The 71,336-nt window shown below is 46.4% G+C and overlaps 4 protein-coding genes across 4 annotated transcripts; all 4 read left to right on the top strand.

The window, feature by feature from the left end:
- The first annotated feature begins 12,615 nt into the window (after positions 1-12,615).
- On the top strand, positions 12,616-16,122 carry LOC125521166. The gene is made up of 3 exons (XM_048686211.1): positions 12,616-13,934; positions 14,007-14,206; positions 15,956-16,122. The coding sequence occupies exons 1-2, from the start codon at positions 12,717-12,719 to the stop codon at positions 14,151-14,153; spliced, it is 1,365 nt and encodes a 454-aa protein (XP_048542168.1). The 5' UTR covers positions 12,616-12,716; the 3' UTR covers positions 14,154-14,206; positions 15,956-16,122.
- Positions 16,123-44,124: 28,002 nt separating this feature from the next.
- Positions 44,125-46,265, top strand: LOC125520966. The gene is made up of 3 exons (XM_048686007.1): positions 44,125-45,093; positions 45,173-45,561; positions 45,670-46,265. Exons 1-3 carry the CDS (start codon positions 44,295-44,297, stop codon positions 46,015-46,017), a joined length of 1,536 nt encoding a protein of 511 aa, XP_048541964.1. The 5' UTR covers positions 44,125-44,294; the 3' UTR covers positions 46,018-46,265.
- A 4,529-nt stretch (positions 46,266-50,794) lies between these two features.
- Positions 50,795-52,432, top strand: LOC125518439. Its single transcript, XM_048683276.1, has 4 exons — positions 50,795-51,705; positions 51,770-52,059; positions 52,169-52,246; positions 52,427-52,432. Exons 1-4 carry the CDS (start codon positions 50,916-50,918, stop codon positions 52,430-52,432), a joined length of 1,164 nt encoding a protein of 387 aa, XP_048539233.1. The 5' UTR covers positions 50,795-50,915.
- A 10,664-nt stretch (positions 52,433-63,096) lies between these two features.
- Positions 63,097-66,222, top strand: LOC125523895 (cysteine-rich PDZ-binding protein). Its single transcript, XM_048688958.1, has 4 exons — positions 63,097-63,238; positions 63,380-63,497; positions 65,455-65,546; positions 65,966-66,222. Exons 1-4 carry the CDS (start codon positions 63,223-63,225, stop codon positions 66,028-66,030), a joined length of 291 nt encoding a protein of 96 aa, XP_048544915.1. The 5' UTR covers positions 63,097-63,222; the 3' UTR covers positions 66,031-66,222.
- Positions 66,223-71,336: the final 5,114 nt, after the last annotated feature.

Here is a 71,336-nt window from a genome sequence, read left to right as displayed (position 1 = left end):
TCCTAGTGATTCGATATAGTTACAGGACACATAATTTCAACATCTCCCACTTGTCCCAAACGATCATTTAAATATTCGTAACCCATAGCCTTAACATGCTTGCCAAATACCTCCTGGCTTAGTCAAGGGATCAACAATCATATTAACACTACGTTGAAAACCCACAAATATATATACTATATATATAGTGATACTTCCCTTCAATATGTTTCCTTACTGTGACACCTACGATCGCTAGAGATCTTTAGTTTCCGCCTAATTATTCCAGCATAGCTGTCCTTGGCGCCTCGAGTATTATTTCCTCAAGTGTAATTTCACCTCTGTAGGCACCTTGAGTATTTTGTTTCCTCAAGTGAAATTCTGTATCAATTATTTTTAGTCACATATATCAATAATATCAATAATTCCACATTGAGTCAAAAAGAAGATAACCATCTTCAATAAAGTTTCCAAAAAGTGAAATAAAAATCAAATCCAATCAGATGATGAAGTTCCATCAATAACCATGTTTTGAAAGCAATTCCCGACTTCGGTCAATGAACCTGCACCATATTAGTACAAAAATAATAATAATTGAATGTGCGTACCTGGACTTATTTCTCATCTTGTAGATAGAGTAATAGCTTCCTCAATGTGTTTACCTTTAATATAAATTTAGAACAAGTGACAGGTTGTGATGCACTTTCCACAATCTTATATGATGTGTGAGATTCCCTTAGCTGCTTGTCTTTCCTTCCACTTCTTGAATGCAGCATAAATTCCAGTAGCTAAGGTATGATAATATAATGAAGATGCAACAAATTTCAACACTATTTATTATTCCATGTTCCTCGGGAGTTCAATTATAATTCCTCACTGAGTTTGAGTATGATTCCCTTTATCAAATATGTTTTAACAGATTTGCAATTTTCCATAGAGAAACACTTCAAAAATATTTTCTATGCATTTCCACTCGTAAAACATAGGATGTTTCAAATGTTCCTTTCATATGAAAGTTAAAAGATGACCAAGCTTTCACTTCCATCAATGTGACTTTATCATTGCAAACAACAAAACAATGTTAATGTATACAATAATAATGCAAAATATTATACACATACATTTGTAGATAACCGCCTTGCTTCATTTAGAAAACCAAATGACCTGCTATTCCATTGATGTGAAGCTTGTTATAGGACAATACATTATAATATACTCAATTGGCAAACCAAGTCTTTAGTTCCTCTTTCCCAAAATTCCAGGAGAGAGAGTTTCCACAAAGTATATTTCCCTCTGTGTGAATAATTGAACAACAAGAGTGGCATTATAATATTCCAGTGAGCCAATTATCCTTACAAAAAAAATCACTTCTAGACAATAGGCTTGCGGTTATTTGGTATGATATTAAGTTCCCAAACTATGCTCTTCCTCATTTGATTTTATTCCTTCCTGCAATTCTTCCACCCATAGTTGACATTGAAAAAAAAAACTTAAGAGAATTTAGTGATTCCTCTAAAATTTAGAGTGAGATCCCCCAACAACATATAACAATTATCCAGACATGATATTCCAAGCTAATTCCTCCCACTTATCCTAAGCATGTCATGTTGGGAGTGACACTTGTAGTTTCCTTGGGGTCAATATTATATTCCAGTATGATTGTCAATAATTCCACCCTGGTCATAAAAGTGATTGTGTTCCTATTTTCCACCAGTATTCTTTTCCAGATAACTAAGGAAACACCCTTTGATCCACCAGAATAACCATGAAAATTCCGGCGTGCGCTTTGTAATAACTGAGAATTTCATGCCAAAAATAGAATATTTCCTTCCAGTCAAGTGACTGTACTAGATGGAGAATGATATCAACAAATGACCTGATGCAATGCTTCTTTTCAAAGAAACAAAGGAGTATACAAGACAATCAATTCCTCCATTCAATTGTGGAGTGTATGGTATATTACACTGGTGAATAGTTCCATGCTCTTTACATACAAAAGATATATTCCTGAAGTGTACTTCCCCCACCAATCAGTTGTTAAAACTATGATATTATTTAATCAACGGATTTTCCACTTAAGTATAACATGTGACCAGCACAATAAAACCATTTATTTCCACCTTCAGGGCAAGATGTATAAGTTCCAATACCTATTATATATATGCTTCAGAAAACCAAATTCCTCCCACTAAAGTTTTGAATTCCAGAATTAGTGAGCCACTCGATTTAGTTCCATGATATGTGACAAAATTGTCCATGACAGAAATATTCCAAGCATCTGTTCCCATTGTAGGTATTCCTCCATGTGGAGTTATCTTCCCCAAAATAAACAGTTTGGGTTGCCAACATTCATTGGACCATCAACAAATAAGAGATCATTGTACAAAATTCCACAATGCACTAATTTTACCATTGAGCAATATTTTCACTCTTCCTTTTCCAAATAGAATGGCATAGTCAATAGACTCCAAGATAGAACAATAAATCAAATACCTTCTCACTGAAGTTGCATAGAGTGTTCTATAACAATAATACTTTTCCTCCACAAGGGAGTTTCATTACTTAATTTCCAATCCAAAGTACAACAATTTTCTTTTGAAATTGTTGCATGCCAATAAAGTTGCTATAGTAGTCCAACAATGAATGATGTATATAAACAAACACCATAATCCAACTATTTGAACAAATAGTGAAAATTAGACATTATAATTCAAACATTGGCAGTGGACATACCGTTAAGTGAGAGCAAATTTCCTTTTCCACGTAGTGGTTCCCATCTTCCTCCATAAATAAGTGATGTTTCATAATAGACACTTCCTCTTAGCCAATTCTATTTGAAATATTGTATCTTCCTGTTCAAGGTGTAGTCAACCATAATTGACCAGATCATTCCGTCGAAGATTTTTCTATCTTCCTCCATAGAACAAATAGTATCCCATATCGCAGAGATTGGATGACCACTCAGGGTGACAAATGTATATAAAATTATTCCAATTAATTTGACACAGATTTTAAGAAATCCATGACTTGCACTTTCAAGGGGAAAAAAACCTGCAATCTAAGTCTTCCAAGAGATATGCACCAAAAAAAAAGTATTTCAGATTGCACTAACTTTCCATGCAATATGTTCAATATAATTTTCAACAGCCAGTAAATAATAGAATGGTCAAGCCACCTGATATCCATATCCTAATAGTATTTTCTCTTCCTCTACAGCGGCCCTTTTATTTAGTCTCTTCCGGTTTGTTTCAGTCAACAATGCAATTGGTTTCCAATCTTCTTGCACTCTTTCTCCACGTGCTCAGAATTTGCCTCCTGAGACTTCATAAAAGATCAATTTAGGCCGGTCACAATGGGAAGGAACTTAGGAGTAACATCACACACTCCAATACAACTTTGCTTATGTGTCACATATTTAATGAAGAGAAAGGTGCTTGTGATAGCTAGTTAAGTTACCAGAACATCACACACTTCAAGAAATAATGAGTCTATAACATAATAAATACATTGTTGCATGACACTACATAGATGTTCCTACCCACTGTGGAGGTAGTAACATAGTCTAGGGAAGTGTGTAAGTTACTAGATTATGTTCTTACCCATTATGACCAGCCTTAATAATAGTATTCCTTAATCTCGGTGCAGCAAGTTTAACCTTCCTTTGCACAAAAAACCAAGTGGTAGTACTAGTATCCAAGAATTGTGATGCTACTCCAACAGAAAAGTACGCATCAGAAACTCAAAGAATCAAAGTAGCAGCGACGACTGCATGCTTCCTTCCTCAGCAATGCAAGTATGTGAGCGCGCATCGCACCACGATCCGGCTAGCAAATTCCGAGTGGCCGGTGACGACTCGTGCCGTCGTGTTGTTGGCTGACTGCCTCGGTGCCTCCCACCGGTTACCTTCCCAGCTCCGGCAGCAGGTGGCCGCTGAGTTCGCGAGTCTCGACGGGGCGCAGCGGACGGTGGTGATCGAGATCGGCAGCGGCTCGGATGTGCGGCAGGAGCCGATGCAAGGCGGTGGCAAACCGGCCAGGGCCTGGAGCGAGTTGCAGCGGCGGGGAACACGAGGCGGCCATGATTAACGTGAACACGCGACGTCCAGCGGAGAAACTGTTTTGTTGACCGGCGTCAGCGCAAAGTATGTAGCCGATGAAACAGCGGCCGTCGGCAGCGAAACCTAGCCTCGACACCAATGTTAGAAATTTAGGGTTTATGGTCTACTCCCTAATTCCTTTACGCTTATCCGTGGTGCCGCTCACAATTCGCATCTCTGAGGATAGGGGGTAGGAACCTTCTTATACTGTCTTTTCAAAGAGTCCATCTCTTATACAAATAAGATTCCTAGTTGTTACAACTAGTTTCCGGTATAGAGTCCAGATCAAATTACCAACCACGATCATATTTGTCTGTTAATGGATTCTACCCGTTATGTCCTCGGAGCACGCGCTTGTGAGCAACGCGCCATAATAGAGTGTAAATTCCTTTAATTATGTAGATCAACATTAGGGCTGTAATCTAATTATACGATCTAGCTCCTTCCAATCATCAGTGTACCCGGGTAGTCTTTTCAATATAAATATTGTATTTCATTGATAATCGACGAGCTTCCTTAAGCATATATCACTTAAGTACGTTCCAGCAAGTAATAGTTCCATGATAATCATGTAAAGTAATTTCATGCTTAAATACATGTATATAAATTCCATAATGAGGTATTTCGAATATTATCTGGCCGTTAACATTATTTGCGCGCAGGCGGCGAATTACATGTCGTTCTCATTGGACTGCGCTCTGGAGCTGGAAGGGAAGCTGTTGGCGCGGGACGCGGAGATCGCCGCGCTGCATAACCAGCTGGAGGAGATCAAGGGCGAGCTCGCCACGGCGAAAGTGCGGCAGAGGTAGTCCAGGAGCACTTACCACCAGAAGAGTTTCGAGCGGTGGAAGGGTAGCAGGAGAGCGACACGGAGGACGTGAGGCGCACCGCGGATCTTTTCCTTGCTTCGCTACTCTGTAATCGAGTGATCCGTTTCCTTACTATACGAGACTCGTTATCTAAGATTCATCAGTGACCTCTGGAGTGTTTAAGCGGTATCACCATTCAAATTTCTCAATATCTTTCCATAAACTAAGAAGACCTACCAATTGTCATCTCTGGTGATTTAGCAAAGCTTATGATAATTTCGCCGTCTCAATTCGTCTTTTGAATTGAAAGTTTGAAACTAACCATGGAGGGAAAAGAAAAGAAAGATTCTAGTTTGGGACATGGAGTTTCTACTCGCAAACTCAAATGCTCCCTTATAAACAGTAAAAATAGTGACAAATCTGATATGTTTTGTCAACAAACATTCATGAACGGTCTACATACTGAAATTTTTGGTGAAGAAAAACATTCCTAAATGATCCGGAAAAAAGTCAATGCTTCGAAAACACTCTTTTTCAAGCATTTTGGAGAAATTATTGTTTTCCAAAACACTCTTTTCTCGCCTGCTGTTTAGACTATCTACCTTTTATTCCAGGCTTCGGCCGGTTGCATGTATTATGACTTGGGCCTCGACCACCCTGTGCTTTGTTAAGTGTGTCTCAAACTTGGATGCTGCCTGTTGGTGGATTTTATTAATTTAAAGTCGGACGCTTCTTGCGTCTCCGTTTTAAAAAACGACACTACTAACATTTGGATTTGGCTCTTGTTTTTCTTGACGTGTAATTCAAATTTGGATACGATTATTAGGATGAAAGACACATCTATTATAAAAATACACAAAGAATAAGATATTTTTGGAACATTTAAATTGATTTAAAATATAGGAGCTCACCAGAAATTCCCCTTCGATCCATGCAGCGTGTTGAAGGAATAGAGGGGGTCGGTGAGGAAGCGAAGACTCACGAGACATGAACTTGTGAGAACAAAGACAATGGTGAGGAGGGGAGCAGTTCCCGACCCTGAATAATGGCCCCGCCATCCAAACGTTATGCCCGGACGAAAGCCTGGCCAATGGCACATCATCCTCTGTGCACTCTCGGCTCTCGCTCCGGGAGTGTCACAGGCCTGGCGAGGGCCAAAGGACGGCAATGCTTGCGATAGCTTCGTCGCGTCGGTCCAGCCCTGCTGCAGCGGCATGCGTCTCATTTACTGGCTTTTCCCTTTTTTGCACCTGACTGATCAAGACTCTGGCCGTGGCCTGTAGCCCAGCTCATGCTCGTAGCCATGTGTCCATGTCTGCTGGTTGATTCAAACAAGTGGGTATGTTTGTGCGCTTGTTTGCATGGCTAAACGATTTGCTGCTCATCGAGTTGTCTGTGCCAGGAGAGACAAACGAGTCTTGTGCGAAACAAAAGAAAAGGACGCATCGACGGGTGGGACGCATGCCCTTGTCCTCACCTGGCCCGCGCGTCGGGGCACACGCGCCCACTTTCCATGAAAGAAAAAGAAAAGACGGTTTTTGTTTGAGACATGGAGTTTCTGCTCGCAAACTCAAATGCTCCCTCATAAACAGTAAAAATACAGTGACAAATCTAACAAATCTAATATTTTTTTGTCAACAAACATTTATGAATTGCGTACATACGTGGAATTTTTGGTGTAGGAAAACATTCCTAAATACTCTTGAAAAAAGTCAATGCTCAATACTCTTTGCAAGCATTTTGAAGAAATGATTGTTTTTCAAAGCAATAGAAAAAAATATTCACGAAAATTTGAATGTATGTAAAAAATTAGTCAATGTTTGGACAAAGAAGATATATTTTTTAATATAGTTACTATTTATTTTGATTGTACTATTCAGGAGGAAGCATTTGAGCTCGCCGGTAGAATGACACTTTCGTTCCAGTCTGCCACTATTTGGACTGCACTTGGATTTTCAGAGGAGGAAAGAGTCTCAAAATCCGACATTTAGCTTACTACTCCTATTTTAAAGCATCAGTCTATGCATCAATTGGCAGTCTTATTTTTCATCATGGACATTTTTCCAAAATGCTTTACTCAAATGAGTACTCCTCAAAAAGAAAGTATGTTTGTTATTTTTTTTCTAAAAAAGACACATGCATAAAGTTTTTGAATACTCCTCGAGTATCGCCTACGAAAGCGAGGTGTACCATTTACTCGGAGCTGCCAGAGAGTGTCACTCCCTTGTATTGCCCGTGCCATAATCGACAATGTTGCCTTAGTCTACAACGCGCCGTTACTAACGAGTCAAGACACACACAAAACGACATCCATTGTGCTTCCTCCATTGCATTTGTGTTTGTTGCTTCATGTAACTTATTTTGCGGGAACGTTGCTTCATGTAACTTGCGCGGGTGCGTACATGTAAATTATGTGGCGGTTCTGATCCATGAGAGGGTGTGTATCCAATGCTCCCATTCATCACAAGCAACCATCCTCCCGCATTTAAATAATCAATTTATATATTTCAAAAAATCCTAAGACATTTGATGCAAGCCGTAAGACATATGTTTGCAACCCCTACAAACTTCAGATCAAAATCCATTTCACAAATGAATTAAAAAGAAGGGGAATCTATGTGTGACCATTCTCAAGAAAATTCAATATTGTGAACCAATCTAGGATTGGATGTTTATGAGGGCAGTGGTATTTCCAGTCCATCAGAGTTGAAGTCTTAAACTTGACACCTATGCTCGCACTTTTCCGGATTTTCTTTCAGCCCTTCTAGCGATGTATCTTTAGTCGAAAAAAAATGTTTATGTTGACGACAAAGACATCTGTGACGACTTTGTCAATCTCAAAATCATGAGCCGGCTTAGTCTCTTAGAGATGCTCGCCAGGATAGGATGTGCGTGTGTCGTACATAAGGGTGAATGTATGTGCGTCTGCATATGTACCGTGTTAAAAAAAATCCTGCAGTAATGGTGTCAAAAAATCCAAAAGCAAAAAACAACACTACTAACATCGGGATTAGTGTCTTTTTTTTTCTTGACGTGTAATCCATATTCAGATATGATTTTTAGGATTGTAGTCACATCTTTTATAAAAATCCACAAACAGTAAAAACATTTGTGAAACGTTTAAATTGACTATTTGAAATATAGGAGATCAGCTTGGGAGCATGTAATGCACGAGATATCCATGCAGCGCGCTGGTTGACTAATATAGAGTGGTAGCAATGCTTCTCGTGAGACATGGGTGACGAAGTGAAGACTCACGAGACATGAACTTCTGAGAACAGAGACAATGGTGAGGTGGGGAGCAGTTCCGGTGCTTGAATGATGGCGCATGATGCTCAGTCTCGGAAGTGTCCAGCCGACGACCGCGGGTCGAAGGACGGCAATGCTATTGCTAGCAATAGCTTCGTACCGAAGGCTGCCCACTCGCCTTGGTCCAGCCCTGCTGCAGCGGCATGCGTCACATTTACTGATGAAGACTCTGGCCGTGGCCTGTAGCCAATCTTGTGCTCGTAGCCATGTGTCTATGTCTGCTGGTTGATTCAAGCAACTGCGTATGTGCACGCGCTTGTATGCATGTGGATGTAGGCGTCTGCCCATGCCCGTCGATTGTGCGGCCAACAGTGATAGTGGTACGTGATGTGCGTGCAAGGTCGTGTCCGAGGTGCCACCGGTCTATCCTCTACCCTAGGGACTATCGAAAACAAGTTGCAGGGGCAAAAGATTTGCCGCTGATCGAGTTGTCTGTGGGAAGGAAGACAGACGAGCCATATGCGCGCCCTGTTTGCATCATAGGGTTAGAGCTAGTTTGGGTTAGTTGGAGGCTCAAATAATCCAAAAGTATCCAAACAGGGAGGGTTAGAGTTGGTTAGTTCCATCTAACCCAATTATCCCGGTGGAGAGGTGCTTATTTGGATTAGAATGGGTTAGAAAATAACTCTAACTCTAACTGTGTTAGAGTATCCAAACAGGGCCAAAAGAAAAGGAATGCTTCGCCGAGCGTACCACATCGTGATTGACCCGAGCGTGCAGTGCTACGATGTCGTCCGGGTCGAAGGAGAATACAATACTTGAGCACCGCGTGAGGCGACGGAGCAGCTCCGCGCGTGTGAAGGAAGGAGACGAGGCCCGCGCGCTGCCCCGTCGGGATAAGTCTGTTTTGAACCGAGGGTTTGACCTTTTTCATCAAGATCACTATTTTGAACTTCTGGTCCAAGTGCTAAACCATTTAACCTTGATTCAAAACTTTTGCCCCGGAAATGGCCTTTTCACTACTGTCCTACATGGCGGCGGTAGGATTTAACGGGGTACCACCAGGGCCGGAGAAAATCCCCAAGCACACCGAGCTTGAAGACTAGCTGCAATGACATTTGATACAGTTTGCCTACTTCTAATGGGTAACCTTGATGTGCCTGCGTCATTACAAGATCCGGTGTCCAATTTCTCTTTTAATAATACATTCCATAGCATAGATCAATCAAAGTTCATGAAAAAACAACTAAAAAAATAGGCAAACAATTATTCATTATCACACTAGGTTATTAGGCTGGATAGAACATGCATAACAAGGACATGTGGCAATATTAATTATCAAATTTTAGGCTACAATTATCGGCTTGCCGTTGTGAATATGCGACTATTTGCTAACCCTTGGCCTTTGTCAGCCGAGCTATACACAAACATAAGAGAGATGCAAGTTGGAAATACCAACCATCAAGAGACGAGGCATATGTGGTGTGCCGCTGCTGTGCCTATACAACAACATATGTGACGTGCCCCAACAAGAGCACGCCAAGATGGGTAAGATAGCGACGGATTGTGCGGTATTGCACAATACGCAAAAAAAAACATATGTGACTAATCAAGTCATCATTTAGACATATACATAGTCATTTGATTGTGGGCTTTTGGGCCTTTTTGTCTAGTTGTCCGCATCGCACTGTTCGGTGGGGTCATCCTAGACTTTTGATTGGTTTCAAGTCAAGCAAACACATACCTATATGTATATCTAGCTGGCCGAGAAAATCCGTTGGGATCACTTGAACACAACGTTTGTACGTTGGTTTCGCCACAGTTGTGGTGCATCACATTGTAGTTAACTCCTCATAGATATCTCTAGCCTAAATAGCATGTTGCGGTGTATCGAACCGTAGTTAGCGCGCTTGTACTCGAAGGTAGAGAGAGAGAAACCCGTGAGATGTTCTTCGTGACAATGCTATGAAAGGAGCACGAAAGCGCACTCCACTACCCCGCGGTTACGTTTGCGTCTGCCTTTCCGCAGTGCGTAGATTGTGTAACACTCATGGTGTAATGAGCTACAGTAACCCTGCATGATTAATCTAAGTCATTTGCTAAATAGTGCTTTGTAATGCTCCGGACACACTCGCCGGTGGTCGTTACTCCTGACGAGATCTAGACTGACCCCACAGATTAATACTTGTCTTTTCTGCACACTTTGTCCTCACTCATACGCACCCAGAAGCAACTTTTCGGTCGGTCACCTATCCTGACACTACTCTAAGTTGAACACGCTTAACTTTGGAGTTATGTCCGATGGGCTCCCGGAAAAGAAGGAATTCCTTATTGACATGAGTAGTCTATCATCCCTAATAAGCCAGGCCATCACACACACCCCCACTCAGAGGAACCGACGTCTTCGTCGGGCCACAGGAACGTTTCCTCTTGGCACATACGTCTGTGCTTCCAGTCCAGTACATGTACCATGTCGTGTGCCACGACGGGTCACAAACGTCATGAACAACATGACCACGCACCTGTCCGCAACCATCCGTGTAACCGCGAGGGTCGGCTCTGATACCGACTTGTAACGCCCCGGACACATCCGCCGATGGTCGCTGCTCCTGGCGGGATCTAGACTGGCCCCACAGATCAATACTAGTCTTTTCTGCGCACTTTGTCCTCACTCATGCGCACTTGGGAGCAACTTCCCGGTCGGTCACCCATCCCGACACTACTCCAAGCTAAGCACGCTAAACTTTGAAGTTCTGTCCGATAGTCTCCGGAAAAGAAGGAATTCCTTATTGATATGAGTAGTCTATCATCCCTAATAAGCCAGGCCATCACATGCTTGATCTCCTTTTGATCCAATCTCATTTCAAAACCCACTTGTTTTCAAATTCAAATTATAAGTGAATTAAAGAAATTCATAAACATGAAAAAAATGTTAATAGTGTTGCAAATAATCACTGGATAAATTCCATGGTGGAACCGACATTTTATAAAGTGTTTAAATGCCCTAAAATAAATAGAACAAGGGCCAAAACAATAATTTAAATGATTTTTTTATAATAAATATAAACTATTTTATTTAAACCCCAAACTTTTCGTGGCAGTGGCTTAACTTACAACTCTGATAATGGTGCAAGTTCTTGCCCCTCTCTGCCTCGCCAGATCCGCCGGATCCGACACACCCGTCGCCATGGCCAAGCTTGCCCGCGCACCCACCGTGCTAGGTGTCGCCTGAGACCCTGCCCTGAACAACCGTCGTGCTCCGCGGCCCTGTCTACACCATCGTGGCAACGCCGAGGACCTCCAAGACCGCCGCCCGCTTCCTTTTCTTCCTCGGGTCGCCGCCGTCGTTCACCATCGATTGTCGCGACACTGCAGCTACTAAGCGCTCGCCGGGCCTACGTGTGCCTCGCGGTGAGCCCCTGCGCCTCCTCTCTTCCCCTGTGCTCATGTTCCCCCCTCTAGCTCGTCTCACCATCGCGGCCTCGCCCCCCCCCCCCCCCCCCCCCCCCCCCCCCCCCCCCCCCCCCAAGCTCGCTTTCAAGCTCGGCTCCTTGCTCCTGGGGCTCGAAAGAGCCCGTAGCGCTCGTGCTAACAGGCACGGCCCAGTTGGGCAGGTTTGTTTCTCCGCGTGCACTCTATCTCTCTCTTCTGCATGCAAAAAAAAACTAGAACTATTTGTTCAGAGTTGAGACTGGTTTTTCTACCATGCACGGGAGATCCCGTGCATGGAACAACATAACCTACATTATGACAGCGAGCACACCTACTCCATCCTATCCCCTACAGCCCCCCTAGATTCTCCCTCTCTCTCCTCAATCCACTGATGCATTTTAAGTTCAGTCTCATATTTAAAACCGTCGTAGTTTTTAAATAATTTTGTTTATTTATGATCTTACATATTTCCGTTCCTGGCGATGAGATCTTTTTTTAAAATATGAATTTTAAAAGTTGATGAAACAATAAAAACAATGATTGTTAGCCTTGTTTTATGCCAATTTGTAGACGTTATTTTTCGTTGTTATTAAACTTACTATTGTGTGCAAGAAAACAAACGTAGTTACATATCCACGTGAAAATCATCATCATGTAATAATCTATTTTTGCACATGTTTCACTGTGTTTCAAAAACTCAAAATTCAAAACTGGCAAAAATATTAAATATTGAATTTGTTTCGAACATATCATTGAAAGAAAGACACACATTCATACAGATTATTCATCCTATATTTATTTTAAAATATATTTGTTTAAAGTTTATAAGATTAAAATAAAATCCATATACTAGTGTGTCGGAGAGAGAACTAGTAGGAATATAGTGCATCCACCTAGCATAGTACTCTGCTGCAGCATTGCTTCATAAAGTTGTCCGATGGCTATAGATAAAAGAATGATTACATGGGATAAGTGCACGAATCTCCTACAAGATGAATATCCCATGCATGATAGAATCTCTTTTCTCGTTCAGAGTTCACACAGCTGGACTGTGACTTGACTGTACAGTCCACGAGGAAAAGCTCCTCGGCAAGACAAAGCAGAGTCTCCCGTCCTCCTCCCCTCCTCCTAGACGAGCACCCGCGCCCGCGATGTCTTCTCCCTCCTCCAACTCCTCGTCCTCCGACCCAGACTACCATGTCGCCGCCTCCGACCTAGACTATGACGCCGCTGCCGTCGTTCCCCCGAGGCGCGCCGACGCGGAGGACTACGTCTCGTTTCTGTGCACGCAGGACGAGGTCGGCGCGGTGTGCGAGAAATACGGCGTCCCCAAGGATCGCTACGCCGCGCGCCCCGCCGGCGACCTGCGCGCGAGCTCGTCCCCGCCGCCGGGCGCCGTCTGCGTGTACGCGGGCGCGCTGGAGGCCGGGTTGCGGGTCCCGCTGCACCCCTTCTTCCGCGAGGTGCTCGCCCACTTCGGCCTCGCCCCGACGCAGCTCGCGCCCAACGGCTGGCGCACCATGGCGGGCTTCGTGGTGCTCTGCCACCTCGCCGGCGTGTCGCTGCCGCTGCTGGCCGTTTTTCGCCATTTCTTCCGGCTGGTCGTCCTCAACCTTAAGCGCAGAGGCTGGTACTATTTCCGATCTAAAGACACCTCCGGCCTGCGCTTCACGGGTTTGCCGCATGAGATCAAGGATTGGAAGCACGCGTTCTTCTTCCTCTCGTCGCCGGCGCCTTGGCCTTGCTCTGTGGAGTGGGGCGAGCCGTCCAAGATTTCGCTCATGGACCCCGTGCTCTCTGCCGAGGACAAGAAATTGGCCGCGAAGCTGCTGCGCGCTCACGGAGGCTCCCCCGTTGATCTGGGGGCGTATCTCTGCAGCAGCAATCTTTCCGCCGCCATGATATCTCCGGTGCCGGAGTCGCTGTCACCACAGCCACCGCCTTCTTATACTCCTGCTGCTACCGATTCCAAAGGGATGGATCCCTCCGTCTACGACATGATGAAAGCCATGCTGGCGGAGAAGATGGCCCGGCAAGCGTCGGCATCGGCAAAGAAGGTGAAAATAGAGCCAGGGTCATCGCCGTTGTGCGGGAAGAAAGGGAGCCCGGACGAGGCCAACGGCGAGGAGGGCCGTCCCCCTTCTTCGGACGCTCCACCTGCCGCCCGTGGCCACTCGGTGCCCACCAGCGTGTGTTCGCCACTGCCGGGAATCTTGCGGGAGCCACGAGACTTCGCCGATGGAGACGGCACAGACTGGGAGGCTGCACGGGAGCTGTTGCAGGGTGCCGTCGCGCCACCGCAGCAGCGCGTGTTTGCGGCGACCGAGCCATCCGATGTTGTCGCGTCAAGCTATGTCGCGATTCTCCAGGTATGCCAGAGAAGGCGGTGTCAAATTCAAGCTCTTCACTCGCCGGAGCATGCTCACATTATTTGTGCGCAGGCGGCGAACTACGTGTCATTCTCCTTGGACTACGCTCTGGAGTTGGAGGAGAAGCTGCTGGCGCGGGAGGCGGAGATCGCCGCGCTGCGGATGCAGCTGGAGGAGACGAACGGCGAGCTCGCCCAGGCGAAGGTGCCGCGGAGGTAGTCAGGAGGGTAGCATTAGAGTGATCCGTTTCCTTTCTATACGAGACTCGCTGTCTAAGTGCATCTCCAGGCCTGAGCCGGTGTAAAAAATGGCCCTGGGGCGTATTAAAAAAAAAGACTGTTCGGCGAAGTTATGATAAAAACTAGTTAAATTTCGGCTAAACAAGGCAAATTTCGGCGAAATTCGCGCATTTTCATTACATTAACCTAATCTAAAAAAAAGAAAGGGGATGAAGTCGTCGCCGCCGTCGCCGCCATCGTCGTCGTCGGCCTTCTCCTCCTTGACGCGGGTGCCCTTGCTGGACCCCTGCCCGGCGTCGCCATGGCGGACTGGCGGCGGCGCGTCGTCGTCGTCGTCGCTGTCGCATAAGACGACGACCCCGCCTTCATCGCGGCCGCGTCGGCGCTCCTCGAAGCGGCGTAGGGCGGCGCACTGGCGCTCCTTCTCCTTCTCCCGGCGCCTTCTCCATCGCAATGGAGTCCTGGCGCGCCCATTCTAGGGCCGCGTCGTCGTCCTCGAACTCCGCCTTCACCGGCGCCAGCCCCGGCTCCGTCTTTGGCTTGACGAAGCGCGGAGGAGCCGACGAGGGGAAGGCGCGCCGGCCGCCCTCGTTGATGACGATGCCGGCGTTCCGAGTGCGCCGGCCGAGCGGCGTCTCCGCCGCGGGCTCGGCCTTGACGCCGAGCAGGGCCGGAGTGACGGAGGAGTGCGACAAGGATCGGGAGGAGGAAGAGAAGGAGGAGGACCCGAACCTCCTTGGCGCCCACGGCCCGGCGCGTCGGTGCTGCGCCGGGGCGGCCACCCTCGCCGGGGGTACGCCAACGGCGGGTCGTTGCCGCCCTCGAGGTACGTGAGCACGCCCTCGAGTGTGCGGCCGGGGACGCCCCACCACAGGTGGCGCCCCTCACTGTTCTGCCGGCCGCCAACCACCGGCGCCCCGTTAGTGGACGCTAGGCGCTGCTGCTGGCGGCGCTCGAAATACGCCGCCCATGCCGCGTGGTTGTCGGCGGCGTACTGGGGGAGGGAGAGTTGCGCGTCGGTGAGGGAGGCGCGCACGACCTCGACTTCCTCGACGAAGTACTTCGGCTTCGCCCGTGGCGTCGGGCAACGGGGGAATGGGCACTCCCCCGGCGCTGAGTCTCCACCCCGTCGGCCCGGTGCGAACGTCCGGCGGCGTCGGGATGTTCGCCTGGAACAGGAGTCAGGACTCCTGTTCGCGGAGCGAACGGCGGCCGAAGCCGTTGGCCGCCGCCTCGTCTCCGGGGAAGCGTTCTGCCATGGCGACAGCGGGGCTGGGCGGGCTCGGGAGAGGTAGAGGGAGGGGCTGGGCGGCGGCGCTCGGGAGAGGTAGGGAGAGGGAGGGGCTAGACGGCGGCGAGGGGCGGGGCTGGTATGGGCACAGACGAGTGGAGGCCACCGGCTTTTATAACCGCGCCGTGCCCGTGTGTACGCGTGCGAGGGAGGGGAGGCGTCGGCGTGCAGTCCCATGACGCGCCGCCCGTGAGGAATCAATGGCAAGGCTGACCGGCGGCAGCCTTGCCATTGATTCCCCGCGGGAACCGAGGCCGTTGGGGGAAGACGAGACGCCGAGTCGCTGACGCGGCTGGCTCGCGGCTTTTTCGCGCCAAAACAGCTCGCTCCGGCGTCCCCAGCGCGCCGGGTTCGGACTGGATCCGCCGGCGCTGTTTTCAGCCCAAGCCGGTGAAAATCGGGCTCCTAAGAACGTGACTGGGCCGTTTTTCCAGCGCCGCTGCGAAAAAATCGTCTAGAGAAGCCTTTCTAAGGACGCGGCTAGAAATGCCCTAAGATCCAGTGACCTCTGGAGTGTTTAAGCGGTATCACCATTCAAATTTCTCAATATCTTTCCATAAACTAAGAAAACCTACTGATTGTCATCTCTGGCGGTTTAAGAAAGCTTATGTTAATTTCGTCGTCTCAATTAGTCTTTTGAATTGAAACTAACCATGAAGGGACACGGAATTTCTACTCGCAAACTCAAATGCTCCCTCATAAACAGTAAAAAACAGTGACAAATCTAGCAAATCTGATATATTTTGTCAACAAACATTCATGAACTGTCTACATACGTGAAATTTTTGGTGAAGGAAAACGTTCTTAAGTCTATTTCGTCCCAGTTTGCCACTACTTGGACACCACTTGGATTTTAGAGGAGAAAAGAGTCTCAAAATTCGATATTTAGTTTACTATTCTCATTTTAAAGCGGCGACCTATCGAAATTGCATAGGAGCACTCGGCGCGCCGACGCTCATCAGAATCCTGACCATGCAAGCGTCTTGGGATCCGCACACACTAAAGTAGCCCCACTGTATTCATAACATTTTCAGATTGTATGCGCTTTCCACTGTTCCGTATATCAAAAGTGAGGTCCACGCGCTTCTGTCCCCGGAGAGCAAAGTCTCTGTCCTTATCACAGAGATTGAACTCAACTACCAACGGCCAACCACCTATTTCATGTTAATGCATGCACCGGCCTCTTCCGTCCATTTCATGTTACCGTAGACAGAAAATTCCACCGCATCATCATCGCCCTGCTGGCACTAAATCTCCTTGTTGTACTATTCGTCTGCGCTGAGGTTGCTTTAAACCTTCGTCTTCAAGGAAAATTGTACTTGTGAGACCTAGTCAGCACATCCAGGCCATGTTACCACATCAGTAGTACAAAATAGTTATACCATGTCGCAAGGTTAAGTCTAGATTGATTTGTATCTAATCTAGGGCATTAATGTCATCTGTCATCAACTGGCACACAATGGCCAACAAATAATATGTAATATCTATTATTGCTAATCTTAATAATGTTTTCATCAATCCAGCCACCAATGATGATATTCATTAGGTTTTTTCATATGACCCTTCCATGCACATGGTCGTACGAATCCTACCACGTACACCGGACATTTTTATTGCAGCCACGTCAACTTCCAACCCTCTCTCGTGCATTATTTTACCTCAACACACCTTTTACCATGTCAAATCCCACAAACCAAAAGACCTCCACCAAGTTTTTTGTCCACGAAATTGCAGACATATTAAATGAGTGCACAGTCATTTATTACCACCTTACACAACCAAACCTCACACGCTTTCCATCCGTCATTATAAGCACAGGTATGAACTGTTTGTTTCTACGCGTTGGATTTGTATTCACACGAACAAAACATTTTGTAAAAGGTGGCACTGATCCCGAGCTAGTAGGTGAGCGGCGGTGATTCCAGAGGGCTGCGTCGCCGAGTGCTCTTAATCCACTTCCGGCGACCTATTCCCTCCTTCCATCTATACAGGGCCTAAGTTTTGAATCTCTCATACTCCCTCCATCACAGTTTAGAAGGCACAGTTAAATTTGCGTGCGTTTCCATAATAGACAAGGTTTAGGGTGCATTACATTTATTTCTATTAGCTAATTAGTACTCTGATATACTATTTCTATATGCATTCATAGTGTGAATGCTATTTTTTAGCCCATCTCACAACCAGTAGATAACCACGTAGGTCCCAGAGAATTTCCAAGCGCGCCTTCTAAATCGTGACGGAGGGAGTACCAAGGTTGTTGCATAAAAAAAGGAACAAATATTGGAAATAGTACTTCATTAATCCCTCACACAGTCACACGCAACTTCCTCTCCTCCTTTTTCTGCATGCAGCCAACAATAACTCCTCCAGTCTTGCATGCATTGGCCAAAAGAAACAACTTTGTGCAGAAAAAAGGAGGAGGAGGCGAGGTGAAGCACTCGTAATAACTGCTCTGTGCATGCATGCAAATCAATGCTGCCGCCATTGTGTTTTCACAAGGACGACCACATGATTTGCAAGGGAGAATTAAGTGGGAGATGCATTGGTTAGTTCGTTTGGCCTTGTATAGATGGAAAAATGAAATTTGGGGTTAGGCCTTATATAGATGGAAGGAGGAAGTATTATTTTTCACCGTCGACGTTTTCCCAAAATGCATTACTCAAATGAGGGAGTAAGGGACAAAGTAACATATGCATTCCTCAAAAAAAAAGGTATGTTTGTTTTCTTTTTCTAAAAAAAGACACATGCCTAAAGTTTTTGAATATTCCTCAATTATGCCAGGGAGTGTCACCCCCTTGTATTGCCCGTGCCAGAATCGACAATGCTGCCATCGTCTACAACACGCCATTACTAACAAGTCAAGTCACACACACACACAACGTGCGTGCGTACATGCAAATTATGTGTCGGTTCGATCCATCGGAGGACGAGTATCCAATGCTCCCATTCATCACAAGCAACCATCCTCCTGCATTAAAAAAATCAATTTAAATATTTCGGAAAATTCTGAAACATTGCATGCATGTCGCAAGACATATGTCTGCAACCCTTAGAAATTTGAGATCAAAATTCGTTTCACACATGAAGAAAAAAGAAGAGAAATCCATGCTAGACCATTGTCAAGAAAATTCAACATTGTGACCCAACATGCGATTGGATGATTAGGAGGACAATGGTGTCTTGAGTCCGTCAGAGTTGAAGTCCTAGAGTTGACACCCCCGCTCGCATTTTTCAGGCCTTCTAGCAATGTACGTTTAGTCAAATTCGGATATGGTTTTTCGGATTGTAGTAAAAATCCACAAAATAATAAAAACATTTGTGAAGCATTTAAATCGATTTTTTTTAATACAGGAGCTCAGCTTGGGAGCATGTAATGAACGAGATATCCATGCAGTAGTGCTTCTCAGGAGACATGGGTGGGAGCGTTGAACACAGCGGGGGTCGGTGACGAAGTGAGGGCACGAGGCATGAACTTCTGAGAACAAATACAATGGTGAGGACCTCGCAAGAGAAAAAACACAATGGTGAGGAGACCAGGAGGGGAGCACTTCCCGAGCCTGAATAATGGCCCTGCCATCCAAACTTCATGGCCCGACGAAAGGCTGGCCAATGGCTGAATGGCACAGTATCCTCAGGTCAGCCGTACCCGATGGACGGCAATGCTGGCAATATCTTCGTCTCGAAGGCTGCCCACTCGCCTTGGTCCAGCCCTGCTGCAGCGGAGGCGTCACATTTACTGGCTTTTCCCTTTTTGCACCTGACTGATCAAGACCTCTGGCCGTGGCCTGTACCCAATCTCGTGCTCGTAGCCATGTGTCCATGCCTGCTAGCTGGTTGATTCACGCAAAAGCAGGATACTATTTGGAGGATGCTTTCGTGGTTTAAGGCACTTATCTTTATGTCTATAACATGTGGACACAATAAATGATTGGCCACTCAAAGGCAGGTGTTTTTAAGGTACCGAAGTTGCGTCCATACTATTTGTATGCGCATGCGTTTGTATGCATGTAGATGTAGGCATCTGTCCATGCCTCTTCATCGTACATGCACCAGGGCGACACTCACAATACGTGATTTGTGTGCAAGGTCGTGTCCGAGGTGCCACCGCTCTACTCTAAGACCAACTTTACCGTGCGACCCTAAACGGACGTTCGTTTTGTCCGGATTTTATCTGTTTGGGTAGCGATTTAGGTCGTCTCCGTGCGTGTCCTGAGATGCGGTGGCCGTGCGCCCAGCGCGCGGCCGCATCCATTTGCCCCATCCTGTCCGTGTCTATTTAAAAAATCAGTAGCAACGTTCCAAATGCCAAGCCCTAGTTCAGGCCAGCGGCCCCGGTTCATCACGCCGGCAACAGAGCCAGCGGCCTACATGTCCATCGCCTACATCAGCCAGCGGCCGGCAACACAGCCAGCCTCCAAAATGATTAGTTGTCCTCGCCGGCAACACAGCCAGCGGCCGGCAACACAGCCGACCTTGGAGTTGGTCTTGCCCCTCGGCCTCTTCAAGGCCTCGCCATCTCCACCTCCGACGTACTTGGCCGTCTTTGGTCCTCTCTTCCTTTGTAGTTCACGGTATTGGTTCTTGAACTTAGGGCAATTGTTGATAATCGTCCAACAATGCGTAAGAGTGAATGGCTTGTCATTATGTCGGGCCTTGAATGCCTCCAAAGATTGAAATGCCTAAATCACATGATCAACAACAAGTGAACATGCAAACATATACACGGCCGAAGTGTCATGGCCGTAGTAAGAAAAGGGCTAGGAAGAGGAGAGCATACCATGTCCCCAACGCCGAGACCACTCACGGGCCGTGCTTCAACGCTTTCTAGGGACGTGGAAGAGTTTGGGGGAAATGGCGGCAAATGGGCGTGGGTGGGTTTTGGTTTCTCCCACCGACAGGCGGGCCAGGGGAGGACAAGCGCGCGCGTCCCGCCCGTTCGCGCGCTGTCCGTTTCACCCCAAAACCGGCGCAAACTTGGGCCGGGGATGGGTCGAAAGCGGACAAAAGTCCGTTTGCGCCCGCGCGCTGGGCCGTCTCGTTTGTCCGTTTTACCCCAAACGGACGGGGGCGGACAGGATAGTGTCGCGCGGTGAGTTGGCGGGGGCGGACAGGATAGGGCCAACTCTACCGCGCGACCCTATCCTGTCCGGCCCCGTCTGTTTGGGGTAAAACGGACAAACGAGACGACCCAGCGCGCGGGAGCAAACGGACTTTTGTCCGTTTTGTGTCCGCTTTCGACCCATCCGCGACACAAGTTTGCGCCGCTTTTGGGGTAAAACGGACACCATGCGGAAGCGCGGGTCGTCTGCGCGTGTCCTCCCCTGGCCCGTCCGTTGGTGGCATAGGGTGGGCCCTTTTCTATCCGCCCCCCTCCCTCCCTCTGGTCGCACCCCCTCCACTCTCCCTCACTCTTCCCCTCGCTGCCGCCGCTGCCATTGCAGCCGTGCAGTTCGGACGCGAGCTCGTCCAGCCCCTTCCCCTCGGCACCGCCGAGCTACCCAACCACGGTCACCTGGTGTGTGCACCCGCCGGCCGGATTTGGGGCGGATCCGGTCGGTCTTGAGCTTGGCCGGCTGTGGGAGGCCGGGCCGCACCATGGACTGGCCGGGCACCTCGCCGGAAGGCCCTGGCAGGGCCGCAAGGCCACATGCAGGTAGTGGCTCCTCCTCTAGCCGCTCGGATCTGCATCGTCGGTGGTCCGCCGACAGATACACGAATGACGATCGGCCGGGCTCGGTGCTTGCCCAAAAGCTCGCCGGCGCACCGTTGCCACTCATTAAGTGCGACCACTGCCCAAGGATGGTCGTGCGCTGCGTGTCTACAACGCCGGAACATCCCAGATGGGTGTTCATCAAGTGCTTAAACGACGGGTATGCGCTTTTTTAGCTTCGGTCTGTGCTCCAGATTTGATTAGTTGTGCTAACTTTAAATTTTGTTGTGTAGAATGGATGCAAGTTTTGGTATTGGGAAGAAGAGTACATCAATATATTGATAGAGCGAAATTTAGTACATGTTCGTGCACTTTTAGCTAGTATAGAGGCTCTAAATGAGACAAGTGCACTTGTTGCTAGATTAGAGGCTAGACACGAGACTAGGTGTGAGAAAGCAACATCAACATCTGGCTTGAAGAAGAAAGGAGGATGCTAGATCGAGCCTCCTCCACAGATCAACAATAAGTGCATCGAGAATGCTCTAACCCAACTCAAGGGAGCAGTTATGGAAGTTGGCTATCTTCTAAAATATATTCTTATTGTTCTTATTTTATTTAGGCGTGCTTTACTAGTCAAAATGTAATGATGTATTATCATGTTTCAAAAATGAATGATAAAAAAAAGTTAAGAACTTGCAAAGAAAAATATGCGGACAGGATACGGCCGGGATGCGTCCGCGCGCTGGACGTACGGCCATCGCATCCCAGGACACGCCCGGACACGACTCTAAATCCACCCAAATGAACAGAATCCGAACAAAACGGACGTCGGTTTGGGGTCGCGTGGTGGAGTTGGCCTAACTCTACCCTAGGAACTGTCGATAACGAGTTGCAGGGGCCAGAGATTTGCTGCTGATCGACTTGTCTGTGGGAAGAGAGACCGACGAGTCATGTGCGCAACAAAAGAAAAGGAATGCTTTGCCGAGTGTACAAAAGTGACAGGGGCTGTTTGGACCAATGCCGACCCTATCAAAATTTTGGCTTGCCCGTGTGTCTTGGTGCCTGTTTGGATCAGCCCCGAAGAATGGACTTGTCCAGAGGAGTTTCGAGCGCTGGAAGGATAGCAAGAGAGCGAGACGGAGGACATGAGGCGCACCGCGGATCTTTTTCTTGCTTCCGCTAGTCTGTGTGTGTTTGCTTCATTGGTTGCATTATCATCTCATCATAGTCGTTCACTTTTCGTGCATGCTCATCTCTTTTTTTTTTGAAAGATCCAGTAAATTGCTGGCTTCAATTAAATTTAGCAGAAAGCAGCGGAAAAATAACATGAGAAGGATCCGAAGATCAAAGAAAAAGAAAAACCACAATCCTATTGGTTGCAAGACAACACCACACTCACACGGCGGATCGTCATCCACCTACAACAGGACGACGCAGCTCCAACTCCGGCAAAGAAACAATGGAGAATTTGGCAAGGCTGGCGTCAGAGAAGATCGCCGAACAGACCACATGTCGCCCGGCATCGTACGCCAATAGGGCCCAGACCGCAGCTTCGACTTCACAGCAACAACACTAGTAGAAAAAGGGGGTTTTGTCCCGGTTGGTAAGGTCCCTTTAGTCCCGGTTTTCGAACCGGGACTAAAGTGTCGGTACTAATGCCTCTCCCTTTTAGTCGAAATTTTATGATTTTTTTATGATTTTTTTATTTTTTTTATTTTCAAATTTCTGAATTATTTTAACCTCTAGTGTGTAATCACCACCCCTCATCACTGCTCAATTTATCCTCTAATCACCCGCTCAATTTATCCTCTAATCACCCCTCATCATTCCAAATCATCTAACTTCCCGAACGGTCACCCATCCTCCCACTCCCCCAGCCTGAGCACGCTTAACTTCCGGATTCTATTCTCTCTCGTTTCCAAGTCTGCACTTGTTGTTTTCCTGACAATAGTAAGATGTCAATCCTATTAACCTTCATGAATTTTGCTTGAGCATGAAGTGACACATTTCACTGTTTGAGTTTGAAACTATTGTTTAAAAAACAATAATTATTTACTAACACTAATATTTCTTGAATAATTAGTTTGACCACATTTGACCAAAATTCAAAATAACTGAAATAATTATTTAGTAACACTAATATTCTAGAATAATTAGTTTGACCATTGTTTGACGACAGTTTGATCACTGTTTGACCAGATTTGACTAGTAATTTTTTTTGATTTTTTCCATTCTAGATCTTAAAAGCCCCGTAACTTTTTTCTGTTAGGTTTTTGAGGATTTTGAAAATGTTTAACGGGGTTCCCCCGGTTAAATTCGGATGTAACTTTTCGAGTAGATGATTTTTCATATAATTTTTTTTAATCCGAGTTCGTATGCAAAAGTTATGCCCATTTTACAAATTCCAGAGAGATTTTGCAAATAAAGTCGAAATTCATATTTGTAAATTTTCCCAACAAGTAGACCACATATCACATGGGAAACTTATTTTTTCTTTGACATTTCCATCATTTTGTTTTGTTTTTTTAAAACTGAAAAGGCGGTCCACGGAGGGGGGGGGGGGTTTGAAAATGGGACCTTTAGTACCGGTTCGTGCCACGAACCGGTAGTAATGCTTCAAAACCCATTAGTACCGGTTGGTGGCACCAACCGGTACTAAAGGTCTAACCTTTAGTCCCGGTTGGTGCCATCAACCGGGACTAATGGGCATCGCACCCTTTAGTCCCGGTTCGTGGCACGACCGGGACTAAAAGGCCCAGGTGAACCGGGACTAATGTCTTGGCCGCACGAACCGGGATAAATACTCACGTTAGTCCCGGTTCTTGACTGAACCGGGACTAATGTGAAAACTGTCCCGTGACCAAAGCCATGTTTTCTACTAGTGCAAGTAGCCGAGGTAATCTTGTAGACACGCCGAAGAAGAGTCGACTACCACAACCAATGCCACACCTCCGACAATGCTCACCGCCGTCATCGTTGCCACAGAAGCCTAATTGACGGACACGACCAAGTAGCACGAACGGCGTCCCCTACCTATCACTGGTCCCTCTGGCAGGCAAGAAGCTTCTGGAACGATGCCCCAAGAGGTGCAACACACGTCGCCATCATCGCCTGATCCCTGAGGATCAAGGGTTTCCCCTGAGCATTCTTGCATAGTGGAGTGAGCAGAAACGCCTCAGCAACGCCTTCTAGAAGGAAGCGGCGCCCGCAGGCGTCGCCGTCGCCTGCCCCAGCCCAAGACTAGCAGCAAGGTCTTCACCCGGCTCTGCATTGCCAACCACCAAGCTCAGCCAGACCACCACCGCAGTCGCGCGCCCGGCAGCCGCTGGTCCCGCACGCCCAACATCCGCCGCGACCACCTTCAGACCGGGGCCCAGATCTCCATCGTTGCCACCGATCCACGCCGGATAACCGCCAGCCCCATGCGCCCGACGGTCATCGCAGCCACCCGTAGAACTGGACGCCAGGGCCCGTTCTGCCACTCACCGGCCCCTTGGAGCCCACAGCCGCCGGCGCACAGAGCCGCCTACAGCTTCCGCGCCGTCGAACCCGCTCCTGCCTAACCCTTCTCCTCTGCTGCAGTACAACCGCGAGTACACCACGCCCTCAGCAGGGCCATCCCCCACCGTGCGCACTCCGGAGGCCCCCACGCCTCACCTCCTCACCAGATCCGGCCGTCGCGCCACCGGCTGATCCGGATCCGCGAGCACCCAGCCGCAGCAGCCTACGAGGGCCAGCACGCCCGGGCCGGATGCGCCGCCTGCAGCGCCACCCAGACACAGGCACCAGCCACGCGTGCGCCGCCGCGCCATGTAGCTCCGGGCTGCCGTACCGCCCCGCACCTCCACTGGTCGAGCTGCCCCGCGCCGCTCAGAACAGCTGGAGGAAGAAGGAGGCTCCGCCGCCTACGCCGTGCGGGCTTTGCCCGGCGACGGCGAGGGGGGGGGGCAGGGGCGGGATTGTAGCTACTCCAGCGGCTAGGGTTTGCTCCCGGGGCGCCCCGCGGGGTAGCGTCACGGGAGTCGAGGGAGAAGTTTTAGGTGTGTATACATACGGTAGGAGAAGCAACGGCGGATGTGTTTGCTCTCCGGCCCGTGGAAAACGTGCATGCTCATCTCAGCACCCATTTTCATGCATACCCTTCTCATGCATGCTTCTAGTGTATTGTATTAAACTAGTGTGGACTCATGCATTCTTCGTGCACTCTACCAAACATCCAAAAGTGAGTCGAGAAGGGAACTTTTGCTCTTATGCACCCTACCAAACACACGAGTGATTTGTTTCCTTGCTATGAGACTCGTTGTCTAAGATTCAATGACCTATGGAGTGATTAAGCGGTATCATCATTCAAATTTCTCAGTGTCTTTCCCTAAGTTGTCATTTTTGGCGGTTTAAAAAAGCTTATGTTAATTTCATCGTCTCAGTTCATCTTTTGAATTGAAACATACCATGAGGAAAAAGAAGAAGTATTCTAGTTTGGGACATGGAGTTTCTGCTCCCAAACTCAAATGCTCACTCATAAACAATAAAAAATAGTGACAAATCTTGCAAATCTGATAGGTTTTGTCAATAAACATTCATGAACTGTCTACATACGTGAAAAATTTGGTGAAGCAACATAAATACTCTGGAAAGAAGTCAATGCTCCAAAAACACACTTTTTCAAGCATTTTGGCGAAATGATTGTTTTCTAGAGCATTAGCAAAAAACCTCTTCACAAAAATTTGCATGTATATATAAAATTTGTTAGTGTTCTGGACAAAAAAATGAAAAATTAATGTGATTCTTATTTATTTGGATTTTACTATTCAGGAGGGAGCATTTGAGCTCGCCAGCAGAATGACACTTCCGTTCCAGTTTGGCACTACTTGAACTCCACTTGAATTTTCTTAGGAGAAAAGAGTCTCAGAATTCGACATTTAGCTTACTACTCTCATTTTAAAGTGTCCGTCTATGCATCAATTGACAGTCTTATTTTTCACCGTGGACATTTTTCCAAAATGCTTTACTCAAATGAGGGAGTAAGGGACAAAGTAACATATGTATTCCTCAAAAAAAGACACATGCATAGAGTTTTTGAATACTCCTCGAGTATTGCCTATGAAAGCAAGGTGTACCATTTACTCGGAGCTGCCAGGGAGTGTCACCCCCTTGTATTGCCCGCGCCAGAATCGACAATGTTGCCTTCGTTTACAACGCGCCATTACTAACGAGTCGTGTCACACTCACACACGCACACATCATTCATTTGTGTTGGTTGCTTCATGTAACTTGTGCGCGTGCGAACATGTAAATTATGTGTCGGTTCTAATCCATGAGAGGGTGAGTATCCAATGCCCTCATTCATCACAAGCCACCATCCTCCCGCACTAAAAAAAATACAATGTAAATGTTTCGGAAAATTCTGAAACATTTCATGGATGTCATAAGACATCTGTCTGCGACCCCTACAAACTTCAGATCAAAACTCATTTCACACATGGAGAAAGAAAATGAGGACTTCATGTTGAGCATTGTCAAGAAAATCATACATTGAGAACCAATTTGTGTTTAGATGGTAGGCAGGAAGTGTATCCCAGTCCATTCAAGTTGAAGCTCTAGACTTGACGCCGATGCTTGCATTTTTTTGAAGTTATTTCAGGCCTTCAGGAAGTTTTTGTGAAATATGACGTTCATGTCTACTTCGAAGACGTCGGTTAAGACTTCATTTAAAATGACGAGCCAGCCTAGTTTCTTGGAGATGCTCATAGGGATAGGATGTCCGTGCGTCATCCATAATGGTGAATCTATGTTCGTGTGCATCTATACTGTGTTAAAAAAATCCAACACTAATGGTGTCATAAAAAATACAAAAGCAAAAAATGACACTGCAAACATCTGGATTTGGCTCTTATTTTTCTTGACGTGTAATTCGGATACGATTTTTAGGATTGAATACACATTCTTTATGAAAATTCGCAAACAATAAAACATTTGAATGGTTTTTTTTAAACAGGAGCTCAGCTTGGGCGCATGTAATGAACGAGCACACCAGATATTTCCCCTTGGATCCATGTAGCGTGTTGGTTGACTAATATAGACTGGTAGTGCTTCTCATGAGACATGGGGTGGGAGCGTTGAAGGAACAAAGGGGGTCGGCGAGTGAAGAAGTGAAGACACACGGGGCATAAAATTAGAGCATCTCCAGCCGTTGTGCCTCCTCAGGGATGTTTTTTCGTCCGGCTGGGGCTGCGCCGGCGCAAATTTTGAGCCTGGGTGGTAAATTTTTCCAGCCGTCTCCACCCCAAGCATCTCTGCACCTCGACGAGCAGGACGCGTGGCGGCAGCTCGAAGGTTCACGAGCGCGTGGCGCGCAGCGAGGAAGAGCACCGACGCCCAGTGCCCCGCCGCGGCCAGTGATGCCAGGAGGAGCTCGCGCACCGCCGCGGCCTTCGAGCTCGACCATCGACGTCGGAGGAGGAGGACGTGGCCGCGGTGCGGGGCTCGGCCTACGCCGCGTCGTGGCCGCGTGCCCCGCGCTTGAATCACCGAAGGCAGAGGCAGAGGCCGTGGTCGACAAGCTCCTTCGAGAGGGGACGCTGGTGCTGCTCGCCGACGCATTGCGGGGCGCGTGGATGGCCCCGCCACCGTCTCTGTGCCCTGCCACCGTCTCCGCGTGGATGGCCCCGCCGGATCGCTGGGCTCTCGCCCGGCTGCTGTGAGGGCTGGAGGCGCGCACGGGTGGAGCCGGACGGGGCGGCGAGCGGACCCGGCCACGCTTCCCAACGGCGGCCTCGGCGCCCCCCTGGACTGGAGCCGGCCCTGGTCCTGGCCATGCGCGGAGACGGCGGAGACGGCCACTGCAAGGCAAAGATGACGAGCCCCTCCCCGCTGTGACGCCCCCGATTTAATCATACACTAATCATACACGCAAACGTGTACGATCAAGATCAGGGACTCACGGGAAGATATCACAACACAACTCTACAAATAAAATAAGTCATACAAGCATCATATTACAAGCCAGGGGCCTCGAGGACTCGAATACAAGAGCTCGATCATAGACGAGTCAGCGGAAGCAACAGTATCTGCGTACAGACATAAGTTAAACAAGTTTTCCTTAAGAAGGCTAGCACAAACTGGGATACAGATCGGAAGAGGCGCAGGCCTCCTGCCTGGGATCCTCCTAAACTACTCCTGGTCGTCGTCAGCGGGCAGCACGTAGTAGTAGGCACCTCCGGTGTAGTAGGAGTCGTCGTCGACGGTGGCGTCTGGATCCTGGGCTCCAACATCTGATTGCGACAACCAGGTAGAAGAGATAGGGAAAAAAGAGGGAGAAAGCAACCGTGAGTACCCATCCAAAGTACTCGCAAGCAAGGAGCTATAGTACATATGCATGGATATATGTGTAAAGGGCCATATCAGTGGACTGAACTGCAGAATGCCAGAATAAGAGGGGGATAGCTAATCCTGTTGAAGACTACGCTTCTGGCAGCCTCCGTCTTGCAGCATATAGAAGAGAGTAGACTGAAGTCCTCCTGGTAGCATCGCATAGCATAATCCTACCCGGCGACCCCCTCCTCGTTGCCCTGTTAGAGAGCGATCACCGGGTTGTATCTGGCACTTGGAAGGGTGTGTTTTATTAAGTATCCGGTTCTAGTTGTCATAAGGTCAAGGTACAACTCCAAGTCGTCCTGTTACCGAAGATCACGGCTATTCGAATAGATTAACTTCCCTGCAGGGGTACACCACATAACCCAACACGCTCGATCCCATTTGGCCGGACACACTTTTCTGGGTCATGCCCGGCCTCGGAAGATCAACACGTCGCAGCCCTACCTAGGCACAACAGAGAGGTCAGCACGCCGGTCTAAATCCTATGGCGCAGGGGTCTGGGCCCATCGCCCATTGCACACCTGCACGTTGCGTACGCGGCCGGAAGCAGAACTAGCCCCCTTAATACAAGAGCAGGCTTACGGTCCAATCCGGCGCGCGCCACTCAGTCGCTGACGTCACGAAGGCTTTGGCTGATACCACGACATCGAGTGCCCATAACTGTCCCCGCGTAGATGGTTAGTGCGTATAGGCCAGTAGCCAGACTCAGATCAAATACCAAGATCTCGTTAAACGTGTTAAGTATCCGCGAACACCGACCAGGGCCAGACCCACCTCTCTCCTAGGTGGTCACAACCTGCCCTGTCGCTTCGCCACAAAGATCCACACAGAGGGTCGTTGGGACAAAGGTCCTTTCAGCCCCCAATCCATGAATCACTCGCGGGTGCTCCACAAGCCGACCCGACTTTAGTCACCACATGTATCATGTATAAAGTATATAGTATATACCCGTGATCACCTCCCGAGTGATCACGGCCCGATAATATAGCATGGCAGACAGACAAGAATGTATGGCCACTGATGATAATCTAGCATCCTATACTAAGCATTAGGATTGCAGGTAAAGGTATCAACAGTAGTGGCAAGAACAGGCTATGCATCAGAATAGGATTAACGGAAAGCAGTAACATGTTACACTACTCTAATGCAAGCAGTAGGGAGAAGAGTAGGCGATATCTGGTGATCAAAAGGGGGGGCTTGCCTGGTTGCTCTGGCAAGAGAGAGGGGTCGTCAACACCGTAGTCGATCGGGGGTACCGGCAGCGGTCTCGGGGTCTACCGGAAAGAAGTGACGGAGGGGGAACACAATAAATAACAGAGCAAACAAAGTAACACAAAACGTAATGTGGCAATGCGCGGTGCTAGAGGTTACCTAACACAGTACTAGGTGATACCGGTGAAGGGGGAAACATCCGGGAAAATATCCCCGGTGTTTCGCGTTTTCGGACCGATGAACCAGAGGGGAAAAGTTACAGGTTCGCTATGCTAGGGACGTGTGGCGGACGAACGGACTGCGTATCTGGATTCGTCTCGTCGTTCTGAGCAACTTTCATGTACAAAGTTTTTTCATCTCAGCTACGGTTTATTTTATATTAATTTTAAAAGATTAAAATCATTTTTAGCATTTATTTAATTATTTTAATCCAACATTATCCAGAACAGTGCACGCTGACGTCAGCATGACGTCAGCAGTCAACAGAGGCGTTGACTGGTCAACTGACGTGTGGGTCCCGTTCGACATTGACTGTTTAGTCTAATTAGAATTAACTAATCTAATTACTGTTTAATTAAACTAACTAGTTAATTAGATTAATTAAATATGATTAATTAACTTAATTAATTCATTAATTTATTAATTAATTAATTTAATTACTATCTATTTATTTATTTTATAATCATTTTTTTTATATCCCCTTTTTTTACAAACGTTTTGCGGTGGGACCCCAAGGTCAGTGGCTCAGGGGGAAGCCTAGCGGGCGATGGCTAACGGGCCACGGGCACCAGCCCGTCTGGGCGCTGGCAGGGGCGTCGACCGCCGGAAGCTAGCACGGGAGGAGCTTCAGGCACGGCAGCGGCAGCGAAGCAGCAGGTCGGGCACGGGACGGCAGCGAGCGGGTGCAGTGGCGGCTGGAGCGGCTGAGCGCGGGTCGTCCGGCGCGGCGCAGGACAGAGCGCCGGCGTAGGAGGGAGGCAGCAGCAGCGCGAACGCAGGCGGGGCGAGGTTGCGTCGTGCGGGTGCGTACGGGAGCTGCGGTGGCCGCCGCGGGCAGCGCCGACGCAGGTTGCAGGGGAGCGCTGCTGGCGCGGCCGTGGGCGCGAACGACACGGGCGGGCGCCGAGCGCGGCAAGGACGTCGACTGCGGGGGCGCGACGCGACGGAGCTCGTCGGGGCAGTCGGGAGCGGCGAGCAGCGGAGGGAACGAGCACGGGGCGAGGGGAAGAGAGGAGGGGCGCGGCTCACCGGGCCCTGCAGATGTGCGTACGCGGGCTCGGGGAGGAGGACGAGGACGCGAGGTCTGATGAGGAGGCGGTCGAGGTGGCGTCCGACACGGTGCGGGGGGTGGCGACGCCGGCGAAGACGTGGGGCGGCTCCGGCGAGGTGGCGTCCCGGAGGAGGACGAAGTCGTGGCGGGGCGGCGATGAGGCGGCAGTCCGGCAAGGTCGATTCGGCGAGGGGCGGCGGCATCGGGGCGCCCTTGGGGGTGTGCGGCAGAGGGTGGGGAAGATATCCCGATCCAGATCGGGATCGGGAGAGGGGGAGAGTGGGGAATCGGGGGAGTGGGCTAGGGTTATGGTGGGGGGGTGGGGGGTTATGGGGGAAGCAGGGAGAGGTGGGCCGGCCTGGTTCGGGAGGCCAGCTGGGCCGATTGGCCCCATTGGGCCAGGGGGTTGCTCTCTCTCCCTTTATTAGTTTTTTGTTTTTGTTTTTCCTTTTTATTTATCTTATATCTTTTCTGTTTTATCTTATTCCTCATTTTGTTTTAGTTTGTTAAAGTACAAGAATGATCCCTAACTTAGTACTACCACTAAACCCACTGCAATAAAAAGTTTAACACCTAAATAGAATAGTTTAACATTTTATTAATTATAGAAGGCATTTCAATAATTGTTTTGACTACTGTTTTATTCATTCTAGAGTATTTAAAGATTTTATATAAGTGTGGTTTCTCCATCATAATTATCCATGATTTATTTGAATCCACCCGAACATTTAGTTTTAATATTTGAAAACTTTTATTGTTTGCCTTTATTTTAAATTTGAATTTTGAACTGGGTTTCGAACTACGCGGGTTTAACCGAGGTGACGTGGCATCATTAGCGGAGATTCACTGTAGCTTAATTATCTGGGCGTCACAAATCTCCTCCACTACAAGAAATCTCGTCCCGAGATTTAGGAGGGGAGTAAGGGGCAGAGATTGGTTACGAAATTCTAACGGATCTTCTCGGTGTTGGTTGCTCTTCTCGAAGAGGTCAATCCAATATATTGATGCCTTCATACTTCTGCTTCAGGTCAAAATGATGAAGTCGTCATCCTGTCTTCGGGATCTTCATCGTACTTACGAAAAGGTAAGGGGTAGCTCGGCTACGACAGAATGCTTAAGGGGTAATCGTCTGGGGTTTTCCCGTGAATGAACAGATGAGTATCTCTCGAGTTGAACAAATCGAGAGTAAGGTAAGAAGGTACAATAAGGAGTTTGAAGCGGATAGACAATCGTCGTTCCCTGAAACGATGTGTTGAAGGGGTTTAGAGCAATGTGAATAAGCAGTGCATCTGATACCAGAATAGATCAACAGACAGGTGGCACGTGAATTACATATGAAGTCAAGCGCGAGGAATAACTTTGACAATAGGTTGTACAGGAGAGTCAGGTTTCGATCCTGTGGAACTATGGGTTATGGACCCACCATGTGGGTTAAAAGTATGAAGGGCGAGGACATCTTGCACGATCATGTGAGCAAGGCATGTCAGAGGATAGTCCATCGGTTAAGTCGGCAACAACGTCGGTACCAAGGGCGAGGGACGAAGAGAACCATTCTCCTGCTCGTTGAAACGAGGCGGACCAATAGGCAAAGTTCTCGTCCATCGGTGGTTATCGAATGTCATCAACAATCGCGACAGGGTCTTGCGGACAGAGAGGTACAACGAGGTGTTTACATAAGCAGGGAAATATTACTGCTTATATATTATAGATCACAAGGAGGTTTAAACAAACCAATGGAAGGAAAATGTGATCATCAGATCAAACAGAACAGTGGAAAGGATAATGTGTTTGTCACATATACCAGGGGTATACCCTTCCCAAGGACAAGCAGAGCATGATATCCATGACAGTATATAATGTAAAAAACTCCTTAGGTAGGGGAGAGAAATTTCATGACATTACCCGTACATCGGTGTTTGGATAATTGAGCAGGAAACATTTAGCATTGGGCTTCAAATGGTCTTGTTGAAAATTGAAGTACCATAGGCATGCTCCGAGAAAGCATTGACATGGTCATCAGGTGAAGATCAGACTTTGGAAACACAAAGGATCCATCAGGAATAACTTGTAGAATAAGTCTTACAATTTCCTCATGGAAGAATTGATAACCTTGCTGAAAAGGAATCTATAACAATATGGCCAACCGGCCAGGTGTGCTAGGCACGACACCACCTTACCGGGTCACATAAGACCAATGTTATAACTCTTGGAAATATGTTCCAACCATCATATCTGACCGAGATTCAGATCTGATTGGTGTCAGGATAACTCAGACTCAGGAGGCCCGAGGAGAAAAGGTGCGACACAAATTGTCAAGATGACATTGTAAGATTCTCGGGAATTGAACTGTGGAAGCAAGTTCCGAATCATGAGTTCATTATTAAATCAAGGATAGAATGAGGTGGCTGATGAACTCAGCGACAATTCATCGAGATTTCCAAAAGATGGATTTCCAATTATGTGAACAAGGAAATATCATTTGTCGGATCAATGATATAATGATGTATGCTCGAGGGAAACATGCTCAACTGAGCAATGATAGAAGGGTGCACCCAGGAATCTGGACTAGGTAGCACGATCAATGTTTGAATGATGATTCAATAAGCAATAGAATTCTAATGAAACTGTAGACCAATAACTTCAAAGCAATAGGGTTGCTAGAAGTTTAGAATTTACACATCACAGACCATTTGTCGGTATTCCGGTTAGAAACAACACGGAGACCAAGAAATGAACGCAAATGGCGAGAGATATTACTATACCAAGAATTCTCAAGAGGTGGTAAAATTACCACGACATTCTTGACACAAAAGGTGGTAATATTCCAAGGTAAAGAAGGACAAATGCTGGATAGCAAGGAACTCAAGGTATAACACAAAACATGAACAAGTTTGTGTTGGAGGGAAGGCAATAAAGTGGCCGATGATAACACAAATCATCGGGGGCAAGGATGGTATTTCTCATCATGAATTCAGTTGATACCCTTGAAGAGCTCAGAATGCTGATGATTAAAATTAGCACGATAATGATGTATCCGTTCAGGCTAGGGCAGACATGGAGTATTAAACTTGTAAGCGATGAAGATCTCTAATCCTCGTTGAATCGCAGTGCAGACTCGATTCCGTTATCGGTGTCCTTGAGTGTTTCATAACTCAAGGCCCGTGAAAAATTGGAGTCCGTGAGAATGTAATACCTGATGAAGAACTCATAAGAGGTTATGCAGTTCCATGATAATCTCGAGATACCAGGGGGGTAATGCTCGACGACAGATCAAAGTAGAGATTGGACTAGGGTATTGCTCTGCAGAAGACAAATGCTTAAACTTGTACGAGAAATGTTATTTAAAGGAGAACATGGTCAGAACCACAATTGCAAAAGGCCAGATCCCAGAGATAAGATGAACTTATACCAAGGGAATAATTAATTTAAGAAAAGATTTAATGATAAGATCTACATCGTGTCCATGGGCATGAACACAAAGTTCAAGGTCGACTCCCACTTCTTCAATATATAACCTTCCATTCACTTTTCGCTTTGATAAAGGTGTTGAAAGTTTTATCTGGTGAAATACCAGATGAGTATGACTCGTGAAAACTTCCGAGTTCACACATTATCCGGGCGTCACACCCGCCCTGGGCATGCGTGCTCCGCTCCGCGAGCCCCTCCCAGGCCATGCTCCGCTCCGGCTGCGCGAGCTCGAGCCCCCGCGCCCGGCCATGCGTGCGCCGCCACGGCCGCGCGAGCCCCGCTCCGGTTGTGTGTGTAGTAGGTGGTGCTGGGGAGAGAGAAGGTGGGGGCCGGGCTGAAAGCGACGGGGAAGGGGGGAGATGTGGCTGCAGGTGGGCCTTTGCATGCATAAACAAACCGCCGGCGCTCTCAGATGCCTCCCTGGGGGCTGGGTTTCGGGTGATACTGCCGGCGCTAACATTGCAGGAAACCGGCGAAAAAAGCGATCCTGGGAGCGTGAGTGGGGGCTTTTTTCACTGTCGGCGCTCTCAAAGTTAGAAAAAGGGCCTCTTGGGGAGCCTAGTGGAGATGCCCTTATGAGGTTGGTCATAGCGGGAGTAACATAGCAAGTAACATAACATATCCCGAGAAAAGTTTGCTTATGTGGCAGCTAGTTAATGAAGAGAGAGGTGTTTGGAGTAACATATTATGTTACCATCACATAGCGTTTTCCAAGAAAAATTGAGTCTACAAGCTAGTAAATACAACCATATATGTTACTATCTATATGACAATTTGCACTATAAGGATAGTAACATAGAGTAGTGTCATATGCATGACACTAATCTAAGTTACTCTTCACTATGACTAGCCTGAGGAGAAAGACAATGGTGAGGAGGGGAGCAGTTCCGGAGCCTGAATAAGGGCATGGCCAATGCATAGCCCCAGATGATGTCTCACATGCCATGTAGGATCGGATAGCAGAAAAAGTAGGTTCGGATGGGGAAGCGAGATCCTCTTCAGGAGGCGGGTGCTTAGAGACAAAAAATATGGTCCAGTGCATAAAGTTAAAAAGTTAAAATAAAGAGGAGGGATATGTGTAGTGAAAGTTACTTTCTATTCTTTGATGAGGTCCACTAGTAGTAGCTTGCATTGGGAAAAAAATCAACACATATGCATGAAATTGATTTTTGTCATGAGGCCCTAAGGCTGGTTGTAATGGGGAGTATCATATATTAGTATCGTGCATATGATACTAATCTATGATACTACATCCCTAATGCATATTATCATAACTTGGTATCATAGAGGACTATATTTATTGCCATGTATGACACAAAGTAGCACATCATTTAATATGATACGATATCATGATATGATACTCAATCCTCTTTTTCTTCATTTAATTCTATGACACCTCATCAAACTTTCTTAGTTGGCATGCATTATACTACTTATGATACTCCCATTACGGGCAGCCTAATGGCCCCGCCATCCAAACATCATGGCCGGACGAAAGGCTGGCCAATGGCACATGATCCTCAGCCTACTCTCGGCTCTTGCTGGTGTCCAGCCGTCTACCGCGGGTCGAAGGACGGCAATGCAGCAATAGCTTCGTCCCGAAGGCGCCTGCTCGCGTCGGTCCTGCCATGCTGCAGCGGCCTTCGTCACGGCTTTTCCTTTATATATATGTACCTGGCTCTGGCTGATCAAGACTCTGGCCGTAGCCTGTAGCCCAGCTCCTGCTCGTAGGCGTGTGTCCATGTCTGCTTGTGGATTCAAGCAAGTGGGTATGTGTATGCGCCTTGTATGCATCTGCATGTAGACATGTGTTCATGCGTGGCGATTGTGCGGACACCAGGGCAACAGGGATCCGTGATGTGTGTGCAAGGTCTTGTCCGAGGTGCTACCGCTCTACCCTAGGGGCAAAAGATTTGCTGCTGATCGAGTTGTCCGTGGGAAGAGAGACCGACGAGTCATATGCGCAACAAAAGAAATGGAATACAGTACTTTTGCCGAGCGTACAAATGTGAAAGAGCACGTACGAGACTTTATCTTGACACGACATCGTGATTGACCCGAGCGTGCAATGCTACGATGTCGTCCGGGTCGAAGGAGAATACAGTACTTGAGCACCGCGTGAGGCGACGGAGCAGCTCCGCGCGTGTGAAGGAAGGAGACGAGATACGCGCGCTGTCCGGCTGGGATCAGGGAAAACGGGTTTGACCTTTTTCTTCAAGATCACTTTTGGTCCAAGTGCTAAACATTTAACCCTGATTCAAAACTTTTGCCCCGGATATGGTCCTTTTTTTCCGGCTGAATATGGCCTTTTCAGTACTGTCGTGCATGGCGGCGGCAGGATTAACGGGGTACCACCAGGGGCGGAGAAAATCCCCAAGCACACCGGGCTTGACAACTAGGTGCGATGATATTTGATGCACTTTGCCTACATCTAAGGCTATTCACAATGTGGAGTAACATATACTAATATCGTGCATATGATACGAGAAGTGCATGGATAAATCCGGGTACATATGAACCCATTTTAAAAAACACATTTCTAAATTTTAAAAAAATCTGGAAAAAAATTGCACGGGTACGTCTCCATGTTCTATGTGCGTGTATAAAGTTTCACGGAAAAATAACTTTTTTTGTGGCCTGCGACAATAAATATGGTCATCTATGATACTATGCATGTATGCGTGATATTTTCTTTTGATTTTTATATGGTCATATATGCATGTATACTATCATAGATGACCATATTTATTGTCATGCATGACATAAAATAGCATAACATTTAACATGATACGGTATCTACCTATGTTAATCTAACCCTCTCTCTTATTTAATTATGTGCTGCATAAGCATGTTTGCTAGTCCCAAATGCATGTTACCGGTTATGTTTACCCCATTATGGCCAGCCTAATGGATGACCTTGACTTGCCTGCGTTGTTACAAGGTCCGGTGTCTGATTTCCCTTTTAATAATGCATTCCATAGCATAGATCAATCAAAGTCCATGGAAAAAACAATTAGAAAACATGGGTAAAAAATATTCATCATCACACTAGGCTATTAGACTGGATAGAACATGCATAAGGAGATGTGATAATATTAATCATCTCAAATTTTGGGCTACAATTGTCGGCTTGCCGCTGTGGATCTGCAGCGATTTGCATGCCCCTGATGTCCGCCGGCCGAGCTATACACAAACATACGTGAGATGCGAGTTGGAAATACCAACTCAAAAGAGACGGGGCATATATGGTGTGCGGCTGTTGTGTCTATACAACAACGTATGTGACTAATGTTGCTAGAAAAACGTACGTGACTAACCAAGTCATAATTTAAGCATGTGCATAGAGTAATTTGATTGTGGGGTTTTGGGCCTCTTGTTTGGTTGTCCGCATTACATTATTTGATGGGGTCATCCTAGACTTCTATTGGGTTCAAGTCAAGCAAATACATACCTATATGTATATGTTGGTGGCCGAGAAAATCTGTTAGTACAAACTTGAGTCACTTATTTTGGAACGGAGGGAGTACAATCTAGCAAATTATAACACTAAAATGATAAAAATAAATTAAGAACCAAACTATCGGACCACATACAAATAGTTGGGACAAATGCCCTCAGTTGTTTCTACAAGCTGATTTTGCCCTTACTTTTCGAGTTTGCTCAGTTTTTTCCTTACTTTCCTCTGAGGCCGTCCGGATGCCCTTCTATCAAGATTCCTTCCTATCGAAGACATTTGATCGTTACTTTGGACCAAACTGCCCCAGGTACCTGGCAAAGGGGCTATGCGACTTACACATGGGATCTGGACTTGAAAACAGAACAAAATAATTAAAAAGAATTAATCAGGACCACCGTTCTCTCTCTCAGTTACGCTTGGGACCCACATGATAAAAGGAAAAAAAATCCATGGTGAGTAGATTTGTGTTGATTGCCTGATAGCCTTTGTGGGTTGCTTGATAGCCTTCATGGGTTGTACTTCAACCTAACATGAGTAGTATGTCATGAAAGGATGATACCATGTACTTACCATCAACGGTTTCACACTATATTCCAAAAATAATATATTATCTCTTGGCAATAATAAGAAAATGCACTTTATAGCAACTATAATCACGTGTTAGTGATGAAATGAGCTAACATATGAGCATATCACCATCTCAATATTGGTAATCACACAACCTCTTTTCTTAATATTAGCCCTATAAAAACATGTATTAGAACTGAAAGTTATATTGACATGCCCGCTCTTTCATGTATTTGAAAGTTCGTGCTTTCCTTATACTAGATGAAACCCTATGCTTTTCAGAGACGACCTTGCTGAAAGTATGTTTTTATAGTAATCAACACTCTTCAAATAACTTTAGTAAAGCAACATAATGAAGTTTAATAATTGTGATTTTTATTTGAAACAAAATACTGAATGTGCCTAATGATTTACATATATTGTTCTTCTACCTAACACCTCTAGATAAAAAGTGATATCCAGCCAGTGCTAGTGGAACAAAGTCAACAATCAAATCATGGACGCCAAAGTTAGCAATCAACACACGACCTATTTGTAAAATACATTGCTAAAGTAATAATATTGTCTAGTAATAGTTGCTCATCACAAATAATATTTGTCTAATCATCATAGAATAATTGTTTCGGACGACGGAACACCATAGAAGCTCCATTGGACTGAGCCAATTGTGTTGTTATAGTGTTTTTTTTATGATAGCATAATATAACATGACTCTAATACATGAAAAATAGTTAACGAGGCTTTTCGTCCAAATGGCATGCGATTTCTACAACCTAGGAAACAAATGACGCAGGTAGAAACAATCAGCAAAATGTGACGATGCAGAACAATTAAAATACAGAATATTTGACGGGTGGCCAAAATGGACATATTACCGCATAGTAGATAGTGACAAAATTAAACAATAAATTTGTGATCCTTGACAATAGTTCAAAACTATTCTAGGGATAAAAGGATGTATTGGGGTGGGCGAAGGGATAATTTACCCCCTATAATTGCAATTAACTCAAAGTAGGAGATTTATTTAGTGGTTAAAATTAAAATAATAATAATGATGTGGCGGATGCATCCGACAAAAAATGATGTGGCGGTATTGTTGAGGTGGGCATACTCGATGTTGAAATCAATAGAGTTAGTGGGGATTAACTCTGTTAGAGCGTCCACAACTGACACCCAAAATGTCTAATTGGACATCATGATTACTGTCCGGACAGGAGAGAGAAGGAAAAAGGTACCCAACCGGACCCCCACTATGAGCGGGCTGTCCGGAAATCTCCATATCTATACCAAATATGAGGAGATGTCCGGGGATGTCCAGGAAGCCCTCCACGTAGGATTTTGCCCACCCCGGACCACTTTTGCTCTTTTGTTATTCTTTCTTTTCCCTTTCTCTCTCCATCCACACTAATCCCATACATTTGACCAGAGAATATGAGGAGAATGCAGGGGACACAGTTGCATGCATGCATAAATGGATGGTCAAAATAGACATGCCCAATCACTTACCAGGCATGTCCGCTGACGTTTGGGGATCGGTATTAGGCAATCGTGGTTGTAGATGCTCTTACATATATAGGATATAGGATTCCCAACGCCCCATAGTATATTTACAAATGAAAAGTATACCGGATCAGTTTTATGCTTACCTTGATTAAAAGAACAACCATATTGGATCGCCTGCTTAATAGATAATTATCTTTGCATAAGAAATTGTTCATGTGGCTGCAGGTATTGCTAACTAGACAAAGTGGCGCGCTCCGCTGCGCCCGGCCATGAGCGAGTAGTTTGTATGCGATTTTAGATGATGTGAGCTTCAGTGATGGGCTGAGTAGTGTGTGTTCGTGTGTCTTACTTTTTATTTTAGTCTTCAGCCAAGCGCATATATACTTCCTCCCCTGAACAAAGCTCCAGCAAAAGAACAAACCCTAAAAAACCATGGACCATCCAAGAGCTGGCCTAGGACAAGTCATATTCCGCGTGTAACGCGTGGAATAGCTACGTAAACACATTCATGTGTCGTTTTCAAAATTAATTCATGTTTTGAAAACTAGGGACAATTTTTAAATGCAGGAACATTTTAAAAATTCAAACATCAATTCATAAATTTGTGGGCAATTATTTAATTCGTAGACATTCTAGAGCACATAAAATTTTCTGCGTAGAGGACAAAGTAGACTGTTTTTTCTATATTAAAAATCAGACCTGGGTCATCAAACATGCAACCCAAGGACAAACGTAAACACATGCAGCTTCTCTCTTTAAGAAATCATAAACACGGCCAGCTAAAACCCCACAATCGGGCCCACATGTCATTTAGTGCACCACTTAACTAAGGTTTTTCTTTTTTGAGGGCACCCGCTTAAGTCAGCTGCCCCCAAGTGGCCAAATTCCCGAAATTCAACTGCAAACTGGCGAACCAACCTCTGGTTAAGATGGTTAGGTGGAGAGTGGTATCCCCAACCCACTAGGTTTCAAATCCTGGTGCTCGCATTTATCCTGGATTTATTTCAGAAATTCCGACGATACGCTTTCAGTGGGAGGAGACGTTCCCGTCGCCTACGAGGCGCCTACGGTGACTTCGTAAAATCTCAAGATGATATGCCGGCTCAGTCTCTCGGAGGTGCTCATAGGGGTAGGGTGTGCGTGTGTGCGTTCATAGGGGTGAGTGTATGCACGTTTATATGAGCGCTTGCGTCTGTACTGTGTTCAAAAAAAAAAACTGCAAATTGTGTTTAAAAAAACTGCACACCCGCCCTATCACCCGTTGTGCAGCTAGTTCACGACCCATCCAGCAGGCCGACTTTCCAGACAAAAAGAGTTAGGAGTGGGCTGACAGAACTAACACAATCATCGGCAAATCCACGCACCAGCGATAAGGCCTCCCCTAAAAAGCACAACATTGAGGCCCACATGTTAGCGACTGCGAACCACCTGATAGCCTCAGCGTTGGCCAATCTAGCCACACATAATTTTGAAGGAGATTAGCAAGTATAGATGTACCTGCATAATGAACCAGTTTTTCATCCAAACATGTGATGCATGCTCTATCTTTTACACAATCATGCGAAATAACATGTTAATTGCTAGCCACTGTAATAAATTCTTGCGTTCTTAGACACATATGGATAACGTAAGAGGAAAAGGGTGAACTATTGGTTGATGATCCTTCATTTTTTCATGTAGTTGCATTTACTTGGTCTCGATCTCTCTTAGATAATAGGAAAAACAACGGTTCAATTTTCTTGTGTATTTTTGCCTATCCTATCTGGGCATCATTGCCTTGAAAGGTGTCATGTTTTAACATTATTTACATGCTTCACCTTATTATTGTTCAATGTGATAATGCTGTTTTCAAACTTCTCGCAAAAACAAGGCTAAGAGGAATTCATTCTAGTTAGATATTCGACTGTTTAGCTCCATAACGTTGGACATATGTAATATACCACTTCTCACCCATCAAGTGGCTGCATGAAGGTTTCTCCTGCAAATTGGCAGAGGCATGTTATCTATTTATTGTTGCTTAAATAAGGCAATGTGGTGAAGTTTTAATACTATGTTTCCTTTCAATATTGATAGAGGCGAGGGTCCCGATCTTTTGATGAGATGATAACTATCGATTTGATGGAGACGACTTTGACAATCCGACTACAAACGTGCACGACGTTGCGCCTTAACAATCGCTAAACCAACCCCGAGAGGTTATTGACCACGCAGGAGCACGATCAACCTGACCACGAAGGTCTATTCCTGCAAGCACTCGAAGAACAAGCAAGAATATGATTAAGCAATCTGAATATTGCGAATATGGATAAAGTATTGATTAAAGTGGGGTTTCATAAGCGGTCTTGGTCTGGTCGTTGGACACAAACGAAGTACACGAAGTTGCAGCGATGGCTAACTTTTAACTAAATAAAACCCGAGTCTAAACGAAGCCTTAAGGGCTATATATATATAGGGAAAAGAGAGGGGATTTTGTCCACCCTTGGCAAGGTGGGACTAAAACACCTCCTAAGTCGTTTCCCCTATAATATGGACTCTAAAAATAGATTACATGGGCCTGGCCCAAAATAAGGTGGCGCAACACCAATAATAAGCTATGAAGGAAATTTATGAAAGGCCATCTTGTATATTTCGTCCATCTTCTTGTATGTCATCATGGTGGCTTCAAAGTCCGGAAATCTCCACTTGAACCTCCGTTCTTGTTCTCTTTGCACGCACCTTCATCTCCGTGCTTGACCATGCTCCAATGTTCATCCTTCTTGTCCGTGCTAGGCCCTTCAATTGCAAGAAACACAAATGTATCTAAGTTAGGCAGCATCATATTCTCATGAACACTAGAAACATTACCAAGAAACGAAAGTACCTGATAATTTAATTGGCGTATCTGAGCTCTAGCAACTGTTTCAAGAGGTAAAACAATAGGGGATATGGGTGTAACTGTGGTAGCCATGTCCTCATCAAATATGGTATAGCAGTTTTGTAAAATGTTGAATAAATCTTGTAAGGTTTCATTCTCTTGCATCTAGAAGATAGGGAGTAATATGCATGCCTTTTCTCGAAGTGCTTTGTTTGGAGTAAATTTTTCATCGCAAACACCTCAATCCAGTTTTTGCACCAAACACTTCGATCCACCTCCTCGGTGAAAAATTACAATACGCCCCGAAGAATTCCACCTTGCTAACTTCCCCAAACTCAAAGTGAAATGCCTAAGTGTTTTTCTCTTTAGGCTAAGAAAAAAATTGTATCTGGTTTTTAGTTGGTGACATTAATGATAGAACTCAACTTTTGTTTGGTCGGGCCAGACTTGATTATTTAGGCATTGTTCCTTGCATTCGGTGACATTCTTTACGGTCAACCAATTAGTGAGGAGAACCCGACTATAGTTGAGCAAAGCAGAGCACACCATTCTATCTATATCTTAACTTGGTGGAATTAACAGGAGGTGTGATCACATATCAGACTTTGTGAGCTATTTAGGCACCCACTATAAGTGGTTTGGATCTTTTTTACCGTTAGTCAATTTTTTGACCGTTGGACCGAAATTGGACAACGTCGGTACTCTCTCCTACCTCCAGCTAGGTGTCTCCCCCTTCCTCTTATCTGCATGATGCAATGCCAGCCCAACCACCTGTCGCCACTACACGTGGCAGGTGGCACTCAAATGCGCCCTCCTGTATGTCTTTACCCTCAACCATCCTTTTAAACCACCTACATCTCTTTTTTTTTTTTTGAAGGCGACATGTCCTCCCCATCCTTCTCCTGGCCCATCAACCTTTGACTCCTTTCAGCTGGGAACGCCACTGCAACATCGTCCTCAGCACCGAGTCACTGCTGGCTCGACATTCCCTCCATTGAACCGATTAACCCGAATTGCAATTCCATGCGAGTTAGATATATCAAATAAGGAGTTTTTTTTTTTTCATGCACGAGACCTTAGCAAAGCTCGAGTGGCTAGCAGCGCCTGTCTACTCGCCGCCACCTGGATCCGAAGCTTGAGGCTCCCCCGACATTCTTATTTCTTCTAAGTGCCGACTTGGGATGTCTTGAGTTCGCATTTTTGTTTTTTATGCATGTTTTTTTCTAATCTACTCAGGTCTTGGATTATTACATTTTTCTACTTTGAACTTTATAATTTGACACATATACTCCAGTAGAAAAAAGGGGAAATTCGGAAATATCTTAATTTGCCATGAATACAAGCATAGAGAGTCAGGACTCAGGAGATTAGAGAGAGCGGTGCATGCGTACACCGAGTAGAAAGACAAAAAACCTCTGCTTTTCCTCCGGCAGGGCGAGCACGCCGTCGAGGCGGAAGCCACCAAGCGCAACGCGATGCCTTCCTCCCGCCCCTCCTCCCCCTCGCCCCCCGTCGTCCTCCTCAGCGACAGCGACGACGACGCTGCCTCCGCCTCCGCCGCGCTCTCGGGGCCCGCCGCCGAGCGCATCACATCGTCCCTGGTCACCCAGGAAGACGTCGACGCCGTCTGCAGGAAGCACAGCGTCCCGAGGGAGTTCGCCGCGCGCCCCGCCGGCGGCCTACGCGCGTGCAGCGCGCCGCCGCCGGGGGCCGTCTGCGTGTACGCCCACGCGCTGGAGGCCGGGGTGCGCTTCCCGCTGCACCCCTTCTTCCGCGACGCGCTCGTCCACTTCGGCCTCGCGCCGGGCCAGCTCGCGCCCAACGGGTGGCGCGTCCTGGTCGGTTTCTTGGCGCTCTGCCACGAGGCCGGCGTGCGGCCGTCGGTGCCGCTGTTCCGGCACTTTTTCAAGCTGCTCACCATCGCCAGGAAGGGCGGCTGGTACTGGTTCGGCTCCAGGGCAGAGGCCGGAGTGCTCTTCGCTGGCCTGAAATACAACAAGTCTGACAGAGAGTGGGAAGGGGGCTTCTTCTTCCTGACGTCGCCGGAGCCATGGCAGTGTCCCGTGCTTTGGGGCGAGCCCCCGTCCAAGCGCTTCCCCGCAGATCCGGTGCTGACGAGCCAGCTGAAGCAGTCGGAGAAAAAGCTGCTGGAAGTACACGGCGTCGCGGTCGATCTCCGGGCTTACCTCCGTAAGGCAAATCTTGCTGCGGCCTTCTCCTCCAACCTCGCCGGCGCATCACCTCCGCCTTCTCCTCGTTCTACTGTTCCCAAAGGTAAGCATTCTACTCCCGATTTCTCTTGTCCAGTCAGCTCCTGGCGAAAGGTGTTTGACTGTTGTTGTTTGTGTGCTAGGCATGGATCCACCTGCGCGTGACATGACTGACATTATGCCAGTGGGGAGGACGGCGGCGCCGGTGGTAGGGACGGAGCAGGTGAAAGGCGACGCGCACGGCGACACGCTTCCTGTGTCCGGAAAGAAGAGGAGACGGGAGGAGGTGACTGCAACAGACGGGCCTGGCTGCCCCGCCCCGGTGTCTACCCCGCATGCCCCGCCGTCGCCGCCGAGCTTTGACCCGCGGTCACCGCACTCGCCTGTACCCGAGAGACACGACGGAGATAGCGCTGACTGGAAGGCCGCGCGGAAGGTCCTAGATGGCATCATCACGCCGTCGCGGGAGCTCCAATTCGCGACGTCGAAGCCCTCCGACGTCGTGGCGTCGAGCTACATAGCAATGCTCCAGGTACATTTCCAAACAATTCGTTCGTCCGTAGATGTATGTCCGGACACAGATATTCGAGTAGAATCACATTGTTTGTGTCTTGTGTGTGCCGTTCGGCGGCGTGTTCAGGCCGCGAACTACGCGACCTTCTCCATGACCTGCGCGCTGGAGCTGGACGAGAAGCTGGTGGCGCTGGAGCGCGACAACCTGGCGCTGTGGGAGCAGCTGGAGAAGGAGAAGGCGGCGAGGCAGGCAGTGGAGGCGGAGCTGGAGAGGGCAAAGCGGGCAGCTGAGGCGGAGCGAGAGCGCGCCAAGGCGACGGCGGTGCAGCAGTTCTTGGTGTCGGAGGAGTACACGCGGCGGGTGGCGGAGCAAGCGCTGCCGGCGTACTTGCGCGGCGCCGAGGAAATGAAGCGCGTCGTGCTCCGGCACTACCCGCACCTCGACGCCGGCAAGCTGGAGCTGCCGCTTGATTAGCTCGGTCTGATTAGCTGGAAGGAACTTGGAGTCGTTTTTGTTGATCTTTTGGCGTACGTGGGGAAACTGTACTGCTCTAGATAGCAACATCAACTGCAGAGATTTTGCTGGGCCATGAACTACACACATGCCTATCCTAATTTGTTGGTGATGGAAGGTTTGTTCACGGTCAAGATATATCACTTGTACGAGGAAATCGACTCAATGATGTTGCATGCAGTGAATGTGTTTCAGGGTTCAGATAAAAACTCGCCTTTTCACGGTTCACGTTGTTTGCGACATTTGTGAAAATCCAGGGCCAATGATGTTGTATGTGACATGCCAGCCATATGTGGTTTACTACGTTCGTGATCTTCTAGACTGTTCATGAATCTAAACAGTGCTAAGCATCAAAAGCATTTCATGTCCATCTATCTGTTATATACACAGTATAGGTAAAATAGGAAAATAAACTAGTAGAATTTCTTCAATAAAACATAAACATATGGCTGGCAATTTAATGAACTAGCATAAAACAACAAACATTATACGTATTGGCTAATAGTCCTTTTTTAAGGTTAGGAGTACCACTTTTGTGTTTTGTGGGTAACCAAATGCGGATAACGAAATTATTGGGGGAGGGAACCCTTGTGTTGAGTCAATACATTGGATAAAATAATACTCTTCGCGGAGGTAGTACCCGCGAAGATTGTCGCCGCCCATGGCCAGCAATGGACGAGCAGGTTGCCTCGCCTTGAGAAGGCGGAGACCAAAGAGACGCACCCGTGACCGGAGGCGGCGCCACGTGTGTCGAGTCAATGTTGTCGTTGTGGCCACTTGGCACGTGGTGCCCTGGGTCGTCGATCGGAAGAGACAACGCCGAACGAGCACCTGCTCCATTTTCCGAGAAGGCGAGTAAACGGCGGCAATGGTTGCCACGCTGCAGCGCCGTGTGTGGGCATTTGCTTGCCTCCTTTTTCGCACCTGACTGGTAAAAGACTTTGGCAGCAGCCTGCACTGCAACCCGGCTGGCCGGCTCGGTTGTCTGTATGCACGCCACTGTGCAACACCAAATCCTGAGGCGCTAGCGGGACTGCCAGACCAAGCTGCGGCAGCAGGGGATTTGCTGTTGATCCGGTGGTCTGCCTGTGAGATTGTGACTAATCGTGCCAGTACGGAAAAGAAAAGGAGGACCAGCCGACTCTAGTATGGCCAAACGACACAAGACTTGTCCATGAGTTCACACCCGACCCGGCCATGTAGGATTTCTCAAGAGCACAAGAGCATCTAAAACCGGACAGATTGCCCGGTCAGTGTCTTGATTAAAAAACGCCACACAATCAGGCGTCTTATTTTCGGCCGAAATGCCCGGACGGGCCGGCACTCTTTATATCCGGATCAAATCTGAGGCGGATATGAAGACGTCTGGGTGTGCCCGGACATGCTCGCCACATAGGCTCTGTCAAGCCTTCCTCCTTCATTTCTCCCGCCTTCGTGGAGCTGCCCACCTGTTCCTTGCTCACCGTCCTCGTCGGCCTTCGCAGATATCATCACTGACGTTCTTGTCCGTCACCATGGCCACGGATCATGCCTTGGCAGACAGTCGGGCTCCTCGGCTTGGCAGTGGATCCCTGCAAGGCGGAGAACCTTGCTCGAAAGGAGTGCCGCCGGAGGCAACACGAGCGTGAGGCAGCGGAGAAGGCCTGCAAGAGAGACGAAGAAGTCGAGGATCATGATGCAAGATATCATCTTCTTGGATGAGGAAGGGAAGAAGTGATTCCTCCGCATGAAGAAGATGATCAATGATCGCGGCTACTGAAGTCATTGATTCATTTGTTTCTCACATATCTATGTATGAACTATTAGATTTTTATTTTAGCATGCACTGAATTTATTCAGGCTAAACTATGTTTGTATTGTTGAATGTATGATGAATTTGTGTTGTATGATCATCGTGCATGGATTTGCATAGATTTGGGTATCAAGATTTGAGAAGTGTGGTTGTGGAGAGGGACAACTCGGACCTCTCCGCGGACTCATCCGCGGGCGTATAAGGTTCGAATTAGCTATTGTAGATGCTCTAAGGGTATTCCAACATCGTGCATGAATTTGAACACATCAAACGTTGTTGGACATGTCCAGGCATGTCCACGCATACATTAAATATCTGTCCAGTTTGTTTTATCCAAAGTACTAAAAAATTAAAAATTAAATCATCCTTCTTCCACAGTCACAATGGAAAAACATTCTAACACAACAGTAATTTAAATGTATAAATATTACATCCAAAAATAAAAATTTGGAATAAAAATTTCCAAATTTGAATTCAATTTATTCACACATATTTTGTAGTTTTCCAGTCAAAGCGCCTATAGATCTTCAACCCGGTCATTCCGAAGTTTCCATGAGTTGCTCGATGGCAAATCTGTTGATGCATCTACATCTATATCAATATAAAAAGACCTAGAGGGGCATATCCAACTAATCTTGGCCATTAACCAATCCAATGATATGAATTGCTCTGATGGTAAGCGTTCAACATGTTACCGTGCAATTAATACCATATCAAATATCAATATGTACGCTAATCACACTATTACCATACCACTGTCATCGTACCTAATATCAATGTGCAAGTAACATTCTACCAAATATTAACAATCAATTTGCAATTAGTATTCTACCATATATCAACATGCATTGCATGGTTGCATTTACTAGTTTGTATAAATTCCTCAAACATTGTTGTGTTATGCTATGGAAGTTTGATAGGATTACTTATGTGCTCAGATTCCAAATCGTGGCGAACTCCATCACCCTTTTCCCAGATAATCATGTTAGGCATGATCACACTAGCTATCATCACCTCACACAACGTTTACAATTTTTTTTACAGGTCCTCAAAACAACTTCAAAAGGGGCTTGGAGTACCCTAAATATTCTCTCTAGAACCTTTCTAGCTCCTCATTCTCTTTGGGCAAAGTTTAAATAGTGCACTACAACAAATACCGGCAGCCTCAAAATATGCTAAGTTGGTGCTATTGTACACTTTGATATGTTGTTGATATGTGTATGATGATCTTGCAATGTTTAATTGTATTCATAGCTCATGTTATGTTTCAATATGTGTGAAACGGTGGAGATGAAGATAGTTTGTGACCTATTCTACATAATCTTCTATTGTAGATTTTTTCTGATGCCCTATTTTACATCATCAGCTACGAAAGAAAAATTTCTAGTTACCTAAAACCTTTTTAGATGCCCTAATTTTTTTTGAGTGTTGCATCATCAGATGAAGAGTTCTTTTTTTACCTTGCAGGTCGCCGGATTACTACAAACAACAATGATCCCTCATGATTTTCCGAGTGTTGATAACATTTCGGTACGAAACTACGTAGACCAACTGGGCTCATTGTTGTGATCTATCATTGTCAACGACATTGATATTTGACACCCATCTCAAGCTGGTGCCGCCAGTGTTGGCCATGACACATCTCTTCTTATTGAGGCATCCATTGATTCTGCCCCACTCATCCAGGTTTATATTGAAGAGAAAAGAGAATGTAGCCTGCAGGTGGTTCTTAAATCCAATTATTTTCCTCATGTGTTTCTAAGACAATTTGTCACTATTTTACTGCTATATCTATGGATTTTAATTGTTGTGATAGCCCCCCCCCCTCCCCGGAAATACTTATCGAAAAAATGGACGTGCGTAGACGCATTTTAATTTCAGATAAATTTGTTTTTATCTAATTTCTGCAACAAATAATTCCGGACGAAGGGAGTACAATATTCCCCAGCATGCAATTCGAATGATATGCATGTATCACTATTCTATTGGTTAAGTGAAGTCACGTGCATGAGAAGAATTACAAGCCGCAGTTTGTTTAGGATCTACACTGCAATCTGTAGTGCAGTACTATTATCTTCCAATCATTAGAACCAATATATGAAATACTTCATCATAATATTATTTATTCAAAGTGTTATCGTATTTGATAGTCCCTCCTTTTTGGTTTATAGGGTTTATTTTAAAATTTTAGTTTTTCTATTTTATAAGGCTCAATTTGGTTGTTTTCCATCACATGTTCAGATTCAAAGGTGTATTAAATCATTGCATGCAAGTATTAAGAGAAAATTGACCAATGCATGTACTTTATGCATGCATACATTGCAATTAATGCATTGATAAATATAATCTTTTGAGAAAAAACAAGAGCATTAATTAGATGTTTTTGCAAATTACAAAAAGTATTTCACCACTCATCATCCACCTTGGTTGGTGAGATTTTTTTTTTAAGAATTTGGTTGGTGAGATTTTTGAATTGAGCCCTATAAACCAGAAAGAAGGGAGTATGTGGCTATTACTTAAAAAAATCTACTAGTACAACAAATTCACGCAGCAATGCACGGAGCGTCATTTAATTAGGGTCCAAACTAAAACCTTGACTCTACCCTGACTACTCCCTCTTTCCATCTATATAGGGCCTAATGCGGCTTTTAAGACCGCCTTTGACTATTGATAAAATTAATAGTACATGCCATGCATAATGTGAAAATTATATCATTGAAAGCTTTTTTCACATACGAATTTGATGATGTGCTTTGTGTAAGTTGCATGTTATATATTATTGCTATAACATTTTGGTCAAAATTAGCCTTGAAAAACGCATTAGGTTCTATATAGATGGAAGGAAGGAGTACCCATATTCCATCCTTCAGGAGAAAAAAAGGTAAAATTCTCGGATATCTAAATTTACCATGAATGCAAGGGACAGATAGGTGTGCATTCCCAAAACGAGCCAAAGCAGAGTTCAGACTCGAGCCAAGGCAGAGTGGCAGAAAGAGAAAAACCCTCGCCACAACGACTCACATCTGCTTCTCCTCCGGCGCCGTCGAGGCGGAAGCCACTCGACGCGATGCCTTCCTCCCCCGCCCCATCCCCCGTCGTCGTCCTCAGCGACGACGAGAGCGGCGACGACGGCGCCGCATCCGGCTCGCCCTCGAGGTCCGCCGCCAAGCGCATCGCCTCCACCCTGACCACCCAGGCCGCGGTCGACGCCCTCTGCAAGAACCACGACGTGCCGAGGGGGTTCGCCGCGCGCCCCGCCGGCGAGCTGCGCGCGTGCAGCGCGCCTCCGCGGGGGTCCGTCTGCGTGTACGCCCACATGCTGGAGACCGGGGTGCGCTTCCCGCTGCACCCCTTCTTCTGCGACGCGCTCAACCACTTCGGCCTCGCGCCGGGCCAGCTCTCCATAAACGGGTGGCGCGTCCTGGTGGGGTTCGTGGCGATCTGCCACGAGGCCGGCGTGCCGCCGTCCATGGTTCTGTTCCGGCACTTCTTCAAGCTGTACAACCGGAACGACTGGTACTACTTCCGCTGCAGGGCGTTCGCCGGAGTGCTCTTCACTGGCACGAGCTATTCGCAATCTGAGAGGGAGTGGAAAGGGGCTTTCTTCTTCCTGACGTCGCCGGAGTCATGGCGCTGCCCTGTGCGCTGGGGCGAGCCGCCGTACAAGAGCTCCGCCGCAGGTCCGGCGCTCACGAGCCACCAGAAGCAGTCGGCGGAAAAGCTGCTAGCCGTACACGGCACAGCGCGTGATCTCCGGGCTTACCTCCGGCAGACGGATCTTGCTGCGGCCTTGTCCGCGGACCTCGCCGGCGCACCGCCACCACCTCAGCCTTCTCCCCGTTCTACTGTTGCCAAAGGTAAGCGTTCTATTGGCACATACTCACGGCGAAAGGTGTTTGACTGTTGTTGTTTGTGTGCTAGGGGTGGATCCACCCGTCGGCGACATGACTGACAAAATGCCAGTGGAGAAGACGGCGGCGCCGGCGGCACGGACGGAGCAGGTGAAAAGCGAGGCGCACGGCGACACGCTTCCCATGTCCGGGAAGAAGAGGAGACGGGAGGAGGGGACTGCAACAAACGGGCATCATTGCGCCGCCCCAGAGACGGGAGGAGAGAAGCTACAAGGAAAGAGAGGGAGAATAGATAATAGAAGCTACGGGGAACACTACCTCATCTTCTTCCCATGGCGATATTTTGTGTTTGAACTCGAGGTTCCTACCCTCGGTATCAAATTTCAATCAAAGGGGAGCCCCTGGCTCCATTCCATAGAAACGAAACCAAAACCTTACAAAAGTGAGAACATCTGGGCTAAAACGCCAGGTTCAAGGTGCCACAAAGGACACAAAAGCGAAAAACTACATGCCACCAAACCGGTGGCAGTCATTTAAACATAACAAGGTTTGCCACACTTTATGACTCTAAAAACCTAACCACATAACTAAAAGAAGACCACAATCATCAGGACATGGGAGCGAAGAACCCCCGGTATCAGATTCATTTGGGGTGTAGCGGTTTGTCACCTTGTTTGTTCAACCTTCCCCCTTCTGCTCTTGATTGTTTGTTTTTGTTCATCTCTAGGTCTAGATTTTGGTTTGCTTAGATTGCTTTCCCCCTCCATCCTCCAATTTCTAGGAATTCCTAGTTGTCCTTTCTTATTCCTAGTTGTTTAGGTGATTTGTATGGGAGGTGGGATTTTCGTTCGGGTGGTTGTCCTCCCCTTTGCTTGTTAGATATTCCAAGGGTTTGCAGTTGCTGATTCAGGCTTGTGGATGGATTTTTGCTTCGATTGTACAAGTTTTGGTGTGCTCTGTATTTCATATGGAGCTAGTGTTGCTAAATCTTGTGGGCAATGTTCATTTAGCTTGATTCCCCATCCCCTTCTGTTACAGGAAGGTCCGTACTTGTTGTTAGGGGGGTCCCAATAGATTGGACATACTCTTTTTTTACGGGAAATACGGGGAGTTTTATTCAGCAAAGGCTTCGGCAGTATCTGCCAAGAGACTAGTTACAAGAAAGCTAGGTTTCGACTCTAACCAGCAGTCCGTCACATCTAGAGTGCTTGCTTGCCTAGCACACAGATGGGCGGAGGTGTTTGCTGATCTAGAAACATGCTAAACAACAAAAGAAGTAAAAGACAAGGCATGCTCCCCTATTTCATCTAAGATAGGCGCCACTACTGTCCGAGAAGATTGACGCAAATTCCAGAAGTTGACAAGGTCTTCGCAGTCAGTTTCCATGATGATTTTGGAGAAACCTCGCAGCTTTGCAAACAGGACACCGTCTCGCAAAGCGAGAGCTTCAGCAATTAGCGGATCCGAGATCCCATTGTATGGTTTACACCAAGCTGCCAAGAACGCAGAGCGAGTTCTCGCGACTCCTCCACCGCCACCCCGACGAGCATCCATAGCTATGCTACCATCGGTATTAATCTTCACCCAGTTCTCATCCGGGGGACGCCAGCCATGGCCAGGCAGAATCCAAGCATGCTCACGTGGAATATCAAGTAAAGCAAGTGCATCGCGGGTCATGATCATGGACTGAACAGGGCTGGTAGCTCCTTTGTCATGTGTGATGTTATTGCGGGAGGTCCAGATAGCCCACATGATGGAGACCAACTTTGCCCTTTCCGATTCAGAGAAGCGAGGATCACATAAAATGTCCTTCTTCCAAGTAAGAGGATGTAGGTCCGGTCGTTTGATTTGCAACCACTCTGGCGCCTCATCCCAGAATTTCCTTGCATGAGAACAGTGCATGAGAGCATGCATCAAGGTCTCATCAGTGTGCATGCATAACTTGCATGTGCTTTCAGTAGATATGTGGCGATGCTTTAGCAAGGATTCAACTGGTAGAATTCCTCGCAGCACTCGCCACCAAAACACTTGTACCTTGGGCATTACTTGGAGTTTCCACAACCGAGACCACAACTGTTTTTCTGTCTCTGAGGTTTTCGTATGCGTCCCTTCCTCTAGAGCTTTATGCTCGTTCTGATTCACAAGAGAGCGATATGCAGATTTTACAGTGTAGGTCCCATACTTCTCAAACGCCCAGGCCAATATATCTTCATGTCCACCCGTTCTGATCGGTATATTTAGGATTGCATCTGCATCAGGGGAAATGAATATTTGTCTGATAACATCGACTTTCCACATACCAATATCATCATCAATTAAGTCTGACACCAAACTTACTTGTGCATTACCGATTGTAGTAGGTATCATGGCCACAGTACTGGGAATCCACTTATCCTCCCATATGGAAATCGTCGTTCCAGTACCAACACGCTTTATCAGACCGGTCTGCAGGGCTTTCCTTCCCTCGATAACTGCTCGCCAAGTAGCTGAGGAACTTTTAGGCGCTGTAGCTTGCATAAAATCGGTGAATGGAAAGTATCTCCCTTTCAGTACGCGAGCACACAGAGAATTAGGTTCTGTCATCAACTTCCAGCCATGCTTGCCTAACAAGGCTAGGTTGAACAGTTCTAGGTCCCGGAATCCCATTCCTCCACTGATTTTCGGTTGTGACATTGCATCCCAGGCCAACCAATACATAGATCGGCGATCTAAGGATGAACTCCACCAGTATTTTGCCATAAGCGACACCAAGCTTTTACACACCTTCTTCGTCAATTTGAAACAGGACATGCTAAAGGTTGGTATAGCTTGTGCCACAATTTTTAATCTAACTTCTCTTCCCGCACAAGAAATCATGCATTCTGAGCCTCCTTGGAGCTTGCTACGGATTCTCTCTCGAATATGATTAAAAGTGCCACTCGTAATCCGCCCCACTGCAGTGGGAAGACCCAGATATCGTTCGCTGAATGCCTCAACCGAGATATTCAGAATTTACTTTAGCCTTTGACGGGTTGTAGCAGGAGTATTCGGGCTAAAAGAAATTGAACTCTTTTCCTTGTTTATTGCTTGACCCGAACATTCCCCATAAATCCGCAAAATATCATTCAGCCGGTGGCCACTCTGTTCCAATGCTTGCATAAAAATTAAGCTGTCATCCGCGAAGAGTAAGTGGTTTATCCACGGCGACCGATAACTCAACTCGAATCCCTCTATCCACTTGAGCCCCCCCCCCCATAATTATTCAACAAGGACGTAAACCCCTCGGCACACAAGAGGAAGAGGTATGGCGATATAGGATCACCTTGCCTTAAACCACATGAAGGGGTGAAGAAAGGCAGCAGTTCACCATTAACCCGAATAGAAAATCTCACTGATGTCACACACTTCAGGACCAATCTCACGAACTCTGCACCAAAACCCAATCTCAACATGATTGACTCGAGATAGTGCCATTCCACCCGGTCGTACGCCTTCATCATGTCTAATTTCACTGCACACACTGCATTTGCCCCCTTCTTCCGTCTCCTCATAGCATGCACACTTTCATGCGCAATTAACACGTTGTCAGTGATTAGGCGGCCAGGGACAAAAGCACTCTGTTCATCACCAATAACCTCGTCCAAACATTGTCTTGTACGGTTAGCAATAGCCTTGGCAGCTATTTTGTACAAAACCGGACACAAAGAAATAGGACGGTATTGTGATATTTTTTGTGGAAACTGTACCTTTGGGATCAGCGTAATGGAAGTATCATTCATACCCTCTGGTAGTTCTCCTCCATTCAAGAAATCCAGCACAGCCGGAACAATGTCATCTTTCAAGAAATGCCAGTGGCGATGGAAAAAACCCGCCGTAAACCCATCCACTCCCGGGGCTTTTGACAGAGGCATTTGAAAGAGAGCGTGTCTAACTTCCTCTTCGGTGTAAGGTTTTTCTAGCTCATCATTCATGGCATCTGTCACCCGGTGAGGGACATGCTGTAATAATTCGTGAGGTGGATGAAACCCTCTTGACGAATATAAAGCTTGATAAAAGGCTAGAACCTCCGCATGATCCTCTTCTGCAGAACTTCATTTTGAGCCATCCGCACGTTCCAGCCCCTCAACTTTGTTCATGCGTTTACGTTGTGAGGCCTGGGCCTGGAAGTAGCCCGTGTTTCTGTCCCCCTGTCGTAACCATGTGACTCGGGACCTCTGACGAATCCAAATCTCTTCTTGCTGGAGTGCAAGTTTCAGCTATTTAGTGACCTTTTTTCTTCATCGGACGGTCCCCTTCCAACTGACCGCTCCCGCAGCAGTGTAAGCTTCTCACGCAGTTTGCGGATTTTACGCGCCAAGCAACCAAACTCTCGTGCTCCCCAGGATGATAAGTCTTCTTGTAGTTGCTGCAACGCTTGGTTAACCCCTTGCAAACCATGAACTCCAGCACATCTGTTCCATTTATCAAGAACTAGCTTGTCATAGTCGACATGCGTTTGCCAAACGTCTTCGTATCGAAACGGCCGAGGCCCTCTCGTTCGATTTTCCCCAAGTTGCTCCCGGAGATCCGCCATGACGAAACAGTGGTCGGACTCCGTAGCCACAATGTGCCGCACTTTGATGTTTTCAAACATGCTCATCAAAGCTGCATTGCCAAAAGCTCTGTCAATTCTGGCTTTGACATTTGACCCCCCGATTGTCTATTATCCCATGTATATTCAACTCCTGTCCAACCCAAATCAGTAAGCATACATTCATCCATGACTTTCCGGAAGGCACGCATCTGCCACTCAGGACGTGGTGTTCTCGAGAAGTGTTCAGAACCAAACAATGTTTCATTAAAATCTCCGATGCACATCCAGGCATCATGCTAAATTGCGTAAAGTGTTCTCATGAATCTCCAACTATGGTGTCTATCCTCAACCCGTGGAGCTCCATAGAAACCGGTTACTCTCCATTCCTTAGCTAAGTTATTCTTCCTCCGCACCATAACATCAATATGGCCGGCACTGTAGTTCTTTAACTCCACATCAAAATCAGCTGTCCAGAACAAGCCAATCCTTCCGCTGAGTCCCACACTGTTAACTGTGAAACAGCCCGCAAAACCCAATAAATTCCGTAGGCTTTCCACTCTTGCTGCTGCTATCTTTGTCTCCATAACAAAAAGGAGACCGGGCACTTCTTGCTTCACAATACTGCGAAGCTCGCGAACTGCCCCGGGGTTCCCAAGCCCTCGGCAGTTCCAGCTCAAACAACTCATTGATCCGGGCAGGGCTGTCTAGCAGCCTCTGCCAAATTCTCGGAGCTAGTTGGTGTGGGTTTCTTTTTCTTTGGTTCACGGGTCTCTCCCTCCCCAACTGCTGGATCGAGTTCACCCTTCTGACTCTCTACCAACGAGTTTGTATAACCAACATCTGCCGTCATCTCATTATGAGTTGAATTCATGAGAAGGGGCATCTGAATCTGTCTGTACACTTGTTTCGGTCCCTGAGGTCCATCCTTTCGTTTGTTCTGCTGGGTGCTCGGCTTCAACGGGGATGTGACCTCCGTACCGCCATCTACTCCCGAGGAAGAGTTGCGAGTTTCTGCCTTACTGTTTTGCGTGCCGCTCTGATCTTTCCCAGAATTTTCACTTGATGTTGGCCTTTTACGATCCTCTGGCGCGTGTAGACCCCTCCCAAAGGGAAGATCGCCATTCTCATCTCTTATTCCAGGCGTCGGACAGTACAGATCGGAGTGTCCTAGACGCCCACACGAGAAGCAAAAATGAGGGACATTCTCATACTGTATGTCATACGGATCCATGCACTTTCTCCTCTTTGATTCAATCAGTATCCATCTCCTCAAGGGCTTGTCCACCTCTAATGTGACTCTCGCCCTTAGGTACCCAGCAATCTGGTCAAACTGTACCATTGTAGCAGTCCGATCAATCTGTTTAGCAATTGCTTTGCTCCACTTTTCATCACGTAGATTGAAGGGGAGGTTAACAACTCTAGCCCACATCTGTAGCTTGTCGAATTTTAATTCCGACGGTCTCATGTACTCCTCAAACTCCGACAAAATTACAACATTCTTACTCACATGCCATGGGGAACCAGCCCATACACGATCACGATCCCTCTGATTGGCAAATTCAGCCACAAAAATATTATCGCCCGCTGGCTGGAAGGATAGTCCTTTAGGGTTTCCCCATGCAGGACGAAGGGCACTCGTGATGGTTTGGATGTGGAAAGTATGGCGATGAAGAACCTTTCCTGTCAGCATCCACTTCTTCGGCCCCTCTTCACAATCATCCAGAACAAGCGGCGTTGCTTCCTCCTCCGAGATCTCCAACTTACCCAAAGCCTCCGCTAACTCTGCCCTCATCGTCGAAGGCGACAGGGGCTGCTCGCCCCGGCCCCGATCTGGGATTCCAGCCATCCCGATCAGCTTCTCAAGGCGCCTCGTCGACAATCTCAACGAGCGCCGCCACGAGTCCACCCTCCAAAACCCCAATCGCCTCTCCTGAGGCACCAGGTTTTCTGGGAAAACAAACAAACCGTTATATGCCAACATATTGATTGGACATACTCTATGAGTGATTATTGCTAGATATTGTGGTACTTCTTCGCGAGGAGGTATTGTACAAGTATATTTTGTTTTTGAGGTTTCAATTCTCTGTAATTTCTTGAGCAGATGTATCTGACTTTCATTGTTGTCTGAACTTGATTAGGGCCAGTTCTTTTGGGCGATTCTCTGTAATTTCTTGAGCAGATTCGCCCCCCTCCCCAGCTTCTCCCAGAATAACCACTCCATATGTTTTTTACAATCCTAGCTAATTAGACCCTAACTAGATAGGATTGTAAAAAAAATATGAAGTGACGATTCTGAAAGAAGCTGGGGAGGGGGTTGATTCTGGGAGAATCGCCGAAAAGAACTGGCCCTTAATGGAGCATTACACTGGATTTTACTCTTCCATGTCTTCCTTTTGCAGTTAAAACGCATCGAAGTTAAAATATTCAGAAATTAGTAAATTAAGTTGAAACTTCCATGTAATCTTTTTGCACATTTTTGGTTGGTACCAATTTCTGGAGTCCTCTGTAACAAGAATGAATTACTGTTTTTAGGCCACTATAATGATTAAAATTTTGTTGGTATACCTTTCGTACAATTGTGATGATGTAGAGTTTCGATAATTAGGCCATTGTATTTTCGTGTGTGTGGTTGCTGCGGTCTTTCGAACCCTGGCTACCCTGATGCTTGACGTGGTCGCGTATTGGCCGGCCTGCGTTGCTCCTGTCCGGTGTCCGTGCAGAACGCGCAGATGATGCGATGGTCTCCTACGGCCTGCGCTGCTCCTCGCGTCACGCCGCATGTTGACGTAGAGCGAACGTGGTGATGGAGGGTAGTCGAGGAAGGCGGTCCGAACGTGAAGATAGCGTCTCGCTTGGAGACTCCGAGTTGCTGGGTCCGGTGGGCGGATGGTCGATGCAGAGACCGTGCTTGTGGCCGCGATGCTTGCCGGATCAAAGCCGCCCGGAGCTGCGCCCGTCCCCAAGATGCCGCGTTCACGGCTCCGCGGGACGACGCTCCGAGCCGATCGGTGTGGAGTTTACTCTCGTGGTGTTCAAGCACCTGTACGCGTGCGGCTGTGGGCGCACGCCAGCGCCTCGACGGAGCCGCTGCCCTGTGCCAGCTCGTTCGGCTGGCCGGGGCTGCTCCGTCCAGCGTCCATGTGGGACGCGTTGCGTGAAGGTCTGTGCCGGACGTTGCTGCCGCCGGAGACGTCAGATTCTGCGGGAGTCGATGGAGTCCTAGATGCCGATATCTGCACTGATTTTCACCGGAGATTCGAGGGTCGTGAGGATCTAATCTAGGGATTTTATTTGCGGCTAACTGGATCTAATCTACGAATTGAAAATTTTCAAAATTGGGATCTAATCTAGTCTAAAGAACGATCTGATTTTTGATGTGCCACGCCCCCGGGGAGAGGAGATTGATCTTTCCGGAGGCGGCGCGCTGCGGAAGTGGTGGAAAGTCCTAAGATCGGCGTCGTGAGACTAACCGCTCTAATACCATGTAGAAAAATATAGGATGACTAATATTTCTGTTGTGTTGATCTGATCCGTGTATGGGGTAAATATAGAGGTACAATGGAGGAAGAAAGACTTGGAGTACAAGACAAGTCGTAGCATGTTTAAGCTATTCTATCTCTACATCCTTATCTCTACCTTAAACATGATTACACTTCTAACAATCTTAAAGGCTTCTATTGTGTATGTGTCACTGTAAATGGCTTGATGCATGTATGTATATCAGGTAATACTAATTTTCTAGCCCACTCCTTAGGTTGTTTCTTTTTTTTACAGTGAGCTCCTACATGTTTGCTTCCATTGTAGGCAGTTAATTATACACTTGACAATCAAATATAGCCAATCGTATTACTTTTGAAAAATAAGCAAGGTGTCCGTTCTTCGCTTTTATAGTAAGCTTTTGTAATATTTACAGTTTCATGGTCACAGTAATAGGTAGTATTTTCATTTTGGTACTCTTGTCTCTATTGTTGTCCTAGCCTGCTTCTTAGGTATTTTTACTGTTTTCATGTCACTGTGTAAGATCTTGATGCATGATTTTATCTTTTGTAATACCAACTTTTTAGCCTACTCCTTGTATTGTTTTCCTTTTTTCATAGGTTATCGCTGTAATTTTACACGCTGGACTTTTCTATTTTGACTTGAGCAATTCTTGCATCATCATTGTTCTGTATTGCCAGCTCTTTCTACACTGTAATTTTTCTTAGATCAATGTTGTAATTTTTTTAATTTGTCTTTCTACTGTATTTTTTAGTTCTTACATCAGCGCCCCATGTATTTCCAGCTCTTTCTAGACTGTACTAACTTCCGTAGATCAACAAACGATGTAATTTACACTTTCTATATTGCTGTAATAAACCTTTGTAATCTCTATTTTATGTCAAACAGACAGTCCCTTTCTTTGTTGTTTTGTTTTGCAATTTATTTCCAAGTGGCGTTACGACTTCTCTACTACTAATAGGGAGCATGAAGTCAATATACACCTATTCCAACACTGCGAGAGGAAGGATCCGACGGCCCATCACCTGATTGACTGCTTCAGGAAATCAGTCGGCTGATTTGTAGCAGCCGCCACTCACAATACATGCATACGACTCCTATTAAGTGGATATAAAAACATTGACAGTAAGTTTAATTTTGCAGTTCTTTTTAACGTGGTTTACTTTTTTTTGAAAAACTCTTAAATGATTATGCTAGCCTAGTCAGCATATTCATTCGGTTGTTACAATTTTGTAAAACCAAGTACCAAAATACTATCATGTAAATAAGAAAAATGTAATATAAATCCAGGCAAAGAATTTGATTTTTGGTACTTAATAAGTAGCATCAATGCTTTCTATCAAATTGCAACTCAATCGTCACTTATTAACTTTCCTCTCCTCTAGTATACCACTTCATTTCCCTTCGTCTCTTTAACTTTCTCTTCTTTGTTTTTCCTTTGCTCTCTTTCTCCATTATCTGTTGTTCTTCTTTCCGCGGGCTTCTCATGGTCCTCATTTTGTAGGCTTGCCGTGATCTTGTTTCTGCTACCACTTCCTTCTTTATTCTCCTATTCCTCTGATTGTTTCCTTGGTAAACCTTCACTCTAATATTAGATTTACTTTTATTTCATTTTCTGAAACCTAATGAAAAGCCACATTCATAGGATTTTCTGTGTAATTACACTTCTATTACAGTGTAAATTCAAGGGTAATTACATAGTTATAATACTGCAACTTTCAGTGTCAATCCATAGTGCAATTACAATGAGTACACAATAATTTTAGGGGTAATTACACTGTAATTTTCATGGTAATCACAGTACTAATTTTTACTGTAATTACAGTGTAATTTCAGGGGTAGTTACACTGGATTTTTTCAGGGACTATCAAGTACTAATTTTTACTGTAATTTTAGGAGTAGGTACACTGGATTTTTTTTCAGGGGAAATCACCGGGAATTGTAATTTCAGGTGTATTTTTAGTGTAATTTAAGGGTATTTACACTGTAAGTTCAGGGAACTTATAGTATAGTTTCAGTTCAATTTTACAGTGAATTTCACTGTAATTACTCTGTAAATCACATTGCACTTACACTGCATGCACATGGCAATTACACTGTAATTTGAGGGAAGTTACAATGTAATTTAAACGCATACTTTCAGTGTAATTACCCTGGTTATTACAGTGTACATTGAGAGAAATTTCAGTGCAATTTGCAGTCTACTTTTAGTATAATTACACTTCAGTCTTAGGGTAATCACTGTGTAATTCCAAGTTTATTATTTTCAGGGTAATTTTTTGTGGTTTGTCGGGCTTTGTCTTTGTTGGGTAGTATTTGATCCTTTTTTTAGAAGCGTTCCTGTTATTTTTCCATGTTTTCTGTAGCATTGCATCTAACTTTACTGCTATATATACTGTCAATTTTGTACAGATTTCTCGGTGGTAGACCCTAACAGCCAATTCTAGTTTTTTGTAAGATACTTCGTTGTGCACAAGAATTCCTGCTTGACCAACTTTTTTATTATTCACCAGCCTTTGCTACTGAAATTATAAATAGCGATTAAAATATCAGTGTCGCCGGTCGCGACCGACTCGACCTGCGACAGCTATTTCTTGCTTTAAGTGAGACGATAGCTTTGTCTCGCTGAACCTTTTCCTCTCCTGGCATCGTATTGGGCCGGCACATTCAGGCGCGCACAGTATATAAAAAGAGCAGAGAAAATATGCAAGAAGCAGGGTTCAATCCCTGGTCTCCAAGGAGTAGTTTGCACGCTGCGCTAGTCACTCTGCCTAAGTTCCTTTTGTGGTAAGAACAAGCGCCGCATCCTACTTAAGGCCATTCGAGCCGTTTTTCTTTCATTCTTTTTTGCATTTTATTTATTTTCTTGTTTCTTCTTCTTTTGTTTCTATTTTTTTTCTTATGTTTGTTTTAGTTTTCACTCTACATTTTGGTACATGTTAAAACCAATTTTTAATTAGTGATCAACATTTTTAGTACACACTTTCAATACTCATTCAAATTTTTCTAATTAATCCTTCAACATTTTTCAAATACTCTTCAACATTTTGTACATACTCGTCAACATTTTTAGTACTTATTCAACATTTTCAAATATTTGTCCGACATATTTTAAATACTTGTTCAACAATTTTTAATACTTATTCAATATTTTTAAAAATACTTGTTCAAAATTTTTAATATATGTTTTTGAAGAGTGTTTCAAATATGTAGAATATTTTAAGGTATAATGAAACTTCATAAAAAATAAAGCAAAAAACTAGAACAGAAAACAGAAAAAAAACTGGCTGTGGCCTCCCGCGCGGATGGGCCGGCCCATCTGGGGCAGCCGCGACGCGAGGCTTCCCGATTCGACCCGACGACCCGAGTCCGTCCTATCTCCTCCTCTCCTCTTCCCTTCCAGACAGATCCCCCATCACCAGCATCTCAAGAAAAAAAAAACCCGATCACCGGCGGCGGCGGCGGCGGCGGCGATGGTGTGCACCAAGTGTAGGAACCCTACCCCTCCCCTCCTGAATCGGCCAATCCTTCCACTCAATCTCGTCAATTTCTTCCGTCCTAGAATTAGGGTTCGTGTCTTCCATGAGGATCTTGTCTTCTTCTAATTCGTGCGCGGTCCTCCTTTTGCAGGCGAGAAGAAGCTGGGGAAGGTGATCGTCCCGGACAAGTGGAAGGAGGGCGCCAGCAACACCTACGAGGGCGGCGGCCGCAAGATCAACGAGAACAAGCTCCTCTCCAAGAAGAGCAGGTCCGTTGGGTCCCCCTCCCTTTTCCCCAATCGAACCGCGTTGACCCTTTCATTCACGTTGAAGGGGCTATAATCCCCTATTTTGAGCGGAATCTTTCTGACTGGTATCGGTTATGGGAATCTGGGTGTTGGGGTGATTGGTTGGATGGAGGATTTTGAGGGAGTTGAAAAATCCATCCCGTCACGAATTCACTAGTATTAGTACTATTAGATTGCTCATGATGGGGTAGGGATTCATATAGAATAGGGGTGGGCGCAATTCGCTTCTTGTAGATATTTTTTCCAAATTAGGTTAGCCACAGCTGACAACCAAATTTAGCAGCAACAACAAACCAAAAAATCCGTTTAAATGTAAATTTGGTTTTGTTTTTGGTTTAAACCCAGCTGCACCAAACGTAGTTTTAAAGCAGGGAGAGGCGTGAAGAAATTATTAGAACAGGTGAGAGGATGATCTAAAGATGGCATGGCATGCACGCTTGGCAAAAATCGAGATTGGCCTCCAGAGGACCTGGAGATGCTGTTGTTTGGGGCGGCAGAGCATGACCAATGGCGCCGACTGCTGCTAGAGATTCTACGGTGGCGGCGCCCGTTGTGCTGGTACAGCGGATGCATTCGTCGTAGGAGATGGATGTGCCTGCTGCAGAGGTCGAGGCGGCTGCAATTCCTTGGCCCATTGGCTGTAGTGCTTGGTTTTCGCTCAAAATCTCGTGAGGGGATCTAATGAAGACGTGGCTAGGGTTGTGACTTGTGGGCTTCAGGCTTACATGAGCAGTCAGCATCTCTTTCTTTAGTGGAGTGCCGGCCAGCAGCATGTACCTTAGTACCAGGTTAGGCTCAATGGAACAATGGGCTTTAGGCCCAGGTTGTTGTTCTGCTGAATTTTACTTGGTTTAGTAGAAATAGAAAGGGAATGACTAGAGACCAGTCAACTGAATTTGTTTTTGGGGTCAGTCGATTTGTTCCCTGCCGTTGGATGCAAAAGGAATGGCCAGATCTTCTTCTTCTACCTCTGAAAACACTGTTCATCGTCTTCCTCCTCCCGATGAACCGCCAACAACCGCCGGCCGGACCGCCTGCCTCCTCCGCCCGCGGCCGGCGGCGCTCGCGCGACCTTCCCCCACCGCCATGCTTGCCGCCGCCCTGGGCCATCCCTCTACAGCCAGCGAGTTACCGATTTCGCCGGCAAACCTGCACCCTGACGCACCCCTAAGATAGACAAGAAGAATGCTTCTCCCCCCTGCACTCTAAGACAGACAAGATCAAACTGCCGCCGGCTCTGTAGCTGTTGCTTCCTTCTCGGAATCAACTGATCCAAATTCGAAATTCAGGCGACTTACATCCAGCAAAACTGAAATAGAAAACATAAAAGAGGATTCCAAAACCGAGAATTCGGCTATTTTGGTTTTGGTCTTGATCCGGTTTTCGGTTTTGTGGCCTTAGATATGAAAGGAACAAATATTTTCAATTGTAACTTTGATGGTTGAACCTTAAGACTCAAATATTGCTTTATGTTGAAGCCTTGAGATCTCATTGTGCTATTTGTTATCTTCATTTATTAGCCAAGATCCTTGTGTCCACTTGTGATATCCATATGTAAACTCTTCCATGGTGAATGATCTTGATGCAGTGTGCACCTATAGCCAATGTTCGTCAGCTGGGGTGAGATGTAGAGGGTGGTGTGACAGAGGAGAGACTGTAAGGAGAGGATGACATCTGTCATAACTGAGCTGTTTGTGGGTGTTTCTACAGGAAATAGCCACCTGTATGGACGATATACTGGCCTTAGAGCGCCAATTCACCATAGTGATATGCCGCAACTCTAGCCGAACCCTCAAACGGGCAACTCTGCCCCCCCCCCCCCCCCCCCCCCCCCCCCCCCCCCCTTTTCTCTTAACTTGCACGTGTTCAAATTGTTATTTCAAGATATTATAGTCTAACCTGTACTGCTAAATATCAGGTGGACTCCTTACGGAAATACCAAATGCATAATCTGCAAGCAACAGGTGCACCAGGACGGTAAATACTGCCACACCTGTGCCTATTCAAAAGGTAAGCAGCAAACTCCTTTTGGAACAGCTTATAAAACATGTATTGTTTTTCTTTGGCGGTGGTTATTTCTGGCACACTAAGTTTGTCTGCTAATCATGGAATTTATCTAGTAATATAGTCTTAGGGCAACTCTAGCCGAACCCTCGAAAGGATTTAACTGCACTTCTCAAATTTGGGCAGAAGTGCCCCAACCTCCTCAAATTTGAGCAGTCCAAAGCAATTCTCAGTAAAAGATTCCTTCCTTCTCTCTCTGTTGCTAGAACCGTTTGGGGTCTAGTTGGTTTGATAAGGTGTTTGAGGAGTTAAATTTTTTAGGGTTTGGCTAGAATTTGGTAAAAGGATCAAACTTATGGCTGCCAATTTTTAGCATGTTTTGTAGTAGTTCCCAAATTTTTGCTCATACTGGTGGCTAATTTCAGGGGTGTGTGCGATGTGTGGCAAGCAAGTGCTGGACACGAAGCTGTACAAGCAAAGCAATGTGTGAGCAGGATACTCAAGTGGTGGACTTGGTATGTTTAACATGTAAGATCATGACATCATGTACTAGCGATATTGCTGTGGAAAAAGGTGTTGTGTGCGTGTTATGAAAAGAGCAAATTTTAACAGTTGTGTAAACGGGCGTGGTTGTCTCTGTAATTTGCACCCTTGAGCAATGTGGATTTTTGCTGCCCTGGCACATGCTTCTGTTATCCCGAGCTATTCGGTCACCAGATTTTTTTTTAAAGATCCAGCTGATCTGCTGATGGCTGGCTTATATTGATATTAGCAGGAAGCATACGGGAATACAAAGGTGGAATGTCAGATGATCCAAGGATCAAGGATAAATAAATTAGTGCGGCGCGATGATTTATGTGCTCCGTTGATCATGGACGTGATGATTTCTGTGCTCTTCTTCCATGTATCTGGATGTAAAGAAGTGCATCCATACCATTGCGCTGCTGTGAGCCAAACAGAGTAGGAGATGTTGCAATTCGAGAAACGGTTTTCGGCGCATTCCAGGTTACGTAGGCACATCTGGCAGGGCCAACCTCTTGTTTGCATACGGTTGTTGCACCAAAGTCGATTTTTGTGCAGGAGCCAGACAAAAAATAAAATAAATAATCAGCCGTCCCGGCGCCAAGCCTGCCAGAACAGCGTCCTGGACCGTGACTTGGTCAAACCCTTTAAACTGACAGTTGTATGCATATTAGCAAGAGGTTCATGCGTTGCACGGAGAATCAAGATGCATTTATACGAGCTGTTTATCTTGTCGGAGATGAAGATGAATGATGGAAGGCCTTATTTGCAAATGTAGAGAGGGGTGTGGGTATCTTTTTGTAAAATTATCATAATTTATTTTTATCCGTCAGATATAAATCGGACGGGCTATATTGCAGGATGTCAAGCACACCATCATCACCAATTCAATTTTTTTATAAGAAAATAGAGAGTAATGGTGTGGACGCCTGAAGCCTTGTGTTTCCATCTGATCACGTCGTGGCATTTCTCGTTTAGCTGAATGCTTGTGGATTGCAACCATCTTCGGAGGCGCAGCACCTCTGCAACCACTCTTCTCGTTATTCAGGAAAAAAAGTCACCCTTTTTTAATCTGGTCTTCACGGACAGCCCTTCCGCGCCATCGCCATCACACATGACTATCATCACGACAAATGGCAGAGTAGAGTCGAGCTGTACCTTAGGATGCATCCCTGGTAGATTATGGGGACCTTTTTACTGTTCTGACCCGTTTACTAAAGTTTAGCATGATTTGACCTTACTTCAAAACTTTTTCAAGATCTGACCCTTTCCGAAACGCCATCATCAGCGTTTTGATTACACGGTAAACGTCATAACCTATGGCGTTTGAATCTGACCCACACACACTAGGTGGTGCCAATGTGGCAAAGCGGAGAGCCGGAGACGGTGCCAATGTGGCAAAGCAGAGAGCCGGAGACGCCACAGGAGCTGGCGTATGCCCCAGCCCAATCCATAGCACAATTAGTAACTAAACAAATGATCAGGTGGACTTGGGATGTGTTTGCTAGCGTGTGCAACTGCGAACTAGTAGAATCAAAGATAGTCGGAGTTGTCGATTATTCACACGTGTGGTCTTCTCTTGGCATGTGCCGTCATGGTTTTTGTGCAGTTATTTGTAGCTCTGTGATCCCATGTCGGTGGCCAGATTGACCGCTAGTAGCCATCTTATGTGGGTTGGATTGTATTAGTTTTAGCCTAATTTTCCGTCAACTAACCGGACAATTTTTACTCCTTAATCAATAAAATTGGCAAGTCTTTTGCCTCGTTTCAAAAAAAAAAGTACTGTAACAAGCATTTTAATTACGTTTTTATTTTAAATTGCAAACTGACTCATTATTTAGTGTAATCAGCAGTAAATGTTTGTTTCTAGCTAATTCCATGTTGTCAGTCGGCGGGTCTTTATTTTTATTTTTGTTTTGACCTTTGAGCTAAATATTTGACCCCTACCTAATTCTGCATTGTTCCCTCACAAAAAATATCTACATTGTTAGTTGGCTCGTAATTAACCAGACGATATTAAGTTCAATTAAAATATAAAACATAAATAAGACTACGCGTGTGTACCGGTTGGTGAGCTCATACACATGGCCACCCTGGCCGACGGAACCTCGTCATTGTCCGGTCCGCTGATGTTGCCGCCGGTGGTATCATCGGGTTCATTTCGGCAAACCAGCACCAAACTGGGAGAATGTATGCGGGCGCCCAACACCAGACGGGACATGAGCATCCAGGCGACGGGCCTCCGCTCCGCTCTCCTCGTCAGAAGTTATCTTTTATATCTAGATATGAATTTAGATTACAACATAACATTTGTTTTGGCCTGTGAGCTGATTGATTATTCACTGTAATTATCAAGGAGCAACCGCCCTCCCGCCGCGCAACCACAACGTCTAGATCGGATGCCGCGTTAAGGAGGTAAAGGAGTAGGTGCCCTTCCTGTAGCTCAACCACACCGAACACCCTCCTCAGCGTCACCGTTGAGCTACCTCTAGTGTGGCAAGGCGAGGGTGCCGCAATCCCTGCCCGATCGCAATGAATAAGAAGGAGCCCTCCTCGGCGACCGTGAATGCGTGCAGGCACCTCCTCCACTACCTCGGCCGCGGAGGCGGTGGCACGTCACCATGGAGTAATGTGACGGCATCCAATAGGGAGGGGCTTGACGGGAGCGACGCAATGCACATCGTCAGGCTGCATTCACGACGTCGAACATCGCACTGTAGTGTGTTCGGGCGGACCTCAACCTCGCATTGGCGGAGGAAGCCAATCGGCTGCGTCGCGACCGCCAGACGGCGGGCGGTCAGGGCTGTCATGAACTTTGGGCGATGATATGGCCGTTGGCATGATCCATGGCTGTGGACCTTTTCAAATTTGCATGCAGACATGAAATAGATTGTGGGTGTTGAGCGCACGGCCGATCCAAAAATAAATTAGGGCGAACGCCGAGCAGACAATCGACCCAAACAGAAAAAACGAACAAAATCACTGTCCGTTTGGGTCGACGCGTTTAGTTGCTCCTAGCCATGTCGTTTGGACAGGCACATGATCCTCGCGCGGGTCCGTGCCATGAAGTGCTCGGTGCCGCAGTGGCATGCACTTTGACGGATCAAGACCCTGCCTGCGGGACCAATGCAAAAGGGAAGGTTAGTTACATGAGAGAAACATCATGCTAGGTGTGGCGGGTCAGGCTACCAGGTTGTCTCTTCAAAATGAATGGGACTTTGTGCTTTTGGTTACCTTGATAGGTGAAATGGTGTTCTTGATTGCATCCAGTCCCTGATGGCTTTCCGGACAACTTCCCATGTGTGTGCACGGTCCGGTTACTGGACCATGGGTCTTTGGTGAACCTGGTGTGTGTAACCTTGATTTTGGTTATATGCATATCGTTCACTTGTCCAAATACAGTGTGCCCCTCGATGTCCCCGATCTCATCATTGAGCATCATTAGCTGTCCAACGAGGTTGTCAGAGTATGCTTTCGTCGGTGCGGTGGAATTGTTTGAGAAGTCTTACCGGCTGCGTCGTCTATCCTTGATCGGTTTTGGCATCTGGTCGGTGTGGTGGACAGCTGATCCGCAGTGGGCATAACAACCAGCTGGTCGCGTAGGCTGGGCGTTGGGGTGGAGATGACAACTCTAGCAGTCTTCCGACTATGTTGGCATGGAGTCTAGACGGCACCACATCATTGTGTCTGCCTGCACAACAACATAGAACGGCTTAAAGGCGTGCAAATGTCCCTGCTAACTGATCTTAGCATGAACAGATACTAGGGGGGCGCGACAGTACCTGCACCACCGAAGGGTCTGATTGGTTGGCCGGTGATACGTCTCCGTCGTATCTATAATTTTTTATTGTTCCATGTCAATATTTTACAACTTTTATATATTTTTGGCAATTTTTTATACTATTTTTGGGACCAACATATTGATCCAGTGCCAGTGCCAGTTCCTGTTTGTTGCATGTTTTTTGTTTTGCAGAAAATCCATATCCAACGGAGTCCAATGTCACATCCCTAATTCTGGTATGACCTAGGCTAGCCTTCTTGTGAGCATCATGTTTAAATTTCATTTAAATTTGAAATGAGGATTTGTGAAACCCTCAGAAATCATTTCTGGAAATAACCCAGATAAAAATTGCTCCAAAAAGGTCCAAGAAAATGTTCATCTTGCTCTCTAAAAATATTGGTCAGAGGTAAAATTCAAACAAATATTTTCAGGAGCTCATAAATATTTATTTTGGCCATTTGAAATTAATCCAGTATTTATTTGCATTGGATAAATATTTTTATATATACAAAATATTATCCAATATTTTTGAATTTTGGTGAGGGGCTTTGGAGTGGTCCAACTAGTCCCTACTAAAATTTACAGAATAAAATAAGTTGATTTAGTATTTTACTAAATCAGAACAAATGTCAGAAAAGTAGAAAATAAACAAAAATGGAAAAACGCTTACCTGTGCTTACCCGCAGCCTGGCATTGTGCAGCCCAGCCGGCCCACTGGCACAATGCCAGTCGTCCTTGTCCTCGCGTCAGTCGGCTGGGCGTGTGGCCGACACGCGCGCACCGCCGTGCCGCCACGCCACCTGCCTGCCTGGCCTCCCCTCATCGCCTGGATGCCCCGCGTGACGCCACGCGCTGCCCCGCACCTCTCTCACTCTCTCCCATGGTCATTCCCTCCTTTGCCGATCTCTCTCAACCGCCCGAGCGCTGCCGCCGCCGCCGCTCGCCGTTGTCGTAGCTACCGCCACCCCCTCGCTGAAGGAAATATGCCCTAGAGGCAATAATAAAGTTATTATTTATTTCCTTATTTCATGATAAATGTTTATTATTCATGCTAGAATTGTATTAACTGGAAACATAATACATGTGTGAATACATAGACAAACAGAGTGTCACTAGTATGCCTCTACTTGACTAGCTCGTTGATCAAAGATGGTTAAGTTTCCTAACCATATACATGAGTTGTCATTTGATTAACGGGATCACATCATTAGGAGAATGATGTGATTGACTTGACCCATTCCGTTAGCTTATCACTTGATCATTTAGTTTGTTGCTATTGCTTTCTTCATGACTTATACATGTTCCTATGACTATGAGATTATGCAACTCCCGTTTACCGGAGAAACACTTTGTGTGCGACCAAACGTCACAACGTAACTGGGTGATTATAAAGGTGCTCTACAGGTGTCTCCAAAGGTACTTGTTGGGTTGGCGTATTTCGAGATTAGGATTTGTCACTACGATTGTCGGAGAGGTATCTCTGGGCCCACTCG

This window comes from Triticum urartu, chromosome 7, assembly GCF_003073215.2.
Source record: "Triticum urartu cultivar G1812 chromosome 7, Tu2.1, whole genome shotgun sequence".
Lineage (NCBI taxonomy): Eukaryota > Viridiplantae > Streptophyta > Magnoliopsida > Poales > Poaceae > Triticum > Triticum urartu.
Note: the sequence above shows the minus strand (reverse complement) of the source record. Positions and strands in the feature narration are given on the sequence as shown.

What these genes read in the sequence shown, in the direction of transcription:
- LOC125521166 (XM_048686211.1), top strand. Translation starts at nt 12,717, where the DNA reads ATGTCTTCTCCCTCCTCCAACTCCTCGTCCTCCGACCCAGACTACCAT. An exon ending in GCTATGTCGCGATTCTCCAG is followed by an intron (nt 13,935 to 14,006) that starts GTATGCCAGAGA and finishes ATTTGTGCGCAG; the next exon opens with GCGGCGAACTACGTGTCATT.
- LOC125520966 (XM_048686007.1), top strand. Translation starts at nt 44,295, where the DNA reads ATGCCTTCCTCCCGCCCCTCCTCCCCCTCGCCCCCCGTCGTCCTCCTC. An exon ending in TCGTTCTACTGTTCCCAAAG is followed by an intron (nt 45,094 to 45,172) that starts GTAAGCATTCTA and finishes TTTGTGTGCTAG; the next exon opens with GCATGGATCCACCTGCGCGT. An exon ending in GCTACATAGCAATGCTCCAG is followed by an intron (nt 45,562 to 45,669) that starts GTACATTTCCAA and finishes CGGCGTGTTCAG; the next exon opens with GCCGCGAACTACGCGACCTT.
- LOC125518439 (XM_048683276.1), top strand. Translation starts at nt 50,916, where the DNA reads ATGCCTTCCTCCCCCGCCCCATCCCCCGTCGTCGTCCTCAGCGACGAC. An exon ending in CCGTTCTACTGTTGCCAAAG is followed by an intron (nt 51,706 to 51,769) that starts GTAAGCGTTCTA and finishes TTTGTGTGCTAG; the next exon opens with GGGTGGATCCACCCGTCGGC. An exon ending in ATTTTGTGTTTGAACTCGAG is followed by an intron (nt 52,060 to 52,168) that starts GTTCCTACCCTC and finishes CTAAAACGCCAG; the next exon opens with GTTCAAGGTGCCACAAAGGA.
- LOC125523895 (XM_048688958.1), top strand. An exon ending in CTCCTCTCCAAGAAGAGCAG is followed by an intron (nt 63,498 to 65,454) that starts GTCCGTTGGGTC and finishes GCTAAATATCAG; the next exon opens with GTGGACTCCTTACGGAAATA. An exon ending in CACCTGTGCCTATTCAAAAG is followed by an intron (nt 65,547 to 65,965) that starts GTAAGCAGCAAA and finishes GGCTAATTTCAG; the next exon opens with GGGTGTGTGCGATGTGTGGC.